The sequence below is a fragment of the Podarcis erhardii genome, assembly GCF_964252035.2.
Source record: "Podarcis erhardii genome assembly, chromosome: 4".
In the NCBI taxonomy this organism is placed as follows: domain Eukaryota; kingdom Metazoa; phylum Chordata; class Lepidosauria; order Squamata; family Lacertidae; genus Podarcis; species Podarcis erhardii.
The window spans coordinates 83829104-83901192 of record NC_138508.1 but is presented as its reverse complement, the minus strand read 5'-3'; the positions used below and the strand labels follow the sequence as shown (position 1 = coordinate 83901192).

Here is a 72089-nt window from a genome sequence, read left to right as displayed (position 1 = left end):
CTTCTTCTAGGAGATACACTTGAAAGCGGGAAAAGATTTGCTGTGAAAATAGACGTGTGTTTAATTACAATAAATAAAAGCTACCACATTGAAGGCACCCATGGAACATTGCTTCCATGGCTGAAACAGTACATGTATAGGATTTAAACATTGTAGGTATTTCATTATAATAGCCAATAAACCCATATTAGAATTAGTGGACCAAAAGATACATAAATCTTGACAGAAAACACATTATCATTTAATGCGCAAGCCATTTGACACTTGATCCTTTTTCTTAACTAAATAGTTTTAGAACTACTGAAATTCATCAATGCCACCATTCATATAAGAGCTGTGTGGAAATGGGATTTCAAAATTTCCCAGCCTATTCATGGGAGACCATTTCACCAAGGTTTTTTTTCCCCATAGGAAAGAGATACTCCCCCCATGTTCTCGGGGGTGCATGCATGAGTAGCTGCATTTTACCCTATAGATTTATTTTATTTTATTTTCACTGGTTCTGCAAGTGGCAACAACAGCAATGGTGTTGGCAGCCTGGCCACCATTTTGCATTCTCCACAATGTCCTGAAGTTAGCATCATTCTGGAATATTGTTTTTGTGCATGTCTTTCTCTGTGTGAGAGTGAGAGAGAGGAAGGGAGGGAGGGAGAAAGAGAAACAGTAACTGCCCCCCTCAAATATTGGGAAATACTTCCCAATGCATTTGCAGGCTCAGGGCCCCCAACTGAGATCAGAACTGCTATAATCCTGATTTGGATTGGAGCATATTTTTAAAAGCCATCCATACAATTGCTAATCACATGGTTGGTGTCACAACTAGTTTGGCCTTCAGACTCCGCAAACATTTCTCCTCTGCAGTGGACAGCATGGTGGGGTGGTAGGCAGAGGAAGAAGGTGGTGGTCAGTGCACCAGTGGCAACATCAGATTAGCTCTGCTGGTGTGTTTGCACCATGCCAACCTTGCCGCTGCATTACCTCTTCCCCTCTACTTCCTGGTAACCAGTAAGTGATGTGACCATTGCAGGTCAGGTAAGTGCCACTGCCCCACCGCTGTGTCTACTCTTGCTTTTGCTGCTGGTCATGACTACTGATTTGCTGTGGTTGTGTAAATCCAACCATAACCTGAAGAAGAACCTGGCTGCTGGCCAGCCCATATCCCACGCATCTCTACACACTTTAATCCCTTGCATGTTCATGCAAAAACCTGAGCAGGGATATGTTTTTGCTTTGCTTTGTTTTTTTTCAAAATTTGCTTGGAAACATGAATCTTGAAGCTAGCAAGTGAGATAGTCCACCATGTTTGCCATGGGAATAATAGTTGTGCATGTACTGCTGGTGTCTTTCTTGGATTTTGTCCATGTGACATTACTCTGGGGCAATCCATTAAACCTTCTCCTGGCTACGGCATTTTGAGAAGCGTGGCTTTTCCTGCGGCAAGAGCAGCAACATCACCTTCCCTTATGTGAGGTCAGGAACATCACTGCCGAAGCAATTGCTAACACCAGCAGTAACCATCTTGCAACAGTATTGCTATGGGGGGGATCACTGGTTCTGAAGCATCCTGAGTAGGGATGTTGTGACTTCCCATCTCACAGTGAAGCATACTGTCTGGCAACTGTTGTAAGTTTGCTTGGGCAGCTGGGGGCATTTTATGGAGAGAAAGAAGGGTGTGTGAGATGCAATTGTATTTATGTACACTCTGCAAGGAATGTTCCCTTCCATGTGGCATTTTAGATGAAACTACAGTTTGCCCTCTGTGTGCAAAAATAAAGTTAGCTTTCTATGTGCACAAAGGAACAGCTGCCTTTAAGAAGCTGGGGGGGGGGGCAGGCTCTTGTTGCTTTCCTGGTGCTTCTAGAGGTAGGAAGTACTCAGCTCTCAAATCAATTTCCTTGGGAGTTCACTGTGATAAGCATTTCTCAGAAGTACTTCAGAGAACCAAACCTCTACCATTGCTTGAACTACAAACATTTTGGAACCATCTGCACAATACATTTTCAGCACAACAACAACAACTTATTACTTATACCCCACCTATCTGGCTGGGCTTCCCCAGCCACACTGGGTGGCTCCCAACAGAATATTAAAAACACGATAAAACATCAAACATTAAAAACTTCCCTAAACAGGGCTGCCTTCAGATGTTTTCTAAAAGTCAGATGTTTATTTCTTTGACATCTGATGGGAGGGCGTTCCACAGGGTGGGCACCACTACCAAGAAGGTCCTCTGTCTGGTTCCCTGTAACCTCACTTCTCGCAGTGAGGGAACTATCACAAGGCCCTCAGAGCTGGACCACAGAGTCCGGGCTGAAGGATGGGGGTGGAGAAGCTCCTTCGGGTATACTGACCGGAGGCCATTTAGGGCTTTAAAGGTCAGCACCAAGACTTTGGATTGTTCTCAGGAGCCAATGCAGGTCTTTCAGGACTGGTGTTATATGGTCTCAGTGGCCACTCCCAGTCACCAATCTAGCTGCCACATTCTGGACAAGTTGCAGTTTCCGGGTCACGTTCAAAGGTAGCTCCACATAGAGCACATTGCAGCGGGGGATAACTAGAGCATGCACCACTCTGGTGAGACAGTCTGCAGGGAAGTAGGGTCTCAGCCTACATACTATTATACAACTAAACAGGCACGGCTACCCCCAAAGAATCATGGGAGCTTTAGTTTGTTAGGGGTGCTGAGAGATGTTAGGAGACTCCTATTTCACTCACAGGGCTACAATATACAGAGTTCCCTGGGAAGAGGGATGGATTGTGAAACTACTCTGGCAAAAGCTAGAAATAGGCACTCCACACAAGCTACCTGATCTTCCAGTGACAGAAGTGGACCTTAGAGCATCTTTAAGCAAATGGCCTACTCCTTCCAGAGGAGTGCAGCCCTGCCCATAACAGACCATTTTCCTACTTCCCAGACTCAAGAATTCAGAACACACAACACCTCTATCTTTTCAGGCTAGCTTCTATTTATTGGCCCAGCCTAATAATAAAGCAACCTGGCTAATTAACTTGGGCTGCAATCATGTACTTACTTACCTGAACTCAATGGGACTTGCATCTGAGTAGACATATAGGATTGTGCTGTTAGTCCTATGTCAAAAACAGCTACATATTTTCTGTGGAAAGGAGGTTAGAAATAAGTTTCTCAAGAGTATACTGCATTTTTATATAATATTTTCCCCCAGAAGCTAATATTGTGTGTTTTTCATCTGCTCAGTGTAGCATTAAATAACTATATCTCTGCAGGATACAGCAAAGGCAGCAGAGATCTGAAAATATATCTGAAAATAACGGTGTGCACAATTGTTATTAATATAAAGAAAACCTCTAAAGAATGTCAAAGAAGACACACACACACACACACACACACAGAGAGAGAGAGAGAGAGAGAGAGAGAGAGAGAGAGAGAGAGAACAGACATGTGGGATTCAGCATGTTCCATCTTCAGTTCATACAACTGACTAGTATGTCAAAATTCTACTCCGTCAGGCACTAAAGGCTTTGCTAAATGTGTTATAGTGCACAAGGCTCAGAAAAGCATGCAAGGACAGTGCAATCCTATACATGTCTACTCCGATGTAAGTCCCATTAAGTTCTCTGGGGGTTACTCCTCAGTAAGTTGGCATAGGATTGTGGCCTTTGAAACCGTGGCCTTTGAAATCACACTCAGAACATGCCATTCCTATTGAAGTCACTGGGCATTTCATCTATGGCTCAGTTGACGTATTCAACTTGAATTGCACGATCCTGTTCCTGCAAGTTCAAAACTGAAATGTGGCTGTGCTGCTTTGACTTCAGGCAAAATTTCTCTCATCAGTGAAATTTTTTAGCTTAACAAAAGTCTCTTATGTAAGTAGGCCTGTGAAATGTCAATCAACACTTTCCAATTATAAATGGATCAAATTTGCCTTCTCGGCCCAACTCTCAGGGCACAATGAACTCTGAAACACAACTCTATGGCTTGTGGGACAGATAGTAGAGATATATTTGTTACAGAGGAAGGAAAAGGGGTAAAGAGTTAGAGATGCATGCAAATAGGGGTTTCACTTTGTAATTGGAGCATCTGCAATAGAAGTGTTGGTACTTGAATTAGAACTTTGCGATCACAACCCACTACATTTGGTGAAACAACAGCACGGCTAGTGTCTGTATGCTTTTACAAATGTGTTTTCAAAGGATTCAAAAGGTTACCCACTCCACATTCCTCAAATTTTATTTGAATTTTGGTATAGGTATTCAACCATAACTATCTGAATTGTCCAAATCTGATCGTGGTGTCAGGTTCCAAGGCAATTTGGAAATATTTACTGAAATGCATAAATCTATAAAGCAATTAAAAAACGTTATCATTTCTCATTTTCAGTAGGATGCAAAATTCTTTATTATAGCTGTTGCTCAACATACATTCCATGCTAAATTTCTACCTTGGAAAAAAATATTCAAAATTAACGAAGTCCTTCTGTCACTGCAGTGCCCTTGAACAGAAGTCTCCAAAGCTCATGAGAAAAGGTCTTTATGGTGAGGGTTATGGATTTGGAATTAAAACATAGACGCAAGTCATCTTTTTTTTTTTTCCATTTTAAGGAGCTCTGAATTCGACCTCCTGCAGTGAATGTGCATAATGCATATTAGTGCACATGGTGAATAATGGAAGACTGCAAAGTCACTGCAAATATCTCTGAATTGCCTGAAAACATTTCCTGAGTGACAAAAATAGGGTGGGGTTCTATGATATGTTGCAACTTGAGCAGAAATCCCAAGAAACTAATCTCAGAATTAGCTCCTTCTGCTTAATCATCATTACTTACTGCTGGTCCAGTATTCGTGGATAATACTGTTGGACAATAGGAATTAGAGGACTCATTGTTTTAGCTGAGATTCCTGCATTGCAGGGAGCTGGACTAGATTTTCCTGGGGGATACCTTCCAACTGTGCAATTCTACAATTCTGTGATAATCATAATCTCAATCATATAACTCTATATCATCTACAGATAGGTAGCCGTGTTGGTCTGCCATAGTCAAAACAAAATAAAAAAATTCCTTCCAGTAGCACCTTAAAGACCAACTAAGTTAGTTCTTGGTATGAGCTTTCGTGTGCATGCACACTTCTTCAGATACACACTTCTGAAGAAGTGTGCATGCACACGAAAGCTCATACCAAGAACTAATTTAGTTGGTCTTTAAGGTGCTACTGGAAGGAATTTTTTTATTTTGTTTTGTCTATATCATCTATCCACTAAGACTTCTCATGTGAACATGCTTGTAAATCCTCAATTCTCATATCATGGATCACTGTCAGAGCACATTTATGGGTATGCTTGTGTATGCACAGACACAGACATACATTCTGTGTATGTAGTGGCGCCCGCCCTGTGGAACGCCCTCCCATCAGATGTCAAAGAAATAAACAACTGTCTGATGTTTAGAAGACATCGGAAGGCAGCCCTGTTTAGGGAAGTTTTTAATATCTGGTGTTTTGAGGTATTTTTAATCTTTTGTTGGAAGCCACCCATGGTGGCTGGGGAAACCCAGCCAGATGGGTGGGGTATAAATAATAACATTTATTATTATTATTATTATTGATAAATACTTGACTCCATATTGTCCACTCTAGTTAAGTATAAGCACATGTCTTCCACTAATCTAAGAAACAGGAAGCTGTATGAGTTTTTGTTGAGTATGTACTGGAAAATCACAATTGCCCTTTGGGTTATTCTAAAGAAGGCTGATCGCCGAAGAATAGATGCTTTTGGATTATGGTGCTGGAGGAGACTCTTGAGAGTTCCATGGACTTCAAGAAGATCAAACCTATCCATTCTTAAGGAAATCAGCCCTGAGTGCTGACTGGAAGGACAGATCCTGAAGCTGAGGCTCCAATACTTTGGCCACCTCATGAGAAAAGAAGACTCCCTGGAAAAGACCCTGATGTTGGGAAAGATGGAGGGCACAAGGAGAAGGGGACGACAGAGGAAGAGATGGTTGGACGGTGTTCTCGAAGCTACCAGCATGAGTCTGACCAAACTGCGGGAGGCAGTGGAAGACAGGAGTGCTTGGCGTGCTCTGGTCCATGGGGTCACAAAGAGTCGGACACGACTAAACGACTAAACAACAACAAAGTGGTTTTAATTCCAGCTTATTGGTCAGTAGGTGCCTTTCTGGCCATTTTTGTTGCTTAAAAGATGGATTGTTGTTGCTCTTTTTAAACCAACCAATCAATCAATTAAAAACAGACAAACAAACAGAAACACTCATTTCCTTCCTTGATTTTGAAAGAGGAAGGAACGTAGATAAGGTCGGCGAACTGAACCCAGCAATGCAGGAGGCCAAACTGAGCCAAACCCGTTTATTTTTTTCCGGTTGAAACAAAGGGCGGAGAGGAATCGGGAGCACACAGACCAGCAATGGGCTTGTTGTGGCACCATCAGAGGGATAAGCTGAAAGAAAGAAAGAAAGAAAGAAAGAAAGAAAGAAAGAAAGAAAGAAAGAAAGATGCTGGATTCAAGCCACAGAGACAGCCAGCAAACTGCAAGTCACTGCCAGAAAGTTAATCAAGCTGCCTCACTCCACAAAAAACATTTCCTGCAAAAGCAGCCCACCTGCCACTTCTCCTATTCCATGAGTCGGGACGGGAACAGCTCCCCATTCTTCTCAGGTGCAATCTTGAGAGAGCAGAAGGCAGAGCTAATTCAGAGCAGCGCTTTTCTCTTTGGAGTCTCCTCTTTGGGAACCTTCCCAAATGCTGTTTGTTTGTCTCCTACAGTATATTAGATGAATGCCTTCCCACCTCCCTTTTCTAAGTCTCTCTTCACGAGGCAAGTATCATTCTGTGCTTCCAAAAGATTTTGACACCCCACATAGCTGGCCGTGGCTGGATGTTGTTTTTGATATTTCACAGAAAAGAAAAAAAGTTCTGAGTTTCAGAGGTGCTTTAGACTCCATTGTGAGGTGGGGATGGGGAATAGAAGGGTCACCAAAAGACTTTTGGGCATCATTTTATCACAGTGGGGGAACTTAAAGCAGCAATCAGTCATTTTTCATTAAAATTCTTTTTAATGGAAAAAAATTGAGGGGCCTTTGCCCGCCCACTCAACAGCCTTTTGGTTTCATGGCGTTCCAGCAGGAAGCCTCTAGGAACAATTGTTTTTAAAGAAAACTAATTCAAAAAACCAAGAACCAAATTTTGGGTGGCACAAAAAACATTTTGGAAGGGATGAATATGAGCTTTCGCCACTCTTGTTTGAGATACACTTCCTCGATTATGTCAGGCAAGTGTACCCCAAAAATGTGTTAAGAAGGGAAATTATTATTATTATTATTATTATTATTATTATTATTATTATTAAATTTGTGTTCTGCCTTTCATCTGTAGATCTCAAGGCAGTTCACAACTTAATATTACAATATAAAAATAACAAAATACGCAATAGCAATTAGAACAACAACAAATCAAGAATCCCCCCTGTCACATCATATTTAGAAGGGCATTGGACGTCAATCAGCCAAAGGCCTGGTTGAAGAGAAACGTTTTTGCCTGGTGCCTGAAGATGTATAATGAAGGTGCCAGGCAAACCTTCCTGGGGAGAGCATTCCACAAACAGGGAGCCACTACAGAAACTGCCTGTTCTCGTGCTGTCATACTTTGGAAGAGGTAATAATAATAATAATAATAATAATAATAATAATAATAATAATAATAATAATAATAATAATTATTATTTATTTATACCCTGCCCATCTGGCTGAGTTTCCCTAGCCACTCTGGGCAGCTCCCAATCGAGTGCTAGAAACAATACAGCATTAAATATTAAAAACTTCACTAAACAGAGCTGCCTTCAGATGTCTTTTAAAGATAGGATAGCTGCTTATTTCCTTCACATCTGAAGGGAGGGCGTTCCACAGGGTGGGTGCCACTACTGAGAAGGCCCTCTGTCTGGTTCCCTGTAACCTCACTTCTTGCAATGAGTGAACCGCCAGAAGGCCCTTGGTGCTGGATCTCAGTGTCCGGGCTGAACGATGGGGGTGGAGACACTCCTTCAGGTATACAGGACCGAGGCCACTTAGGGCTTTCAAGGTCAGCACCAACACTTTGAATTGTGCTCAGAAACGTACTGGGAGCCAATGCAGATCTCTCAGGACCGGTGTTATGTGGTTCTGGCGGCCACTCCCAGTCACCAGTCTAGCTGCCGCAAATGAAGAAGGCCCGTTGGCAGCCAGTGCAGTCAGGCCAGGATTGGACCATATGCTCAGACTACCTGACATGTCTGCCCTGTCTTGGATGATGCCTGTTCTGTAAATATCTAGTTGTAGCATTCAAACAAAGCATTCAATGCACATAGATTCAGATTGCATGCCCTTTCTCATCGCTAACAGCATCGTTCGGCTAATGACAACATGCAAAATCCTCAGGAATCATTTCTTATGCCAGGATTTTCATTTATTTTAATGCTATCTTTATTTTGGCAAGCAGAAAGTAAATGGCATGACATAGCAATACTATCATATTTAAAGCAGTCTGGAAATTTGTGCCTTTCTCCCCCTTTTCTCTGAATATTTTCAGCCTTAACAAATCCCAACACTGCCGTAAAGGCACATTTGCAAGTGAAGAGACAGGAATAACCAGATTCATCTCCCCCCCCCTCCCACCCAGCTGCTGCCTTTTCACTAGTGTTGCTGTATCAGCAACATATTTAAACAATCTGGGATGACAGCAATTCCATTTCCTCCTTCTCTGCAGGTGGGAAAGACCCCTGCCCCCCTTCCCTTCCCCACGATTAAGAAAATGGCTCCTACGTCAACGCCCCTTAAATCTGGAGCACGATGCCTGGGTTCCTGTGACAGCCGTCCTAGCTAGGAGGATTGAAACAGATGCTTTCAGATGGCGCATGCCTCAGAAATGATTACCGTAATTGTTTCATAGATTTCAAATGCATAAAATAATTCTGGTTTAGCTCTGGCATTTAATCGCCCATGTAGCGAATGTGCAGCTCTCGATGCATAGCTGATGCTATTAATTACGCAGAATGGTTAGCGTATTACATTTTTATCATGCTTTTCATCTTCACGGGATCTCCCAGCAGTTTGCAGATTGTACATTAGGGTCTCGTTGAGCAATATGTCATAGTTAAGAGTTGGCGTTCTTCGTCACTTGCAATAATTTCTGTGCCTTTTTCTATGTATCTTTTCTTTTTTTCAAAGCACATGTTCCAATGGAACGGCCATCAAACACCATCATTTGAGTGTCGGTCTTGCATATATAGAGGGATCCCTCCTTTTCTCTCTCTCTCTCTCTCTCTCTCTCACACACACACACACACACACACATAATGCAAAAAGCAAATGTCTACCTTTGATCCTTTAATAATGCTGTGAAAGTGTTAACATGGAATGCATGCTGTTTATCTCCTTGGGCTACATTCTGATATGCATATGCAACCCATTGATCTGCAGCAGGAGCTGTGTGTAATATCCCCAAGGGCAAGCACAGAACTTGGGCCAAAGCGATTATTAATAACATGCAGACCGTGTTAATATTTCCCAGCCACCTGGCAAGATCAAAAGGAAGAGTATCAGCGAGAAGGTGAATGCCAAGCTGCAGTAAGCAGCTATAGGCACTGGTCGGTTTTGTTCACCGAGTGAACTCAATATCAGATTTGCCATAAAATCTCAAGAGGTGCTCTAGATTTCCAGAGTTCTCTCCCCTCCCCTCATAGACCATTCGAAAATTGCTGAGGGTCTTGGCAGAGCAAGTAAAGATTGTTCAGTCTGTTGTAGCAACTGTAATTCTATAGAATTCAACCTGTGATGCAGTAAAATGCAACATAAGAAACAAAAGAAGCAATAAAAATACAATTGAAAAATCAACAGGGATATTATTATTTATTAAATTTCTATGCCGCTCTTCGTCCGAGTCTCACAGAGCAGTGCAAAAAATACATAACATGGCATGCCCTCCAATATTTATGAGATGAAAATAGGGACATCCTATTCAATAATAATAATAATTTTATCATTTATACCCCACCGATCTGACTGGGTTGCCCCAACCACTCTGGGTGGCTTCCAACATATTGTCATAGATTTAAATGGCGGACCCCCTAAACCCTAGAAATCCTTAAATGCCAGGAGTCTTGTTAATAAGGAGAACTGCTTTAATGTTTTGTAATGTGTGAGTTTTATAAGTCTTTAAAAATAAAAAATAATAAAAATAATAAAAATACAATACAATATAACAAAGAATCATTACATTAAGTTCTTTGATATTTAATCAGTTTGCACGTTCGGTTTTATAGCCTTCTAGCTGACTGGGCTTTAAGATGGAAATCCATTCAACTTTCTTTTCTTTTATATAGGTATTTTCTGTATCTGTGTGTATGTGTGCATGTGTTTGAATGACCAAGCTCTCACTGAGCTAATTCTGACTGCCATTGATAACTGTAGACTGTATAAGAAGAAAAGAGAGAGCAGGCATGTTAAGACTGAAACACAAGTAGAGAATCAGCTGGAAATGTCAACTACCTTTTTTTATTGCAATGTAAAACACAGCAAGACATTAAAAAACAGCTTCAAATGAGCAAAGACTGCTGCACCTTCTTCCTGATCAAGCAGAATGTTTCATCTGCATTAATAAAAAATCCCAATTCATTATGCTCCTCTACTAAAGGAAACAATTCTCTTCCGGTGTTATATTTTATAAATTATTTAGGACTATAATTCCAGTAAGTGTGTACTGTCGAGATAAGGTCAGTGCATATTTTCTTGATTTTGAGAACACTTCTTTTGGCAGCTAAAAATGGATGTAAAGTACTGGCTTAGGCAGCAAATGGTTGAGGAAGTCCCATTGGATATAATAGGACTTACTTCTGATTAGACATAGTTAGAATTGCAGAGTGGTCCCATCACCTCCTGGCAAATAGAAGGGGAAGAAATGGAGGCAGTGAGAGATTTTACTTTCTTGGGCTCGATGATCACTGCAGATGGTGACAGCAGTCACAAAATTAAAAGATGCCTGCTTCTTGGGAGAAAAGCGGTGACAAACTTAGACAGCATCTTAAAAAGCAGAGACATCACCTTGCCGACAAAGGTTCGTATAGTTAAAGCTATGGTTTTCCCAGTAGTGATGAATGGAAGTGAGAGCTGGACCATAAAGAAGGCTGATCGCCAAAGAATTGATGCTTTTGAATTATGGTGCTGGAGGAGACTCTTGAGAGTCCCATGGACTGCAAGAAGATCAAACCTATCCATTCTGAAGGAAATCAGCCCTGAGTGCTGACTGGAAGGACTGATCCTGAAGCTGAGACTCCAATACTTTGGCCACCTCATGAGAAGACTCCCTGGAAAAGACCCTGATGTTGGGAAAGATGGAGGGCACAAGGAGAAGGGGATGACAGAGGATGAGAGGGTTGGATAGTGTTCTTGAAGCTACCAGCATGAGTTTGACCAAACTGCGGGAGACAGTGGAAGGCAGGGGTGCCTGGCATACTCTGGTTCATGGGGTCACGAAGAGTCGGACACGACTAAATGACTAAACAACAACAACAACAACAACCTGTATGAAAACCAGGAAGACCCTGATTCAAATCTCACTCGAGAGCTTCAGACATGGCACATAGCTACCTTTCTCGGGGCACAATTGTTCTGGAGGTGGTGCCCCAGCTTTGGAGGTCAACTCCCTTTTCTCTGAAATATGTTTGGTGCCTACTCCTCTAAGTTATCAACACCAGCTGAAGATGTGGTTGTTAGCCCAGGCTTTTATTGGAGTTTAGAACCAGGGGTAATGTTTTAGTGCTGACTGCTGTGTCTTTTAGTGACTATATTAGGTATGCTGGATATGCTATAAGTGGATCCCAGATATACCATCTTCAGAAAGTAGCTAAGGAGGAAGGAAGTTCAAGAGCACTACACCACCAGCAACATTATCATGCAGAGAGCACCAGATTCTCATCCGTGAGATAAAGGAAGAAAGGTGAAGGTGGAAGGGAAATATGTTCAGAGGGCAGAGAAGTCCACTTTCACTCTCAATATCTCCTCCTACACAGAGAAGAAGCAGAAGCATATTAGACTGGTGACTACGGAAGATTTGGGATGGAGTAAATGAGATAGAAGTTTCCAATGCTCAGACCAGGCTATTCCTCATATCAAAACACTTGCTGTCTAGTGCCACCTAGAGCACCTACATGCTGTCCAGTTTGTGCCCCCCCCCAAAAAAAAAACACAGGGAGGATTGTGAATCCCTTTTAATTGCCCAATCATTCAACTATGAATGCATCTAGCACACACACACCCCCAAAAAATTAACCTATTTGCCAATTATTTGGCAGCTTCCTTACCTAAGGGCATTTCTCTCATATCTGCTATTTTCAGATCAATTGCCTTCCAAACACATGGTGAGATTAAGTGATTCCTTCTTTTAACAACCTCCAACCTGTAGGGATTCCTCTGTGGGAAACCGATTGCAGATATCTTTGTCAGAAGCGTCCAGCGTGCTTGCAAATTTCATCCAATCCTGCCAAAAAGTAAACTATTATGCACATTATCTTTTTCTTTTATGCCAGATTTTTAAGATGTTCAGCACACAGAATCCTTAAACTATTTGCCTGTAACTGGGAAATAATGTAAGGGTGGGGTGGGGGCAGTGAAGTCTTGTCCTTCATGAAATGAACTTGGACTCTGAACCGAAATGAGCAGCTTCCAAACAATTCAAACTGAGACGGACTATTTTCAAAAGCACCAGATCAGAATCGGAACCAAATCTTGTGATCGATGCACACCCCTATGAATTATGATCAAGAATCTCATTTTTTGTAGTTTGGTTGTGAGACAGTGGCTAATGGATGGAACTAAAGATACAGTGCAAGTAGTTCTGCATGTCCAATGCAGTTCTGGACGTGCACTTCAGAAATAATAGCTTCTACTGCCATCCCACCCTGCCGTATGACAAATCTCTTTGGCAACTAAACAAAGTTTTCAGTTTGCGATACAATCTGGGCGCCTGCTATACTGATGGAGTTGAGAGTCAAAATCCTCTGAATCGGGTTGAAAAGCTCTTGGGATCCTGTCCAATATTTATAATACCTGTGGGGTAGGAGTGGGGAGAGCTTGGCGACTATTTACTATTAAAAAAAGAAAGATAAAACTATATAATGAGAAAAGAAACACCTCTTTCTACCCTTAAGGATGATCAGTTTCATATTTGGCTCTACCCCACCCTCCTTTCATAAAGTTTAGACCTTCAAGAAGATTAATGACAAATGACTGGAATCAGGTCTACTTCTGTATTCTCACAAATGCCCAGGGGCTCCATTTATTTTGTAGTGCTCTCTGCACACAGACAGTCTGTGCTAAGCACTTTATTGAGTTTGTAGTCAAGATGCCAGCCTAATAATGATCTCCTGGTTAATCTGCCTTTTGGGACAAAATTTGTTAGCCAAATCTTTTCCTGTGCCCCACCTGCCCAATCTTCCTTCCCTATTAGTAAAATCAAATATCTCTGAAAGAAAAAGGAAGCAGGAGCTAAATTATGCCTGGATTTCTGATGCCTTCCTCTAGAGCTGTTTCAGTACTCCCTTGCTCTGAATATCTTTAAAAAAGCACACAAGAAAAACACAATGAGTACTCCTGCACTGTGATATTCATATGTAGGAGAGAAATGCTAAAGAACTAGTGAAGATGATCATTATAAAAGTGAAAGCTTTGATGACAAATGACTGAGATTTCTCAAATACTAGCTAGAAATTTACTTCTGAATGTCTTACACTACAGAAGTCAAGCTTGAGTCTGTTGTGGTCACCCACAAATTTTTATCAGCAAACTCTGTTTTTATATGCATTGGAGAACCATTCATTTTCTATAGTTCTCCATTTTTCTAAAAACTGATATAGGAGGAAAATGAAATCATAGTATTCTACTATGGGGTCCCAAGTCAGGAGGAGAGATGCTGACCACAGTGGTTTCTTGGGCCTTGCAGGGCCAGATTAACTGGGTAGATTATCCACCTTAATTGGATATTCTAGAGCTGAAAAATATAGGAAAAGAAAATCAAAATGATCAAGGGGCTAAAGCAACTCCCCATGAGGAAAGTTTACAATATTTGTTGTTGTTTGCTTAATTTAGAGGGGAGAAAGGGCGGGTAAGGAGATGCATGATTAAGGTGTATAAGATTGTGTTTGGTGTGGAGAAAGTTGATACAGAAAAGCTTTTCGCTGCCTCTCCGAATAATATAACCTGGGATGATCCAATGAAGCAGAATGTTGGACAATTCAGGTCAGACAATTCTTCACCCAGCACATAAAGTTGTGGAATTTGGCGTGACCAGATGTCATGATGGCCAACAATTTGGGGGGCTTTTTCAAGAAGCTTAGAAAGGTTGACGGAGGATCAGTCTATCAATGGTTACTAGCTGCGATAGCTGTGCTCTACACCCCCGGTCAGATGCAGTATACTTCTGCATACCAGAAGCAATTGCACTCAGACCCTAGAGGCACATGGTTGACTACTGCAAGATGTTCTAGCAGGGCTCTCCCTGTGTTCTTATGATTTGCAGTGAGGGAGAGGAAGGAAGCAAGCTTATGAACAAGTGAGAGATTACTAACTGCCTTCCCTTTAGTATTTGAGCACTCTCAGAGCGCCCCAACCCTCTATCAATCACTGAAGGGTTCTGATGAGTCCTTTACTTCTCCCCTCCATAAGCCTGGAGTCTTCTCATCGTAGCACACCCACTCATCAAATTGTTAGAATTCCTGCTCCGTGATTGCAGTCATGGGATTGTTGTCTATCACATGACAGTGTAAGTTTTGACTCCACAGAGTGGGTAGTGACGGAGACAGGATGTTTGTGTTACTGTGTTCCATGAAGTGGGACTATTGTCCTTTGTTCTTTTTCTCTTTTGCTGTCTGATGCTAGAGAGAGAGGGAGCCATGTTGCAGTGCTCCGTGTGTTTTTATAAGTAAATAAAGTAGATTAGCCAAAATGCTGAGTTGCTGAGATCTGTCACACAAGTTGCGCAAACTCTGCGGATCCCTAAATGTGCCGGTGTCAGTTGGCATCGGTCGCTGTGATGTTTGGGCTGAAGAAAGCTTATGAAGCTCCCGAATGATTGACCAGGAGGGAGGGAACATGCCATGTTTCTCTGCCAGGGTCCTACTTGAGTGTAGGCTGAACTCCTGACACAAATATTATATCTGATGGCTGCTTTCTGGCTGCAGAGCTCACAGTCCTGTCCTCTATTTGCATACCCTCCAACATTCCTCAAATGAAAATAGGGACATTTCTCACGCCCCTCACAACTTACCCTCCTTGACTCTCCCATTTTTCATCCTTTCCTGCAGAGCATTTCCTATCAAAAGAAGGGTTGAATACCAATGTGACACAGTATACATGCTCTCCACCGTCCTGAGTAAAGCCTTTAATCCCAATCTCTGGTAGATTTACCAAAAGAAACACACACACCAATAAATACATTTTGGAAAGTGACAAGATCAGACATGGATGCACAAATTTTAATTTTAAAAAATTAAACCAAGACTCCTTGTGCTCCTCTCTTTTCATCTCCCCTTTTCTTCCTAGCCAGGGTGGCCCTGCCCTCTGCCTGCCCCTCAGAACCGGCACAACATGTGGGGCTGGGTCTCAGCAGCAGCAGACTCTCCTCCTCACCTAATCTCTAGCAGCTGCTCCAAACTGCCCAAAGGAGGAAGCCAGCATGGAGAAGCCATGGAGAGGGGATGCTCCTTCACTGCCCCTTCTCAGGACAAGCACCAACTCATGTTCCTCCCTGAGACATTCCCGGATCAAATCAGAAGTCGGGATGGCTTTTGTAATTCCAGGACTGTCTCTGGAAAATCGGGACACTTGGGCTTGTTTGGAGGTTCTAGCAGGGGAGCGCAGCTATCGTATACCCTTGACCGAAGAACGGTACACTCCTTCTATCTGGGATGGTCGTCCTCTTCCACCGAGCATGCAGCTTTGGGAGGGACGCACATGGAGCGGTGAGGGAGGAAGGGAACACCCGCCTAGCCAGCCAGATCAGCCGAATCAACCCTGGCGATCAATGGGGTGACAGATGTCGCAGCCAGATCGCCCTCACATCCAAGGTATGTATTTATGGAGATGGCGTCATACCTGTCCCACTCCCTTATCATCATTTTCCTCTTCAAGGTTAGTTCACGGGTCCGATATTCTGCAACATCCTCCGGCTTTTGCATTGGGAGTCAGTTGCTCTCAGCCATGCATTGAGCCTCCTTCTCCCTCCCTCAACTGCACATTCCTCTTACAACCTGCCAGGGGAAGACAATATGTGTATGCCTCAGATGGCATCTCCTCACAAGTTTTCAAGGTTGGGACTCCGAGTCACTCGTGATCCAGTTGCCAAATGGCAATTATGTGTCATATAGTTCATTACAGACGGAGGTCATAGCTGCTCCTGAAAAATAATCGTATGAAGCTGCGGCAGTGGGAGACTGCCCTGTTAATGATATCATCTTTTTAAGTCAACTCAAGTCACCTTCCAAAATTAAGGGTGGAATCCTTAATCCATAATCTTTCTCTACCAAATTACATATAGGCCTAAATATTACACTGGGGACGCATTTTCCTTTTTTTCTTTGAAGTTTTGCCCATGTTTTGGCAGATAAAAGACATTCCATCTTACTAACCTCATAATTACACTGGACAATTATTGCACTTGTACTCTCCCAGCTCTTTGGATGTGCTGGCCCAGAAAAATCAGTTTTACTTGTTTAAGGACTTGGGGAAACCTCTTGTGCAGCAGTATATAGCTGGATACATACTGGATATAATCATTCCATGGAGTGGGGAAGTAATCAAAGTCAACAGCCCTGATCCCTGACATCTAAACACGTAGCATCTCTCTGTGCAGAAGCACCCTGCGGTTTTTTTCAGGGTGCAGATCACACTTCCAGAGACACAGAGGTTGTGTGTACTAGGTAGCAACAACATTCAGAGCCTGGGTAGGGCATATCATCACCCTCCTGAGTCCACCCTCCGGTACTATGATTGTATCTAGCTTTCAGAAATCTGAGTTCTGAGTCAAGTGACCTAATTGACTTAACATAAAAGACACTTTGTTTACTAAGGATCTGATCCTGCACAGAATTTGGAGGCCAGATTGATCACCGGGGCAAGATGGTCTGAGCACATTACACCGATCCTGGTCCAACTTCATTGGCTGCCAATTAGTTTCTAGGTCCAATTCAAAGTGCTGGTTTTGACCTATAAAGCTTTAAACAGCTCAGGACCACCACACCTCCAGGACTGCCAGACCCGGCGATCATCATCTGAGGCCCTTCTTCATGTGCCTCCTCCACAAGAGGCCCGGAGGGTGGCAACACAAGAAGGGGCTTGTTCTGCAGCAGTTCCCTGTTTGTGGAATGCTCTCCCCAGGGAAGTTCGCCTGGCGCCAGGCAAAAATGTTCCTCTTAAACCAGGCCTTTGGCTGATTAACAATCTATGATTAAAATGTTTTGGGGTGGGTGGGTCATGGTTTTTTGGGAACAGGGTGTTCTATATTAGTTTTCTATTTCACATTTTTATGCTATGAACCTTCATAAGATCTTAGGATGAAGGGTGGTATACAAATTTAATATACATACATACATACATACGCGGCTTCCTTTCATACAAGGGAAACAAGCCACTCACAAAAGAACAGTGACCAGTACTGCACAGGATCAGATCCTGTGTAGAGTTGCTTCACAAGCAGCATTCATACAGGATGATACCTCTGCTTAACAGCTGTTGAGCAGAGGCATTGATCCTGTGGGTGGGGCTTCAGGCAGGAAGGAGAGCCACAATGTTGAGCCTACCTTCTCTCAGGACAATATAGCTATTGGTGATATAGGTCTCTGCCTTTTTGCAGTTTCCCCACCCTGCAAGCCTTTCCTTCCTGCCTGATGGGCTGTTCCCTGACAGCCATGGATCACTCTGCTCCGATCCAAACCGCCTCACAGCGATCTGTGGCTGTATGCACCTGATTTGTCCAAGGCCATCTAAATATGTCCAATTCATCTTAGACTTCGAGTTGTAGACAAATTCATACGAACCCATCCATTGCTGAACTGGTAATGCTTGATAAGTCAGAAGGTGGCCTAATATTGTGTTGAAACAACCCCATTATCAACAGAATTTATTTCTATCTCAGCAAATATGTTTAGGATTGCAATCTCAGAAACAGGGGTTGTTGTTGTTTTAAGCAGGAACTCGGGGGAACTGCGTTCCCTTGCCTTTTTAAAATTAAAGATTTCTTTTTTGTCGGGGTTTTGTGTGTCCTGGAATGGATATACACCCAACACCTGAGCCCACAATCCACCTATATTTGTAATCAATAAAGTTGTGGCTATTTCTAATCCAGATCATCATCTGCTTGAGTTTATTAATAACATCTTACATTTAGCCACTGCCTGGGTCGGGGTGTGGCAATGCGACTGGGCCCACAACAAAGAAATTTCATGGTGAGTCCTCAACCCCAGAAAAAGCACTGCTCAGAAGAATATGGCCAACAAAATATTTGTCCACATTCATCTCAAGCTGGAAATGCTTACTATTGAGTTGTCTCCTGCAGATTTATGTAATTCAGTCAGTGTTACTCTAGAGATGTTTTTTTTTTTTCTGTTCTGCTCCACAGAGACCCATTCACTCCCCCCCCCCCTTTTCATGTGTAATGGCTGAACGAGAAAACCACATGTAAGGATCAAGCTGGTAATGATGATTCCTTTTGTCTTTGCCAAAGACAGGAAACAATTTTGCACTGAGCTTTAGGATGAAGCCAATTGCACCTTGATTGAATGGTAATAGCTTGAAAATCCCTAATAAAAACCTACCGTATTCTGTTAAGTTAGAACAGTCGCTTCTATCCCAACGGCCTGATTGTCCAGCGTTGTAGGGGCAACTTGCTGCCCTGATCCCGGGCACAGTCAGGTGGGTTTGAATGTAGGGGCAGTTTTGCTTGAATAGCCTATGACAATGACCCAGGTGCAAGCAATATCATGACTGATGCCTACCTGAGCCCACAAGGAATCTCATTGATTTAGTGCGCCTGATTATATCCAGAAGAGTTTGCAGGCCTCGCCCAACTGAAGCGCAGGAATCAAAGTAATAGTTTTGAAATTACAGGCTTATGGGTCAAATCAGGCGGTAGTTAAGTAACAAGAATCTCTTTGATGTCACCGGCTGCCTGGTCAGACTAAAGGCCACACGGTGAGGCCAAATAGAGCCAGAATGAGCTCGAAAACTTCTCCTCTTTAACAGCTCATCATACTACAACGTATGCGGATTTGTCACTAGTAGAAAGGATTTACAGTTGAATTTCAGAAAATTGAGCTACTACTAAGGTTGAAGGGTCCTTTTTAGAATAAATTATTGAATAATGATAGCCTCCTTTTTCCCTTCCTGGTGTGCATTTAGTGGCTTTCCTCCAGATTCCTGTCAGACTTAAGTAATTGTCAGCGAGGGCTTACCATTCCGAGGGGAAGATCAAAGTGAGCCTGCATAATACATAAAGCAGGGCCATGTTTATAAGAGATCACAAACAATCCAAATGGTTGTGACTACAACACATTTTGCTCTAAGCCACAGACATGTAGTAGCTCCTAAATTAAATTGCTGGAGTGATTTGGAACAGACGGCCATAGGTATGGGCAAGAAGAAAATGCTTGTTCAGCTTAACTGGATCACTTCGTCGGAGAGAGAGATGACCAGCTTCTAGATCAGGGTTTCCCAACCTTGGGTCTCCAGCTGTTTTTGGACTACAACTCCCATCATCCCTAGCTAGCAGGACCAGGGATGATGGGAGATGTGGTCCAAAAAACCAAGGTTGGGAAACCCTGTGATTTTCAAGGCCCACTCTAATTCAGACAATGGTTTTAGAACAGAAACAAAGAAAATCATAAGACATGCCTGGGGTTCCAGAGTTGCCTAGGTTCTGCAGCATGGTTAGCATCCCAGACAGGGTCAAAGGTGCGGTTTCAGTGGTTTGAGTCTGGGACAATAAACAGAGATCCTGCATTAGAAACAGAAGGGCAAAGTTGTCCCAGCATTGGTCTGGAACCAGTGCCAGAGCTTTATAATCTGTTCTAGTGAATCAAGACTAAACCTCACTGCATTCATAAAGTTCAAAGTCTAGTGCCTTTTAATGCTGCCATTGGCAGGCAGTGGAATGGTGTTTATCGAGACCTTCTTGCTTCTCATAGAAGACTGGGATCCATCTATCAGAGCCCAGTGGAAGAGGTACCTCCTCAACATTCAGGGTATAGGATGTGGAATTTGGTTCTTATAGATCTATGCAGGAAGGACTGAATCCCAAGAATGCTCAGAAGCTATTGCTCCAGGACTCTGCATCTGGGAACCCCAGATCCATGATAGCAGGCACACCAACTCTAAGGGGTCGAGGGCACCTTGGCCCCCTGAATATTTATTTTAAGAGGGTTGGGGCCCCTCAATCTTGAGGTGGCCCTGTGTGCATTGTGCATGTATGACAACATGCCTGTGTTGCATGCATCACAGGTGCAGTGGCCGGTTCCTCCAGAGTGCTCTGCCTCCTCTGTCACACGCACATTGTCACATGCATGCTATGTGCATTGCGTCCCACATGTGGAATGCACACCGGGAACCCCCAATCTTGGGTGCAACCTTGTGCCTCCACTCAGTAGTAAATTGGGCATTGTAAGTAAGTAAGTAAGTAAGTAAGTAAGTAAGTAAGGGAGCACATTCACTCAAGAACTGCAGATCATAAACACACATATTACATCCCAAAGTGAGAATTTCCATCAGGGGCCAGATCAAATGACTGTGGGTGATGCATCTGGCCTGTACACCTTCCCTAATCCAGAAAACAGTCCTTAAGGCTAATGTGTATTTGCTGCTCTGCTTGACCACTCAGGGCTAGTCAGGCACTGTAATAGTTGGGGAGACTATGGCTCCATGTGGAGCACATGATTTGCATGTTGATGGTCTCAGCTTCAGGCTCCAAAAAAGGATCCAGTAGCTTCCTGCCTGGGATCACAGAGAGCATGTTGCTAGCCAGATTAGAAAACTCCAAGCTACCACTACTGACTACCAGTTGTAGCGCTATAATACATACACAACTTTAAGAGACGTAATGTTAAAATATGCTGTTTCTCTGGTTCTCCCATTTTTCTTCTTTCTTATGAGTGGAACCAAGCTAAATTCTCCATCAACATTTGGCAGAACTTGATAATATTTCTTTTGGGGACAGCATCTGTCCCCAGTCTTCCCGCTAGCCATCCCTGAATTGAGATATAGTAATGTTACTTTTTATATACAGTAATTTTGACCTATTGGGAGACCTTACTGAATAAATAAAAATGGAAAGGATGGAGGGCTTCTCAATCAATTGCCAGCGGCTTCACAGTAATTTTCAATTCTTATGCATGGGTCTTGGGACGCAGCATAAATATATTTATTGCAAAATAATGTAATATGTATTTATTGCTAGCCAAACATGTGATTTAATGCTTTAAGTCATGATGAAAGTGCAGAAAGCCGACTGCTCAGCAAATCCTCGTGATTGTTTTTATTCCCAACTTTGTGTGTCGGGCCGAAAGGAAAGAGAGCAGCATTTCTTATGAATTACAAATGAAGGTGTAATCCTGACAGCAGGTTTTATTTGTTCACAACAAATCCCTTCCCTGGCCCCTCAAAAAGCCAATTATCAGCAAAGATTCCCTCCAGTGACAGTCATTAGGAGATAGACACCAGCAACAGTCTAACTTGGTTTTTCAGCTCAGCTCATGGGCTGCAGCTGCCTACCAGGCAATCTGAGTCGCTCTCGAACACTCAGTCGCAGATTGACCTTGTGGTAATTGAGGTTATGAAAAGGCTCTTGTTCTCTAAAATCTTGAATGAACACCTCTCCCTGCGGGAGAGAGGAGGACTGGAGCAGCTATTGCAAGTAAGAACTGTGCTGAAGTCGCTCTAGGAAGAGAGGAGGAGGTATAGGCACTGGTGGGGTGGCGGGAGGGGGGGGGAGAGATAAGAAGGGCTATAATAGAGTAGCTTGGTAAGACCTGCTTACGGCTCTAGATAATTTCCCTTTCCCTGTACGGCTGTTTATAAGTCGGTTCATAGAGTTTCAGGGAGTCTGCTGGTTTAACATGCTCCTCTTGGGTAGACCTGTTCACACTTCACCTCCCATCTCACAGGGCCTTTTCTTACTCACCCTGTATTTAGGGCATGGGAACTACATGATCACCTTTCCTTCCATGCTGAGGAATGTGGGTGGCGCTGTGGGTTAAACCACAGACTTGCCGATCAGAAGGTCGGCAGTTCGAATCCCTGCGACGGGGTGAGCTCCCGTTGCTCGGTCTCAGCTCCTGCCAACCTAGCAGTTCGAAAGCATGTCAAAGTGCAAGTAGATAAATAGGTACCACTACAGCGGGAAGGTAAACGGTGTTTGCTCTGGTTCACCAGAGGCAGCTTAGTCCTGCTGGCCACATGACCCAGAAGCTGTACGCCGGCTCCCTCAGTCAATAAAGCGAGATGAGTGCCGCAACCCCAGAGTCGGCCACAATTGGACTTAATGGTCAGGGGTCCCTCTACCTTCCATGCTGCTATCACAAAAAACCCACCTCTAAACCACATGGCAGGAGACTCTGATTCCTAGGAAGCTGCTTTCGACTGGGTTAGAATCATAGAATCATAGAATCATAGAGTTGGAAGAGACCAGAAGGGCCATCGAGTCCAACCCCCTGCCAAGCAGGAAACACCATCAGAGCACTCCTGACATATGGTTGTCAAGCCTCTGCTTAAAGACCTCCAAACAAGGAGACTCCACCACACTCCTTGGCAGCAAATTCCACTGTCGAACAGCTCTTACTGTCAGGAAGTTCTTCCTAATGTTTAGGTGGAATCTTTTTTCTTGTAGTTTGGAACCATTGCTCCGTGTCCGCTTCTCTGGAGCAGCAGAAAACAACCTTTCTCCCTCCTCTATGTGACATCCTTTTATATATTTGAGCATGGCTATCATATCACCCCTTAACCTCCTCTTCTCCAGGCTAAACATGCCCAGCTCCCTTAACCGTTCTTCATAAGGCATCGTTTCCAGGCCTTTGACCATTTTGGTTGCCCTCCTCTGGACACGTTCCAGTTTGTCAGTGTCCTTCTTGAACTGTGGTGCCCAGGTTAGAGGTGCTGGTTTTTTTCCTGGGAGTAAAACTCACCACAAAGTTTGTTTATTTGTTTGTTCATTTATTGTGGGCCCTTTTGCAGTGCCACACACTGCCCCCCATCCCAAGCAGTGGCTAAATGCGGTTAATAAACCCAAGATGCGGTTAATAAACCCAAGCAGACAATGATCTGGAATAGAAATAGTAACTTTATTAATTAGAGATATGGGTGGATTTTCAGCTCGGGAATTGGATGTATATCCTTTCCAACCCCTACCCCGGACAAAAACATATGTAAATACTTAATTTCTAACAAGGTAAGGGGACTCAGTTCCCCTGAGTCCTGCTCAAAAACACCACTGCCATGATTTCCTGATTCCCAACGAAAAATAAATAAATGATGGATGGATTATCTCTGATTATGTTCAATGTTTTTCTGTTTCTCAAATTGCACCTCTTTCCCACACCCCACCAGGCTAAGTTCTTCTGAATGGACTTCCAGAAGGTTACAAACTCAAAGTTGGCTTGAAATAACTCAAGTATTACCACCAGCTCTTTCTGTACCATGTTTGGAAGCATGCTGTGGACGTTTGTGGATGAAAAGATAAGAAGAACTGCTCTCCATTGCATGCCACCAGCACCATCTGCAATGGTTGTACAAAGTATACCTGCTCTCACTTTGCAGTCACGCTTTCTTGAGTCACATAATTTCACCTAATTAAAAGAAGCAATATGGCACCCGTCCTTTCTTTTCTGTTTGAAGCTGGCTAAATGCCAGGAATAGCGCTCAGAGAATCCTAAATGGACATCCTATTAAACATTCATTCCAAAGCTCTTTCCTGCTCTCATGTGCGGTAATGTTCCCCTTTGGCCCTTTTAGCATGTGGTGGCTAGTTTCATATGGTGGAGGTCATTTTTGTGTCCCATTGTGGCGATCACGCAGGGTCCCTGGACGTTTGATGGTCTATTGATCCCTGTGCCACTACTATGATCATTTCCTCGCTGCCACCAACCCATTTCTCTCAGGTACACACTGAGTCCGGACAGTTGTTAATATTAAAACAAACAATCAAGTTTATTTTATAAGCATTAACAAGGTTATGGTTTCAGATAATTTTTCTTGTCAGTTTCTTAATCTTAGTTTCTTTACTGACCTATACCTTCTTAATAACTCCTAACTGTCTATCTGACTCCTCCTCACAGTTTCTCTCATTCTCTCACATCAAAACTAGACCAACCCACAGACTTATCCTCCCTCTTCCTTCTCCAACTCTCAACTGACTTCCCAACAACTCCAACACTAACTCTAACTCCTCCCTTTGGGTTCCCGCTGGCCAATCACATCACACTCATTTAACCCTTTCCTTATGACCCACCTAGGAGGGCAAACGCCACACCCATGCATTTTAGAAACAGGCATTCAGACGGTGTTGACCCATGGGCAATCTTCTTTATTATTCCATTTTTAAAGCCAAGGTACGCTTCCTTACCCCTTGCCCTCTGCCAAAACAAACAGTACCACCAATATGGCTTGAATGTGTGGTGCTAACAACCAGAAGCTACATATAGCCAAACAGGGCTGGCCCAATACATTTTGGCATCTGAGGCAAACCACGAAATTGAAGGCATCTGCCAGGGAGGAAGTGGGAGTGAAGATTTACATTTTGAACAAGGCAGGAGTGAAGATGTACATCAGGAACCAAGTGGGGGAAATCAAATCAACCTGGCCCAATAGCTGAACTGGGAACCAAAGGCCATCATTGGGGTGGAAGGGCCCCACTCTAATTCATGCCAGGCAGGTGTAGACTCCAGGAGACCCCAGAGGGCAATTTGCCATTTCCTCCTGGGGGGGTGGGAAAGACCAGTGGCAGCTCCTGTTAACATGACAGGTGATATGGAGGGCTGCCATCGGGGCAGCAGATCCATCCTCCAAGGATCGTGCTGCTGCCATTGTTGCCACTGTGGCAGTGGCAGCTGCAGTGGGCAAGGCAATCCTTGGAGACTGGATGTGCTTGCCCTGTGGATCCTGCTGCCTGAGGCATTTTGCCTCACCTTACCTCATGAGGGTCTGCAGCCAAATATTTCCTAAATTAACATGTTTAACCAGGTTAGTGCAACATGAAATGAGTATATGTGAATGCTATACACCATTGACTTAAAGGTTTGAGAATTTCACGTGTTTAACTAACTTCAGTGGGTCTACACGGAGTAGGACTACAACTCCAAATTCACTCAACTGTAAGACCAATTGAATTCAAGACGGCTTAGTCCTAGGTAAATGGGGTTAGGGTTGCAGCCTAACACAGTAAATAATGGCACAATTCCCCCACTAAGTTCGTCACCCATATTGTTTTATCTTGCGTTCAGTTAAACTCTCCCCTACAGACTGACAACATGTCCTTTATTAGAAAGGGTTAAATGTGTGCCTTAAGTTTGTTTCATGTAAAAGAAAAGTATAAAACTCAACAAATCATTGACTCCTTTTCTTTCTTTCTTTCTTTCTTTCTTTCTTTCTTTCTTTCTTTCTTTCTTTCTTTCTTTCTAAAAGAAGGGTACAGCATTTTTCACTTCATTACTTTGGCATAAATCATGGGCGAAGACATGTATATGAGATAGGATGTGATTTGAGTAAAATAAAAACATGCCGGAGAAATGTTAAGTAAGTGCTGAGTTAATGAAGGTGAGGACTCTGTAATGTACTATGCATTCTTTCTGCCATGATTTAAGATTCTGACCATATTGCTACCTGCTTTGTTTTCTGCACAAACCCAGCCGAGCGAGGAGGATAGTGCTGCCAGTTAACACTTTATCGGAGAGTGCCAGGAGCCATCTTTGGGGAGGAAAGATGGCAATAAACATACCAAGTAGCATTTTGTTGAAGCTGCAAGTTTTCTCTGTCCCCTGAGTGTTAGCGATTGTTATAGATTGAAAAGGATATTATATACCAGATTGCCACCTTTTTAAAATTCCATTTGTTCAGTTCCATTAGCAGCTTTTTACCCTGCAACCGAATTTCATTTTCAAAATGGGTTAAAAATCACGCTGAATTCCATTTACATAGAAAGGTGAGCTTCTTTCATCGCTGCCTGCTGATGCAAATGCGACTGAGTCGGAAGTATGCTAAACTGAACTTCTCTGGGCTCAGATAGTGCTCCGGTTTTACAGACTCAGAGAACTGGTAGGCACTTTCATCTTGTTGCCATAGTCGTCGTGTTCTCTGCAAAGCACAACAGAACGAAAGACTGAATAACTCTTTGGTTGCTGACGTCCTTGATAAAACATGGATGCTCTTAATAACAACTGTAACATCAATGGCCTTTCTTCAGACATTGGACTGGGTTCTTAGTCATGAGGATACCCCATTAAAGGGATTGAAATATACTCGGAGTCGAGAGTGGATTTCATGCTCTTTATTCAGCTCTTAGTGGTGAGGAGGAATGGAAGTTCCCCCAGAATGTCTGCTTAAATACATTATTTTCACAATGGGCCCCATGTGATTGGCTAATTCTGGGATTCACGTCCACCTGGAGCTGGATTGGGTGGCTCCTGTGGACCAATCAGACTGCTGCATTCTGAATCCTATTGTTCTAGGACCAATCAGACTGCTGCCTTTTGGATCCTATTCAACTCAGTACATAACAGGGGTCCAGGAGGGGCAACACTTTCCTGGAGTCCTCATGGGGACTGATGGGCGAAAACACCTCTCCCAGTGGCACCCAATCCATGTCAAGGGTGATTTCCCAGCACAGGGTCGACATACTCAATGCCAAACCCACTCTTACCTGCAATCAATAAACATTGTGGCCTACTTCAACCCAATACCACTCTCCTATGTTAATTCTCTCGGTCCTCTCCTCACCAGCCACAGAAATCATGCACCTGTGGCAGCAATATGCTGTTTTGCTGCACCCCCCAACATGCCACCCAGGGCACAAGTCCCCACTTACCCACCACCATGGACTGATCTAGGCTGGTGTTTCAGTGCCAAGTGAAGCCTTGCTCATACCTGTATGCCTCTGGCTGATGTCTACGGTTTTAATTTTAGTTTTGTTTTAAGTAGTTGGGTTCTTTTTTCCTGCTGCTGTTTTACATATTATTATTATTACAGTTTGAATGAGTGCCATTTTTTTTCTGTTGTGCATCTGATTTTAATCTGATTGCTTGTCAGCTGTCTTGGACCTTGAGAATCCAGTAGGATAGCTGGATGCCTTAACCTCTTGAAATGTCTGTCTGTCTGTCTGTCTGTCTACCTACCTACCTAATCTATCTATCATCTATCAACAAAGGTGATTCTGACACCCCCTACACTAACACCAAGCAATAGCATGAAGAAACAGCACTCTGTCCCTCTCTCCTCTTCCTCTACATTGTACTTTTCTCAACTTATTTGTCTGTTTTGTAACACAAGAAAATCTTTAATAAAAAATAAATTTTAAAAATAAAATAAAATAAAATACTATAATGAAATAATCAGTACATGTGTTGGTGTTGCAGCAAACCCTTAGTGGTGACTAAAGGCAATAAGGCAATAAACAACTATTTTACTTTTAAAAGACAACTGAAAACGGCCCTGTTAAGGGAAGCTTTTAATGTCTGATGCTGTATTGTTTTTAATATTCGGTTGGAAGCCGTCCAGAGTGGCTGGGGAAACCCAGCCAGATGGGTGGGGTATAAATAATAAATTCTTATTCTTATTCTTATTCTTATTCTTATTCTTATTCTTATTCTTATTCTTATTCTTATTCTAAAGGCCTTGAGCATTTTCACAGTGGCAAAAGCTTTGCTGAGGGGTTTTTGCTTCTCGTGCAGCTGTTTAAAGGTGCAAGAAACAAATCCAACAACCCAAATTGCCTTATTTATTTTTTATTTACGCACTACTTAAGCAACAAGAAAACCCTCTAAGCAATTTACAGAAAACGATATAAAATAGTCATAAGAAAAGACTGATAGAATCAAACTTTAAAAAACAAGCAGACAGGAAATCAATCAGAATATAGATAAAAACCAGCAGTTTTAAAACAAATGTAAGCAATAAAATTACATGTCTGGATAGGCTTGCCCTAAATGAGAAGATTTTGTACCTGCACAGTTGCTATTTGTCTTGGCACCCAGCCTCTCACCCTGGATCACCCTCTGGGATTACTGCAATTGCTTTGTTGGCTGAGTGGGAGTTTCCTCCATCTTCAAGCCAAACTGACTATGAGATGAGGGGCTCTTTGTCTGCTCCACACTAGGGCTGGGCGATAGCTGGTTTTCAACCCCGTGATATATCACCAGCTAATATGATATCGCATATTATACCAACATCACAATATACCGTCATGTCACAAGGTCTGAAATAAGGATGGAGCTATGTAAAGGAAGTGGCTGACTTCACTGTTTTTCCTGCATTGTGATTTTTGCATAAGCACCCACACCCACACATCATGGCGAGGTAAAAAATTCTGAAACCTATGGACTTCAAACTAGTTTTGGATGATAAATGGAACACCCCTAATGTGATTCATAGTGTGCTGTCAGGTCAAAACTTATGAAACCAATATCACAATATGGACTTCAAATTTATTTTGGATGATAAACAGTCATACCTCGGGTTACAGACACTTCAGGTTGTGTTTTTTTTGGGGGGGTTACGGACCCGCCGAAACCCGGAAGTACCGGAATGGGTTACTTCTGGGTTTCAGGGGTTGCACATGCGCAGAAGCACTGGATCGCAATGGATCACGTTCACAACCTGAGCATCCACTGTATTGATCTATCACCCATCCATCCCTACTCCGTCCTGGTCATGGTGAGAAGGTAGTTAGCAATAGATGGCAGACAGATTAAGCCTATCTCCTCACAACAGTCAGGAAAGTATGTCTGAAGTCCAGAGGGAAAGAACTGTCATTGATGAGCACCTACAGAAGAGGAGCGAGGCAGAGAAGCAGGTTTCCTGAATTTTTCTAGAGGTGCCCAGCAGTTAGCCTGAACCTATGAATGATGTATCTATAGAGAGATACACCTGCATGTTTCTCTATGTGCTCGTTCCCAGACCTTCTCCATGACAAGCAGGCAAATTATTCAGGTTTCCTCGCCCCTTTTCATTTGCTTGAACATGAATAGAATCCTCTTTATCAGGGACCCTGATAAAGTAGGTCCTCTGATTGTGTGCAGAAGAGGACAACCAAGATGATCAAGGGTCTGGAAACTAAGCCTTATGAGGCGCGCTTGAAGGTGCTGGGTATGTTTAGCCTGGAAAAAAGGAGACTGAGAGAAGAGAAGATAGGCATCTTCAAATATCTTAAGGGCTGTCACATGGAAGAGGGAGCATGCTTGTTTTCTCCTGCTCTGGAAGGTAGGACTCAAACCAATGGCTTCGACTTGCAAGAAAGGAGATTCCAACTAAACATTTGGAAAACTTTCTAACAGTAAGAGCTGTTCAGCAGCAGAACAGACTCCCAAAAATGTGGTGGACCCTCTTTCCTTTGGAGTTTTAAAACAAAGGTTTGGTGGCTATCTGTCATGGATGCTTTAGTTGAGATTCCTGCATTCCAGATGACCATTGGGTCCCTTCAAACTCCATGATCACCTGTGGCATTGTATTCATGTTCAAGTGAATGTGAGTAGAAGCCCCTTGTAGATATTTCCCAAATGTAATTCAATTTCCTTTAAAAAACAACAACAACCACAACAATCTTGTGATCCTGCTGAGTCATTTCCATCTGGAATCTTTCAATTCTTTCTCAAATATTTTTTTTCTTTCCCAGTGATAGCTGATTTAGCAATTGCTCTTCAGCAGCTTCCCTCAAAGCTGACTCTAAAGGGTTTAACCTTTGGTTGAAGGGTGGCATTGTTGTAATGTAATAATCATGATTAATAGTTCTACACTGCTCTGCAGAGTAGTCTTCTAATTACATTTTTTTTTTTAAAGAAACTCCTTTCCCTTCATTTGTTAGTCCCGGTATTATTATTTTTATCCCACTTTATTTCATTTAACTTCACACAGTTTTCTGTCTCTTGTGTTAAAGAGGGTAATTTCATAATGAAAAGCTCAGCTCCAAAATAATGTTACATGTTTGGTAATATGTGGTTCGTTATGCAAGTAAAAATAGACTTAAAGGTACATGATTGCTTAAAATGTTCAGGAAGGAAATTCTCACTTGAATGCTTGGTTAAGTGATCTGATTTTTAAAACCCTTTTGCTAATACAGGATTAGGTGCATTTTCTGTGTTGTTAAATCATTGCTAGAGGAAATGATAAAAAATTTCCTCCCCAAAGACATGATAACATCTCCAATTTGGTGTCAGTGTAACAAAATTAAAATCTGGGAATAAAGTTTATCTGATAAAAGGAAGTTAGTAATACCAAGGAACATGCAAGAAAGACATATAAATGTGTACATTTCCAAGGCTGCTTTACAGAAGACCATCCTTAGGATATATTTCATGGCACTTTCAGATGCCTCATTGTTTGGGTGATTCGTACCCAGGTGAGTTTGCCAATCTTGTTTTCTCATTAGTATTTACCAAAGCAAATAGGACAATGTCTAAGTCTGGCTCTTTGTTTCTGGGCTCTGCTTTTTGCCTGGACACTCAGGTGGCTGCTCTCACCAACAGGGCACATGTCCATTCTTGACAAGGTCAGACCTGGCCATGGTGACACAGGCTTTAGTTACACCAATACTGAATTACTGCAATGTGTTTTAGGTGTGTCTACCAAGGGATGCGGGTGCCGCTGTGGGTTAAACCACAGAGCCTAGGACTTGCCGATCAGAAGGTCAGTGGTTCAAATCCCCACAACGGGGTGAGCTCCCGTTGCTCAGTCCCTGCTCCTGCCAACCTAGCAGTTCGAAAGCACGTCAAAGTGCGAGTAGATAAATAGGTACCGCTCCGGTGGGAAGGTAAACAGTGTTTCCGTGTGCTGCTCTGGTTTGCCAGAAGTGGCTTAGTCATGCTGGCCACATGACCTGGAAGCTGTTCGCTGGCTCCCTCGGTCAATAAAGCGAGATGAATGCCGCAACCCCAGAGTCGGTCACGACTGGACCTACCTAATGGTCATGGGTCCCTTTACCTTTGAAGCAGAAGTGGATTTAGGAGAGTGCAACCAGTTTGGTTGCATTGGTTGTGGAGCCTTAGGGAAGCCACAACTATTATATAGAATGGCGCGTGAGAGGTGGGGGGCGACAAATTTTGGCGTTGCACAGGGCGCCACTGAAATTTGAGAACCGGTGGTCTGTGACTGTTTGAAGACCATTTGGGAAATGCAGTTGGTCCAGAAGGCAGCCTCAAGGTTGTTGGGTGGATGTTCACTTATGGGATTATTGTACTCCAGCCAGTTTGCTTCCACACACAATGCAAGTGTTTGTGATGGTCTTAGGTCTGAGATACTTTATGGACCACATTCTTCCATACCAGCTTGCTCACATCTCAGGGAGAGGCCCTTTCTCTATCTCTTGACTATGGTGGAAGCTCAGCTGGTTGAGTCAAAAGAAAGGGCAAAACCCTTTTCATTTTAGCAAGATTTCCAGATGGAGCTTTTCTTATCCAGTGTCTTTGTTTCATTTCCTGTATCTGTCCGTTTTTACCATATTGTTATATTTCTGGAATAGTAGTGTGCAAGCACTAGAAAGGTGGAATATAAATCCTTAAATAAGTAAGCAAGCAAGCAGGTATGTATGCATGATGGCAACAAACACATTTTTTTCATGCAGAACAGAAACAGGGGGAAATCTTTGTACCAATATTCCAGTTATTCTTATGAGAGCTATCTATATTTAGGCTTCATGTGTTGGAACGAAGGAGGTCCGCTTGCCCTTTCTTGGGCAGGTGGCTTTGTGGACAGGCCCTGGGCCACCATTGCATCAACAGGCGGAGTCCTCCAAACCCTGAGTGGCCCCCGTGTGGAATAATGACTCAAGACAACGTGCTATGGGATTAAAATTGGCCACAACTTTATTATGTTTCAGATGTGGGTAGACCTTGGCTCAGGCATTGGGCGTTTATCCTTCCCAGTCCTCCGCCGGGGATCTGGGAAACATCAGGGTTATCCAGAGTGTGTGTGGGGGATGGGCTGGCTCTGGAGAACATATGTTCAAGCAGAGAGAGCCCGCCCCAGTTATGCCGCCGTCGCAGGGGAGAGCAATGACAACCTCTAGGCATACTGCCAAAGGGAACCCTGGTATCACCGGGTGTGGGGGGCGTGGGTCACCGCTACACGCCCACCCCCATTTAGGGAAGATAGACTAAAGGATTCCGCCCAAGGCCTGATACCGCCAAAGTTGTGACGTTTTGCTACGGGAAAGGCAAACCTGCCAATGCAGGAGAATTCCTTTCTGGCCCTTCAACAGTAACCTTGATGTAGCAGCACCCACGTACCTGTGGAGAAAAGGTTAACCTGCAAAAGAAGTCCTAACTGAAGGTGGGTAGGGTGCAAGAAGCTCTGGAGCCAACTGATGATTCCCAGGTACGATCCTCCCCCTATTGTGTGGGCAGAGTGGTCCCTCCCCCTACCTGGCCTGATCACCTTGGCAACACCTCCCCAGGTGGAATTGGGAAACTGGCTGAAGTAGGCGGAGACCTCCAGGTATCCCACCTGGGGAAGGTGAAGCCAAGCCTGTGCTAATGGTGCCACATAGGGTCCTGGGGGCTGCGCGTGACCACGCAAAGTATGCCCCCCCCATTTAATGTAGGGAGCGGTCATTGTAAGCTTGAACATCCTCCTGTTGCCAATTTTGCTAATCACAGCAGGGAATTCCCCTGGGAACAGGACCAACCGCTCAATAGCGTTGCTTAGCCCCGCGCCCAGGGCCAGGATAAATTGCCGGCCTGCCAAGCCTTTTGGCCTATCCTTCGCCATGCTGGTTGGAATGAAGAAGTCAGCTTTAGAACTGAAAGGTGATTTTGACCTATCCACCAATTTTGCTGACAGCATTAAGTCAAAGAGCATAAGCTCTTAATGCTAGTTAACAAATTTTGTTCACTGACTTTCAAATGACACTGAATTTGAGAGGCTGTATGATCAAATGGATATCTCTCACTTCTGTAACATTTTGTTGTTGAGAGCATCTTGGGTATCACCTAAAATTGCCAAATTATGTTCATTATTACTGGAATTGTAGTTTGAGGTTTAAGTGGGCACTTGAGCCATCTTCCTCCTAATGCCTCTGAGAAAACTGGCGTCAGTTTTATGAATGGAGATAATTAAGGTGATCTATTTTACTGGATTTTCATATGGAAATGTTATCTTTTGAATTTTTAAGTTCTTAATGACCCTCCTCTTGGAACACAATCTCCATTGTGCTGTTGCACAATTCCCATTTTTTTGTGATGGGGCATGTACAGAAAATGTTTTTGATGTACAGTATTGTGTCCTCCATTTTTTGTCCAGTAAGGCCAGTATGCCAATGGAAACTTTTCACTCCCTGATCCAGTGAAGTCGAGTGAAAATGGAATTGACCTGGTATGGCGATTAGGTGTAGCAGAATGGTTACAAGAGTTGGCTGTGATCTAGGAAGTGCCAGCATTTCCTTTGGCTTTCCCTTTTTTATTTTATTATCTTGGGTATAGTGTCATGAGGGAGAATTGTAAGTGGAACCACCAATTGCTGCCAATTGTTTCGGACACCCCCTTGTAGCTTGTCCGTTTGCAAACACTTGTGGGCCAGAAGTAGGATACTGAGGGAACAGCAGATCTAGGGAGATGCTCTAACATGCACCAGGCTACATAAGAGGCAGCTGTCATGAGCAGCAGAGCGGTGGTGGCCTGACCCATTTCACCACCTGAGCTGAAATAGAATTGTGCCCCTACACCATGCTCTCCTCACCTCCAGAACATCCTCTCTCACCGAGGGTGAGTGTGCAATTCTTGCCAGGGTCAGGGAAGATGAGCAGCAACACTGTGCACCAGAATACCTCATTCAAAGTGTTGGTGTTGACCTTTAAAGCCCTAAACGGCCTTGGCCCAGTATACCTGAAGGTGTGTCTCTAGCCACATCGTTCTGCCCGGACACTGAGGTCCAGTTCCAAGGGCCTTCTGGTAGTTCCCTCACTGCAGGAAGCAAAGCTACAAGGAACCAGGCAGAGGGCCATTGGTAGTGGCGCCCGCCCTGTGGAACACCCTCCCACCAAATGTCAAAGAGATAAACAACTACCTGACATTTAGAAGACATCTGAAGGAAGTTTTTAATGTGTGACATTTTAATGTATTTTTAATCTTTGTTGGAAGCCGCCCAGAGTGACTGGGGAAACGCAAGGTACAAATAATAACTTCTTCTTCTTATTATTATTATTCTCACCAAACTCGGTAAGAGGAAAGGAGCTCCAGTAGAAGCAGCAGCAGCAGCAGCTGGGTGGCACCTCTTGTTCTTTCACTGCCTGAGGCACATGCTTCACCCTGCCTCATGGGTGGGCCGGCTCTGAAACAGAGACAATAGTTGGCTTGGAATGCTACACTACTGAAGACCTAAGGATGGAAATATAAGGAAAGGAGGGGAGGGGGTATTGCTCAGAGATGGTAACAGATTAGCAAGAAAGCAGGAGGAAGTAGAATTGCGCATAGGAGAGGAGAGATGGACAAGAAACTCTGCATCTAGATGAGTATTGAGGGGAATGATTTCGGGAAGAGGGGGAATCTGTGATGAGAACAGCCCCTCTCTTCCTAGGAAGTTAGGGACCTGCCAGATAGACCCTGAAGTAAGGATATGCTTTGGGACTCTGAGACCTCTCATAAGAAAAGCCATCCTTGTCCCGGTGTGCCACTTTTAGTCCCAAAGCTGCTTGTACAGGGTGTTGGCGGCTGCTGCAGTGACTTTGCAGTTGGAATTCATTCCCAACACTAAAGCACAAGAAGAGTCCTGCTGGATCCCATCAAAAGTATATATTGGTCCACCATTTTGTTTCTAAAGAACAGCAAGACAGGTGCTTCTGGAAAACAGTTCATGAAAGCCACTAGCAACTTGTTGCTTGTCCTCAGTGGCAGCATCTGATGTTGATGGTTCCATTTAGCTGCCATCTCTAAATAGCCAGTGGTAGACCTATCTTCTGAATTTGTCCAGTTCTTTCTTCAGGCCACTGAACTCAGAGTTGGATGCTTTCCCCCCCTGTAGTGCTAGCGCAGTAGGTCGTGGGAGCAGCCTGTAAGTCATGCTTCAGAATGCTTTGGAAACTTGAATTATTGCATTCTGAAAAAAGTTGACTTCTATACGACTTTGCCTTGAATTTGCATTGCAGATGTTAGCCAGCTGACTTTTCAAACTTGGGAATGAATGCACTTAACTGTAAAGATTTGTATTTCAGACATGAATTTTAGTTTTCAAACCGATATGCGATATTCTAAAAAGTGGGAAAGAGATACCAAATGGTTTACTCTGATAAGTGCTTATAATAATCACAAAAAATACTTTTTTAAAAAAAGTCTAAAAGACAAGTTGTGTTTTTCATGCACCAAATAACTTTATCTACCATCTTCAGAATCCATCTGCTGAAACCCAGAAAATTGAGGAAATGGTTGTTTATCTTAGTAACACAGATTCCCAAGAAACAAGACAGGGTAGGTCAATGCTAATAAACTGGTATCTCCTTGTGATTCTTTCTCTTGCTATTGGGATTGGATTGGGCAGAAAATATCAGTGGAGGCATGGAAGTCATTATTATTATTATTATTGCTTGCATTCAAGGAGAAGTCTACATGGGCTTCATGTTATGTTAGGGATACCTGAGGTATCTGCATGGCCCAACATTCTTTTCAAGCTAGATCAGACAAATTCAACACAAGACTCTTCTGATCGTTCCATCACTGCATGTATTTCTGCTTGCCAGTTGGAATGACCTCCTCCCACCACCATCTCCTCCCCTGTGTTGTTCTCCCAGAAAAGATTTGGAAGAAGAGAGCAAGGGAAGTCCCATTGTACTGGGGGAAGCCCTAGTACTGACTTCTGCTAGTGTGCTGGGTTATTTGAATCTGGCCTAAGGAATCCAAACAATGTAGCAGAAATTGGTTGGGGAATTATTCTCAGTGCCAGGGCCACAGTTCCTCATGGGCGACCTTGCAGGGGCTGCCTGCTAGGGATGAGCAGTGCCAAAGGCAAAAGCACCGGGAGCAAGAGGTGCAACTGCATACCAGTTGTGCAAGAGGTTTCTACAAACACACCTGTCTCCGTCCTCCATGTAAAACGAAGAACTATTATATGTGACTTAGTGAGGTTTAATAACAATCCACATTATAGAATTTAAAGCAGAATTTAATTTGGAATCTGTGAAATTGTGAAACACAGAGCGGAGAAGCAGAGATGTGTCCATTCCAATACTACTACCACTACTACTACTACTACTACTACTACTAATAATAATAATTTATTACTTATACCCCGCCCATCTGGCTGGGCTTCCCCAGCCACTCTGGGCGGCTTCCTCAAAAATATTAAAATACATCAAACATTAAAAGCTTCCCTAAACAGGGCTGCCTTCAGATGTCTTCTGACCTAGCCACTGTGATCCACGCGATGGTCACCTCCAGACTGGATTATTGTAACCCGCTCTACGTGGGGCTGCCCTTGAGACTGACCCAGAAACTCCAGCGGGTGCAGAATGCTGTGGCGAGACTCCTTATGGGGTCTTCACTGCGAGATCACACTCATCCGGTACTATACCAGCTGCACTGGCTCCCGGTGGAGTACAGGATCAGGTATAAGGTGCTGGTTTTAACCTTTAAAGCCCTATACGGCCTAGGACCCTCGTACCTACGGGACCGCCTCTCCTGGTATGTCCCACAGAGGAACTTACGGTCGGCGCCTCTCCTGGTATGTCCCACAGAGGAACTCGGCGGCCACTCCCAGTCACCAGTCTAGCTGCCGCATTCTGGATTAGTTGTAGTTTCTGGGTCACCTTCAAAGGTAGCCCCACGTAGAGCGCATTACAGTAGTCCATGTTGCATCTGCCATGTACAGTATGGCAGTAAGATTCCTCTTCCCTGACTGACATATATACAAACACACTGACTCCCTACACTAGCATCTCATTGTGAGTTCCTCTGTTACAGCCAGTGGTCTCCATATTTACATGGAGTTAGTACACGTGATAACCAGGGGATGAGAACCCCCTGGTCTTGGCAGCAAATGTAATGTGCAGTATGAGGCAAAGTGAAAGCAGTTTTAATATGACTGCTGAATGCATGAGTTACAGTTCTCAGCAATGCTTGCCTCTGGACTGTGACCAGAAGCGTCCCTGTCTCAGGGAGAGGAATAGAAGAGAAAAGCTAGGCCAGGCAAAATGCAATCCACCTTGGTGCTTTTGGGTGGCATGCATATTTGTGGTACGACAAGGTAAAAGCTAATAGAGCATTCAAAAACCATATTGTCAGGAAAGCTGTGTTTAATTTCTGGATAAGATATAAAGACTTATTGGAAAACAAGACCCCCAAGGTGGCTATCACCTATGGAGGCTAAGGCTTTGAAAAAACTCAATATGGAGGCCAAGTGGCCGAAATATTGGGAGACACTAGAACAAGATCGAGACACATTGAGATTGCAGAGTTTTGAGAAACTAAAAGATAAAGTGCGAGATTGGTTACATTATCATCAAATTAGAGAGGCCTTTAACTTGGATAAAAAAATAGGCTTCCTGGTGGAAAAATCAAAATTAGAAACAGAATTGTTAGAACCTAAAACTAAGATACTTTCGAGAATGTACAACTTGCTGCTAAAATGGAATACTCAGGATGAAACAGTTAAATCAGCTATGATTAAATGGGCACAGGACATTGGTCATAACATTATGTTTGCTGAGTGGGAAAAGTTGTGGACCACTGATATGAAGTTTACGGCATGTAATGCCTTAAGAGAAAATACTATGAAAATGATCTATAGATGGTACATGACCCCAGTCAAGCTTGCAAAAATTTATCACCTGCCTGATAACAAATGCTGGAAATGTAAAGAAACTGAGGGAACATTCTTTCACCTTTGGTGGACATGCCCAAGGGTTAAGGCCTTCTGGGAAATGATCTATAATGAACTAAAAAAGGTATTTAAGTTTACCTTTCCTAAGAAACCAGAGGCCTTCCTTTTGGGCATTGTCGGCCAATTGGTGCCAAAGAAAGACAGAACATTCTTTATGTATGCAACAACTGCAGCAAGAATACTCATCACAAAGTATTGGAAGACACAAGATTTGCCCACCCTGGAAGAATGGCAGATGCAAGTGATCGACTATATGGAACTGGCAGAAATGACTGGCAGAATCCGAGACCTGGGAGAAGAGTCGGTGGAAGAGGACTGGAAGAAGTTCAAAGAATATCTCCAAAAACACTGTAAAATGTTTGAATGTTAAAATGATGTTGGATATAAAGAGAATAGGGCATCAGTGACATGGTAAAAAGAAATATGTAAAAATGTTTTGAAGAAAAAAGGGGTAAGACCAGAGTATTATTATGTCGAGATTAAACAAATGTTATAAAGGATTAAGTTAAAAAGAACATGTGATAAATGGTTTTGAAAGGAAAGGAAACCAAAGGCATAATAGGTTGAAATGTATAATATTGAATAAGACTGGAAAGAGGGTAGGGAATTGCTGAATCTGATTGTGTAAAGGGGAACACAGAAAAGGGAGATGTGAGGAAGTCAGGAAAGAGGGTTATAAAGATAGTAAGCAAGAAATATTTTTTTCTGTTTTTTGTTTTTTTCTGATTATTTCTCCTTTTTCATTTTTGAATTGTGCTGTTTTTGATTGTCTTTCCTTTTTGTTTTTTTATTGTGATATTTGTTTTATTATGCAAAACCTTAATAAATATTATTTTTAAAAAAATAGAAAAAAAATGCAATCCACCTTGGAACAGGGGTGTGAGGTCTGCGATGGAGACACTCAGAGCTGGAGTTCAACATTTATTTTGAGTAAACTGAAACCACAGATAGCACTGGGCTTGTTCTGACTGTTCTGAGAAACCTGGGCCAGAAGATCTGCTTCTGAACCTGCTGGATCCATACAGTTTGGACGATAAATGCAGAAGCATCATCAATGACTTCTACATTCTGAATTCCCTTATTATGTGGGCTGCTCCCTAGGTGCTCACCTGCCAGCTTCCATAGTTTAACCACATGATCAAATCAGCGGTTGTTTCTTAACCACATAACCGTATGATTTCTGGAATCCAGGATGGTTAATATAGACCAGGCACAGTTACACTGAAGTTCTTTCAGCATTTGCCTCCAATCCTGGTTATGCCTATTTCTACATATAGTTTAATTATGGATACTAGTACAGCAATGAAACATATTTCAAGCTGATTGTAATTATCGGGGGGGGGGGGAAGGCTCTTACAAATAAATATACAAAAATGCATTGTAAATGGAATCTTGCTTGCTCAGGCTATATTGGCAGAAGTCAGCCAACAGTTCCAGACCTGCAAAAAGCCATGACACTCATGCTCTGTCAATACTCGTAGAATATTAACTATCTATTGTTGAAACATTGTGGCTTGTGTTGCAATAGGTTAATTTTCACATAAATACATTCCAGATACCTCATCACATACCGCCCACTCCCAAATTGCTACCCTTCACTCTTTCAACCTGCTAAGGGGTTCACAGAATTGGGAAGCTGCAGCCTAAAAAGCACTTTGTATTTCTGACATGTGGCAAAGTGCCACCTGTATGTTCCCCTAGATATCCAGAGTGATATTTCAGTCCACAATAAGGCGCACAAAGTGAGGGGAAATCTATTTCATTACACACTAAAAATCAATTTGCTCACATGACAGAGCAGGTAGATGATCAGTTTGCCATGATACCCAGCTGCAATATGTACCAAACATACCTTACAGACAGGCTCAGTTGTGCAACAGCCATTAGCTGAGATTGTTCCATGAGCTAATGTTTTTGTTTGATGCTATTCTTGCATATGGACATGGGTGGCACTGTGGGTTAAACCACAGAGCCTAGGACTTGCTGATCAGAAGGTCGGTGGTTCGAATTCCCGCGATGGGGAGGAAGGTAAACGGCATTTCCGTGCGCTGCTCTGGTTCGCCAGAAGTGGCTTAGTCATGCTGGCCACATGACCCGGAAGCTGTACGCTGGCTCCGTCGGCCAGTAAAGCAAGATGAGCGCCACAACCCCAGAGTCGGACACGACTGGACCTAATGGTCAGGGTTCCCTTTACCTTTTTATTCTTGCATATGCATTTGGACACGTCCTTTGAGGGTGCTGGACTGCATCAGAAAAAGAAGCCCGATAACCTAGGTATTAGATATGTGGCATGAAACATGCTCTAATATCACTTGGGAGATAAGAACTGTGATTCATAATTTAACCACTGCAGTGATGTGTGCTCCTTTCAGTCTAGCAGCTGAGCCCCAGCAAACGGAAGTGCAATGGCAAATGGTGCAGGACAATGGATTCCAGGAACATTTGGAGGGCCACATATTCCCTATTCTTGCAATAGACCCTGCTTTTCCTTCCTTCTCTTGATTGTTCCCATTCCCATTCTTCGCCCTATAAGCATCACCTGGTCTCACTGGTTTTGCTGCCTGTTTCTCTTCATATCCATTCCTATCTCACCTAACTGCCCCCACTCAGTTTTGCTTTTTTACTTCAGCTTATCTCATTTTACCTCTTGAGCCATGTTTCTCAGTTCACATTCTATTTCTTGAAGGGGATTCCTAGCATGCAGCCCTTTCTCTGATCTTGGAAGAAATATGTTGCTCCAACTCTTCTCAGGTGACAATTCTATCTCTTTTTCTTAGGCGTAAGCCCAATTAAGAGGAATGAGATTTGGATCCAAGTATACACAAACAGGATTGAGCTATGGCATACATCTCATTTTTGCTCTGTATAGGATTCCTAATGTTATTCAGCCCTAAAACAACCTACAAATTCTTCACGCAACCATGCCTTACTCACTTGTTGCAACAGTTTCAGCAAGTCCAAATAATTCCAAGAGGTAAGCATGAAAAGGCTGAGAGGGAAAACTCAGAGTTCAAACAGTCTGCATCTCGTTATTAATTCCATAGGTGGAATGGTCTCCAACATGCTTAAATAGTTCTCTTTGAAGTAAAAACTAAAAACTAAAAAACTCAATTGGCACTAGGAAAAAACACTAATAAAAAGTTAAACAGAAGGAGCTAACAGAGGAAAAAAGAGCAACATCACAAATAAAACATCTATCAGATTAATGCAAAGTATTGACTTGGTAGACAAGGCATGAAACAATCTGGTGCAGATATCTTCATCTGCAGGGAAAGTCACACACAAAACCTCTAATGCTGTGATTTTGAGCAGCTACTTAAACTTCATCACTACATCCACAGGAGGGAGCAAACTCGCCCCAGAATGGCATCAAATTACAGAGTTCCACAGCTGCTTCTGTTGATTGTCAATTAAAAATTGCCCTCTGGCTATATTTCCATTAATGTCCCATATTGTTGTTTCGGAGGAATTTCCCACTTGTTTTAATGGGATGGCTAGAGAGATTAGCTCTTGCCATTTGAGAACTTGATATAGCACAGCTATAGCCAAAAGTCTCATGCAGACTCCAACATGTGTTCCCAGCATTATCCCACATTACAGGGATAATTACTTTCTTGTTAACAGTAACCAAGGAAACTGGCTATTTATTTATTTATTCATTGTCTATAACTTTTGCAGACTTGGATGGGGTTAGGAAAGGGAGTGCGGCATTTAGCGGCCATCAAGAGAAAACCCTCAAAAAGGGTTTTACAGCCATTTCCTCCCACTTCTCCCTTGCTATGAAACTCCCGGAGTTTCGTAGCGAGAAGACATATGCTGCTTTCTGGGGAATCTGTTTACAGAACAAAGAATGAGTGTTCAAGCCACTCAGAATGTCTGCCTGATTCTGCCTATAGAGGATAAATCATGGGAGGTTGAGATCTAGACGAGATCTGAGCAACCTTCACATGTTTCTCCTGGGGTGGAGGCTTCCTGTGAAGTCTGGAGAGCAGGACCACACTGCTGACCCACCCCCAGCATCAAGTAGGCCAGTGGTGGCCAAACTTGGCCCTCCAGCTGTTTTTGGACTACAACTCCCATCATCCCTAGCTAAGAGGACCAGTGGTCAGGGATTATGGGAATTGTAGTCCCCAAACAGCTGGAGGGCCACGTTTGGCCATCACTGAAGTAGCCTAATGGTTTCACCCCCTGGGCATCCACATTTGGGCCTAGATATTGGTAGCAAGGAAGCTTTTTGCATGTAGGCTTCTACTTCATCAGGACCACTGCTCTAAGTGCCCATCAAATGGAAGCTTACAGCTGCTCACAGAGTCAGAAACAGCTCACCAGGTGGGGTGGTTTTTATCAGAAGGGGAGTGAGAGAGGCAGGAAGGAGGTTGGCATGGTGCAAACAGACCAGCAGGAATACCAGGTTGGGTGGTTACTGAGTGCCTGAGAATGGTGTGGTCACTGAATTTGATTTAAAGGGAAGTCCTGCATTTACCTTTTAAAATTAAAAGATAAATAAATCCTGCACTGATTTGTTTAATTTTTTTGCTTAAAAGCAATAATGAACAGCTTTCAGGTGCCCAACCTCTCCACCTTCCTGTGTTTAGAGGATAGGCATTGTTTGATAGGAAAGTAACAAGACCCATTTCCCAGGATGACACTTAGACATCATTATAGACTTGGTACATTGCATTGAGAAATATCAAATAATTGCAGTTGTCAGATTACGGAAGCTTGGGATCTCCGATTCTGTGGGGAACAGGTTATCAGGAAATGCAACGACTTCTGAGCATTTTGGGTACGATGCATACAAGGGAACATAAATGTCAGAGGAGTTTGCAGTGAAGAAAACTTGTCTAACGGACTACTTGGTGAATGCATTCACATTTATGTAATATTTTATATCATATTGTGCAAACTAAGGCCCCCTTTCATGTTTTATGCATTCCAGTGGATAGCCCAGCTGTTTCATATCATGTAAAGCATTCATTACTTTAAGTTGCAATAAAATGTGAGCAAACTATTGGTTCGTTTTGGCTCGTGTTCCTATTCACTAAATCCAGAGGCAGCAATTATAACCGATAAAGTGACAGCCTCTCCTCTCACTGCAGCCTCCTAAAATGAGCACATGGAATACGGAAATGAGTTAAATGTGTTTAAGAATTAGGACCACACGAAGGACTCTCACAGTTCCCATTGATAGCAGCACATCGGATGCGGCTGTACAGATTGCCAAATATAAATGCTAATTTTTGGCCGCACGATCTTGTTTATGAGTGTCCATGGCATCATTACATTCAATTTAGCCTTGTGACATCATGAAAAAAAACCATATGGGTGACAAAAAGTCAATATGATCAAAAGGCATTGTAGGCAAATGATACTGAGTATCACTGCCAAAATATGTTTGTGGATGTTTTAATTGTTGTAAATATTTTTTTTTAAAAAAAATCCAAAACAAAAACAAAAACTCAGGAACAAATAAATAAAAACAACTCAGGAAGCAGACATTTGCATGCAAAACTAGAGAAGTAATTTAGTATCAGTTCTGTACTGTAGCAGAAACAATTTTTCTTAAGCTGTGGGCTGTTCACAATGTGTATAATGTCAGGGATATGTCAAACCCATATATTTTCATGAACTTCATAAATTAATGCAGGGGTGGGCAAATGCACACACTCTTTGGCTTAATTCCTTGTCCTTGGTGGGAGCCTACCTACCTAAATTACCCAATTTGTCCATTTCAAAGCAATGCACAAACCAAAACACCATTATCTTTCAAAATTTGCACTTCTTTGAATTTTGCAATGCTATTCTTCAGGCAAACAATATACACAAAATTGCATATATTACGGGAAGTTGGAATAAAATGCATGCATTTGTGAAAATTAAATTAAATAAGGGAAAATATATTGTGAAATGCATACAAAAATGTGTATATTAAGAGAGCTTTTTGCTAAAATGCTGATGAATTTTCATGGGATTTAAATAAAATGTGAATTGCTGCAGAAAGGTAGGAAACTGAATTTAGGATTGGGAGAGTGAGAGTGAGAAACTGAAATTGACAGATATATCCATCCCTAGGCCAATGCAGCTATCATGAAGGATCCCTTCAGAAGAGCCCCTTAATTTGAATCACAATCTTTGCTCTGTCCAGAAGTGGGCTGTGGCAAGAATGTCACTTCTTTTCTCACTCTTTAAGCACTGTGATTTTAAATATGACAGATTAGATAAAGATAACAATTTGTTTGTTGGTGACATTGAATATGCACTCTTAGCTTCTTTTCCATGTCTCTCCCCCAAAAAGTGTTTGCTTGCTATATACATACCAAATGGAAATAATGCTAATAGACAACTGTCAACATTTTACCAACTTTTAAATATATTTCATTATTTAAAAAAATAGTTTCTTGACTTACCATTAAAAAATACATCTGGAAGATCCACAGAGAGCCTAGTGATGAACAATGGCTTTTAGCAAATACATTTGACTTATTTATTAATGCAGTTTGACTGACTGGCATAGTATAATTTGATCACTTTTCAGTCACTGGTAAAACATTGTACCTCTAATACAAATATATTATTACATGGGAATTCTAAGCAAAAGATATTGTAGTTTTTCAATGGCTAGTTTAATTCGTGATTTTGAGGGCTGTACCCACACACACACACACACACACACACACGGCTGAGTGCACCCAATGACATTGAAATGAAACCTTGTTTGTAACCATCATGACAAATTGAGTGAGGTTACATCAAAGCCACATTTCATTCCACCATCTTGACTCAAAATGGTGTCTGGTGTCCCAACACAGATGAAGACCACACTAGGTACAATATCTCAAGGGGCATCAATAGAAAACAGACAGAAAGATGGACAAAGAGACAAAACATTTTCTAAAATACATGGTAGATTATTTTTATAATAATGATGATTAAGAAGGGCCTCAGATGAGGAACACAGGGTGTGGGCTGGTTCATTGGGGGAGAGGAGTCATTGAAGTATTGGGATCCTGAGGCACATAAGGTCAAAACCAGCACTTTGAATCAGGTCCAGAAACTAATTGGTAACAGGTGCATTCAGGCCAAGATTGTTGTGGTCTAAACCAGTGTTTCCCAACCTTGTGCCTCCAGCTGTTTTTGAACTACAACTCCCATCATCCCTGACTAGCAAGACCAGTGGCGAGGGATGATGGGAATTGTAGTCCAAAAACAGCTGGAGGCACAAGGTTGGGAAACACTGGTCTAAACCACTGAGCCTCTTGGGCTTGCTGATCAGAAGGTTGGCAGTTCAAATCCCTGTGATGGAGTGAGTTCCTGTTGCTCCGTCCCAGCTCCTGCCAACCTAGCAGTTCGAAAGCACACCAGTGCAAGTAGATAAATAGGTACCACTGCAGCTCAGTGGGAAGGTAAACGGCATTTTCGGGTGCTCTGGTTTCCATCACAGTGTCCCGTTGCACCAGAAGCGGTTTAGTCATGCTGACCACATGACCTGGAAAAACTGTCTGTGGAACAAACGCCAGCTCCCTTGGCCTGAAAGAAAGATGACCACCACAACCCTATAGTCGCCTTTGACTGGACTTAACCGTCCAGGGGTCCTTTACCTCTCTGTGTGTGTGTGTCCTGGTGAGCAACCTGGCTGCTGAAGTCTGCACCAGCCGCAGCTCCCAAAACATCTTCAAAGGCAGCCACAGTAGCTAGGCTCTCCCTGTTCAGACAAGGGCATAGCTGGACTACCAACAGAAGTTGATGGGAGCTGCTTGAGCCTCAAGTGACAGATACCCCCAAACTATGCACCTGCTCCTACAGAGTGCATGGCACCCCATACAGAACAGGTCATGCACAGATCAGAAAGCTTTCCAACATGACAGTTTTAGCCACTGGGTCAGAGCAGCTAACAAAAGTGCTCCTGTGACTGAAGACTGTAAGGCGAAAAGCAGCCTTCTCAGAATTTTTTTGTTTTGTTTTCTTTTAGCATCGCATTCTCAGAATTGTGTTGATAGGAGAATCGTTTGTTTAATGTGAATCTGCTGTATGCACTGCGCTGCCAGAATAATTCCTGGGTCTGGTGCAGAGCCCAGCACTAGCCAAACAATGGGATTTCTCCCTTCTCGGCAGCTGATTCTTACCCCCTCGGCAGAGCTTTGTCTCCTTTGTTCACACAGAAATGCTTGCGTGGTTTGGCACCTCTTGAGCATCCGAGGGATGAAATTGTAAATGAAAACGTTTCTCCTGATTCCCCTCCCCCCCTTCTTTTTCACATTAAGACACAAATGGGGCTCTGCTCGCCAAACTCAGAATGCTGTTTCAGCTGCCAGGCTACAAACCATCGTTTGCATCACAGCACTTCCCGTTCCTCTAATCAATGAACCCTAAAAGTCTCGTGAAACCATCAGTTTGCAGTTTGGGTGTCTTGGTCTATTATCCAAAATTTCCAACCGGCTTTAAATTCCAGTACGAATGCATTCACCTGTGCATACTTTTATTCTGCTAATCATTTTTCTCTTTTTCTGTTTAGAATGGCAAGAATTGTGAAGACGCAAGTCCTGGGAAGAGGTAACAGCTGAATCCTTCTGGGATATTAGTAACATTTGTGCAGACTTCACTGAATATAAGATGAGCTCAAGCTGTCACGCTTCGCAGCTACTTTAGCACCCATAAGACTCATGCGTTGTTTGATTTTATTGCCTTAATGATGAGCAGAGTTGGTCTTAGCATTGCTGTCAGGCTTTTTCCTCAATATGTTCTCCCTTTTCCTTTTGTGCAAAATAATGCCACAGCAAAGTGGGGAAGAACTACCAGAAAGAAAACTCACAGAAAAGGACTCACATTGCAATGGAGTTTGTCAAGTTCACTGTCTTCCCTTATAATGAACAATATCTTTGCCGGGGGGCAAAAATGAACACAATCAGGAAGTGCTAAAAGAGATAGAAAAGAAATGTTAAAGTGTATAAATCCAGCTTTGTGGAGTTGCCATGTATTTGCTTAGACAAGGCTGAAGCACATAAAGCCCTAAATGTATCATTGGCGATATTTAATAAAGTTGTTATCTGATTCACTGAATTTTCCTCTCCTGCAAAATGGGCTTCCATTTTCCTACTTCTTTCTCAGGTAATTTTAGAATTTCTTAATCAAGGGATGTGTGATTTAGCTTGCCTAAGTTGCACTTGTGTGCGTTTGCCAATTAAACATTTCTCTAGCAATCTGAAGCCTCCCTCGCTCCTTGGGAATTCATCATAACTTTTTGTCTTAAAACAAAAAACAGTGTATTGTCCGATAATAATGGAGAAGTAAATAAGGAATGCATTCTATGCATAGCGCATTACGTAGTAACTCATCCCACAACACAGGGCACTAAAACTGATGAAGTAAAACAAGGTTGGGCAACTTTTTTTTGGCTCCATAGACCTGATCCTCGTGGGCCAAATCACATGATGCAAAACTGCCTTTCTCTCTCCCCCCACCCCCTACTGTCACCTGCCTGCTTAAAGAAAAAGCACAGAGCTGCTTCAAAAAGTCCTTTTGCGAAGGGTCTTAACCCCCATACATTGATGAGTGGAAATTCAAACCTCTTGTCTTGGCTGCATGATCCTGATCCCTGTTGGAAACAGGATACATAGCTAAAGCAGGAAGAAAACATGTCCTCTCACCCAACAGTTGACATCACCAAAATGGCCTTATGGAGTCCATGGTGGGCTAGAATCTCCTCAGCCATGAAGTAAGAGCTTACAGCAGTTGCTTTGAAATTCTCTAGGGAATCCAAACAAACTGATAGAATCATGAAATTGTGGAGTGGAAGGGACTGTGAGGGTCATCTAGTCCAACCCCCTGCAATGCAGGAATCTTTCGCCTGATACGGACCTCGAAGCCACAACCCTGAGGTTAAGAGTCACATGCTCTACCAGAGCAAGCTATTTAATGTGCAATTTCACCACCCTCTCCCTAAAATCCACACAACATACAAAATAGTGATTAAGAAGGTACTCACAGTAGGAGGTTGTTTGAGGGCTGACCTTAACTCCTCCACAACTTCTCCCCAGCTGGCCGTCCTGTTGCATGCACTGCAAATGGGAGAGTCATAATATGATCAAGTGCCATCTCTCCTGTGGTAATTGTATGAAAAAGAACTTGGCTGTTGCCATTTATTCAGGGAGGCAGCGTCAACCCATGAGCACCTTGTAGTATTTGTTGTGGGGTTAGGATTCCAATCTGCACATCAGTCTTGGAAGCTCAGATCAGTTGAGTCTAATTCGGAATTTGGACCCATCAAATTCTCTCAACACCCCTCCATTCAGGGAGACTTTTCTGCCATTATTGATCTTCTTCGGAATCTCCTGATAAACTTCTGAGGAACCTGGGGAACATGGTCTGAAAAGCCAGTGAGTTACAAGAGCTGTAATGCAGGCAGAAATCCAATGCTCCGTCTTCCTTTGTTCACAACCTAATATAAAACTCACTGTAATAAAACTCACCGTAATATCTTGTGTGAATTTTATCCAGTCCAGATAACAGATGATAAAATGTTTAAATCAAATGAGAGGTGAAGCTCCTCTCAGTGGTAAGCCATGGAACATATCTTTGTAGCTGATCAGTTGTCACTCGTTATTAACTATTGTTTATGCTCACTCAGCCAGTTTTATGCCATATAATAGTGTTCATATCCAGATCAATTTGATTTTACAGAATTAGTCTGAAAGGCACCGTACCTAATGCCTTACTAAAATGTGGATGTATCTGTTGCAGTACATTTGGTTCAACCACTTATTTTGCCAGCATACTTGAGAAAACAATCTTTCCCCCCTCTTCCTATGAAAAATCAATCTTTTCAATAAACTCATACTGTTTTGTTGTTCCTGATTCCATTATCCTGACTTAAACAGAGGTAGTATCAGGCCCACGCTGAGCAAAACACTATGTCATTTTGTTTACTCCTAAACAGATGATTTATTTCAAAAAAGTAGTCACAAATTGCATCTGAAATAGAGCTGGGTTAAAACTACTCACAACTGAACATAATTGGCAGTGGTGGAAACACCAGTCCCCTAAGATTTGGGGACACTTCTTGTAGAAATATCCGTCAGTTCATTTGCAATGCTCATCATTGTCTTCTTAATTGCCTTCTGTGGCATTACCACATAAACAAGTCTATGTAAGATTATGCTGCACATTCACTGTATGATCCCTGATTGGGAGGAACCATTCATGTGAGTGATTTAAGATGGTGGAAGCAGCAGATCCGGGGTGGGGGGGGGGAGGAAATGGGGCTAAAACAAGAGCAAACAAGTGAAAGAGTAGCACTGAACAGAATAAATAAAGGTGACTATACGCACAACCTAAGTATTATTTTTTTAGAGAAAAGTCTGAAATTGCTGGCATTTTCTTGCTGAAAAAACTCATTAGAAATCATTAGACACGTCTCAGAAATTGCTGGGTGAGCTTTTACTTGCTTGTAAAATGAAGATCTTAAATCAAATTCTTCTCTTATTTAAGGCAGCAAATAACACTGAGCTGTTTCCTTTGCAAGGCACTGAAACTAGTCCCAACAAAGGATTTCCCCAAAGCAAATATCAAGTCCAAAGGACTACATTAGGGAGACTAGGCCATTGGGGCAAATGAGACATTGTCCCAGCAACCCCAGTCTGTCCTCAGGCAGCCCCTACCTGCCTGTCTTATTTCTTACAAACAGCTTAGAACCTTCAGCTTTCTTGTTTCCTTGAGGATTGCTGGTTACTGGTCTGTTTCTGGGCACAATTCAAAGTGCCGGTTATGATCTACAAAGCCCTTACATGGCTTAAAAGGTAAAGGTAAAGGGACCCCTGACCATTGGGTCCAGTCACGGATGACTCTGGGGTTGCGGTGCTCATCTCGCTTTATTGGCCGAGGGAGCCGGTGTATAGCTTCCGGGTCATGTGGCCAGCATGACTAAGCCGCTTCTGGAGCACCAGAGCAGCGCACGGAAACACCATTTACCTTCCCGCCGAAGCAGTACCTATTTATCTACTTGTACTTTGACGTGCTTTCATACTGCTAGGTTGGCAGGAGCAGGGACCGAGCAACGGGAGCTCACCCCATCATGGGGATTCAAACAGCCGACCTTCTGATTGGCAAGTCCTAGGCTCAGTGGTTTAACCCACAGCGCCATCGGCGTCCCTTACATGGCTTAGGTCCAAGTTATCTGAAAAACTGGATTCCCTCATATGAACCTGCCCAGGTTCTGAGATATTTGGGGGAAGCCCTTCTCTCAGACTCACAACCCTCACTGGAACACTTGTTGGGGCATTTTCAGTGACTGCTCCCAGACTTTGGTGCTCCCTTCCTATGGAACTAGACTGACACCCTCTTTCTTGTTCTTCCTCTGGCAGCTGAAGAGTTTCTTGTTACAAGAGGTTTTGGGAAACTGACCTTTACTGAGTAGTGTTGTGCTGTGCTGTTTTGTGATTGTATATTTTTAATATTAAATATATTTAAATGATATATATAACTATTAATTTAATTGTTTTTTTTATTAGCTCAGGAACCAAGAAGCCAAAATCTTCAATAAAGATAAAGATAAAAATTATAAATTTATAATTTATTTAGGAGACCGCTGTAAGCAGATGAAAGCATTAGCAGGATTTTAATAACACTTGTAATGTAGCAAATGTCATGGACAATATGGAGAAATAGAAAACATGGATTATGAAATAATATGCAGCTGAAAAGGTTGTCGAAAGGACCCATAGAGGGAAGGGTGGGAAGTCTGGAGATTCAGAGAAATATCTAAATATGGATATGTATTTTGTATTCTATTTTGTATTGTTATAATTCTACACTTGTAAAATCAAATAAAAATAATTTCATAATAATAATATTTTTATTAAAATAATGTTTATTATTATTATTATTATTGTTGTTGTTGTTGTTGTTGTTGTTGTTGTTTTGCTTCCCCCCTATGTTTTTAGCTGTTCTTATTTTAGCTGTAAGCCACTGTGAATCCCTGTCAGAGAAAAAGGTGGGGTATAAATAAATATGTAATATTAATAATAATAATAATAATAATAATAATAATAATAATAATCACTTTCTTGAGATACACATAAGTTCCTATTGAGAGAACATAATTGGGAACAGGAAGTATAAGACACAAGTGCTTCCTGTCCCGCCTGCTTCCTTCCACCTACATGTCATTCAAAGCAGCTCTGCATTTGGACTGGTTTATCCACTTCAATTCTTCAGTAGGAGACTAATGATGGGGTTTGGGTTTAGAGGCATTTAATAAGCCTTATCTTTCCTGTGCCACTACAAAAGCTAAGGATTTTCTATATATAAAAAAAATCACCATGTCTTATCTGCAGTCCTAAAAGTGTCCCATTTTCCAGACAAAAGAACAGGGCAGAATGGAAAGATAAATGTCACTCACTTTCCAAACTTGAACACCGATGCCGATACCATTTAATTTTGTGATGCTCAAAATACATGCACCAGAGATAAGCACGGTAAGCTGGGGTAGAAAAATCTCAAAGCTTACTCACCAATGTTTCACCCATGGCAACAAGGAACACATTTGCTACACTGCTACACATCCCTGAATTCATTTACTCTGCCATAGTCTATCCAGCACAGATTTAAAACCAAATGACATTTGTTATATTTTTAGCTAAATGACAGAATCACCCTTAATTGTTTTCTAATTTGTTATTAGTTGCTCAAAATGAAGCTTCCCATCTGCAGGGCCTGAAAATAGCAGGCTGTGCATTTCATGGTGCGTTATTGTCCATGCATGTTTATTTACAGTACTTCAGGCTTCCTCAACTTCGGTTTTTGGCCTATAACTCCCATAATCCTTAGCTAGCAGGACCAGTGGTCAGTGATGATGGGAATTGTAGTCTCAAAACATCTAGAGGGCTGAGGTAGCCTGATTTACTTCATGCACATTGGAGGCAAGAACTTCCATTCGCAGTTTTAAGATTTCAATTCTAAGGGCCCTGGGGAGAGTGCTCAAACTTGAATACTGGCTGCTATTGAACCTCACACCAATATATATTTTTAATGCATCTGCACAGTCTTCTTCAAAGTCATAACAAAAATGACACAGGAGTTCTCTTTGGGTAGTTCTTGCGAAAAAGGGACATGGGTGGTGCTGTGGTCTAAACCACTGTGTCTCTTGGGCTTGCTGATCGAAAAGTCGGCGGTTCGAATCCCCACGGTGGAGTGAGCTTCCATTGTCTGTCCCAGCTCCTGCCAAGCTAGCAGTTCGAAAACACGCCAGTGCAAGTAGATAAATAGGTACAGGTGCAGCAGGAAGGTAAATGGCATTTCCATGTGCTCGGGTTTCCGTCACGGTCCTCCATGCACCAGTAGCAGTTTAGTCATGCTGGCCACATGACCCGTAAAGCTGTCTGTGGACAAATGCCAGCTCCCTTGGCCTGAAAGTGAGATGAGCACCGCAACCCCATAGTCACCTTTGACTGGACTTAACCAGCCAGGGGTCCTTTACCTTTGTTTAACCTTTAGTCCTTGCAAGTGTTGACAATAGGTTGACAGTTGAGGCTTGCAAACCACCCCACACAAAGCTGTGAAAACCCTGGTGATCAGATGATTGTTGGAGTTCTGTGCAGAAAATCATTGGTACCTATCACTGGCAAAATGAGTCACTTGACTTCATTGTGGCGTCATATGATTGACAGGTGAGAAGTCTCACCCACTTGTTAAACCTGGTCCATGGCAGATATGGAAAGAGAAGGATCCAGTTCTCCACTACTAAATGTATTTCACGGTTGTGTGTTGATAGATTTTCTTCTCCGCTCACCCTGGCCCCTATCGTTGTCCAAACAAATGTATAAGCTGCTTCTACTGAGAAGCTCAGGAAATGTGAGAATTTCATCCTTTCCCCTCAAATTTTCTTTAGGCTTCATTTGTTTGTGACTGGAAGTCTGGGGCAGGGCACTGGCCTGCATCCACTGAGAATCCCGGCGAAATGATTAAATCTAAGTTCACTTGCAATTGCAGAATAATGACATGTCTACTCAGAAGTCAGTCCCACTGATTTCAGTGAAACTTGCTCCCAGGTAAGTAAGTAAAGGATTACTGATTAGCTATACCTGTAGATTTTATGGTTCACAAAAAAGTTAGAAAGGCAGCCAGTGAAATTCAAAAGTTTGCATTGTTATTCTTTGACAACAACAACAACAAATGATAATAATAATGATAATGATAATGATAATATTTATACCTCACCCATCTGGCTGGGTTTCCCAAGCGACTCTGGGCAGCTCCCAACAGAATATTAAACAGAATAAAACAACAAACATTAAAGGGTTGCCTTCAGATGTCTTCTAAAAGTCAGATAGTTGTTTATTTCCTTGACATCTGATGGGAGGGCATTCCACAGGGTGGGTGCCACCACTGAGAAGGCCCTCTGCCTGGTTTCCTGTAACTTCACTTCTTGCAGTGAGGGAGCTGCCAGAAGGCCCTCGGAGCTGGACCTCAGTGTCAGGCCAGAATGATGGGGGTGGAGACGCTCCTTCAGGTATACTGGGCTGCAGCTGTTTCTATCTTGGTCAAGATTTGGTTGACTTTAAAAGGGCTGGGGCCAAGAGGAAGGAGGAGGAAGAGGAAGGAGGCATCTCATCATGCCTCCCCCTGGCCTCCCCCCTCAAAGTGTGGGCACCTGGGAAGGCTGCAGAGTAGAGACTGATGTGGAGATGGTTTGCAGAATGAATGCAAGGGTACTCATAGACACCCCTTGGCAACCCCAAAATAAAATAAACACATCAAAAATAAACCACCCCTTCTGCAATAATTTCAGTGACATTTTCTCGCCTCATTGATAACTTTTAAATGCAGCTTCTTTTTTTCATTAATTGATGGGAAATGACTCAGTGTGGGATGGCATTTTGGCACAGCACTGGGGAAAACCCCCCAGAATTTCTTCATAACAAAATGCAAAAAAGGTAATACAATATTACCTTCAGGTACAAGCAATGCATCTTTTTGATATTTCTGACAACTAATTTAGATTCATATTAAAACTCTAAATATTATGGGAAGCCAGTGACCAAAACAAGTGTTGAGGATTTGTTTCATTCTGACAGGCTGATGTCTTATAAATAGGAGGCCTGCAATTAGCATATGGCTCCCGTAGAAGATAAAATGTTTTGAGGATGCATCCAGAAATTGATGTCTGAGTTAATTCATGTGATCATTGGACAGAGCTTTGTAGAACACACTCTTTACTAACTGAGAATCTGCTATTGTGTGTGTGTGTGTGTGTGTGCGCGCGTGTTTTTTTTTTAAAAAATCTCACTTCACTCCCTTCTGGAATTTTCCATTAAGTATAATTTGAAGTGAATCTCCTTTGCCTCCTTCAGGCACATTTCTATTCTTGAAGCAAACCTTTTTGCTGTCCATACTTCTCAATCCTTTTCACTGAGAAATGAAGCTCATTTGCATCAAGTTATTCTAGCATAAAATTATTCTATTTGTGGGAGAGTAGCAGCACATCCTAAAATAAATCAGCGTGGATCGTTTTGGATAGTTATTAGTTCCACACAGACACACCCTGCCTGTGATGCGGAATACCTGTGCCAGGGAATTGGTATTGGGAGTGGAAATCCTCCAGCAACAGCCACTGCTCTCTTTGAAATTGGAAGCTTGGCATAACAATGACATCCACAGGGACTGCACATGGCATGTGTAGAAGGTACAGTCTACAGGTCTTGTGACTTCTCTCTCTCTGGCTCCACCTTTGAAATTGTCAAGGGAGATCTGCCTGAGTCCCTTTCTTGCCTTCCAAGTCCCACAACTCTATAATGAGCCAGATTTGCCCCAAAGAGGCTCCTTTCCCCACCCCACAACTCTGACAAATGGTTCTGTCGTGCCATATCCTGAAGGCAGGTCAGGAGCTACAGGACCACAGACAGCTCCAAGTCTAAACTTGCACCAGCAAAGGCCGAGAACCAAGATTTTTATAACCTTCTGTCACCAGGCTCCACCCTTCAGAAATTTAAATGCCCAACCCTCTGATGTGAGATCAAGCACTCCTCTGATCCAAAGCCTTCTTCCTGGTGTGGTTGATGCATTGCTGGACTGGTGAGGTGGACTGTGGGAGGTCCTGAGTTGCTCAGGGGAAGGTCCTAGCTCTGGACCTACAGACCCTTGCTGTATGGGAGGTTCTTCTGGGGCCTCTATCTGTCAGGCCTAGGCTAAGGGCCAAACTCCAGAAGCACTCTCAGAGCTCCCAACCTGGTCTTACTCCATAGCTGGAGACTCTGCAGTTTCTGATTTTGAGCCTCGGTTCCTGCAGATGTTTAGGGTCATGGCCAGTCTAGGTCAGGGGTGGAGAAACTTTTTTTGGGCGAAGAACCAAGTGCTTTCCTGAGCAACAGGGGTCACAGGGTGGGACCAAATGTAAAACTGGCAGGGAAATGAATATGAATTTCACCTCAATGGGCTAATTTCTACATGCTCACATCCCTCTCTACCCTCCATCCATGAAAGTAACAAGCATTCTCAGAGTTCAAGGCCACATTCCATCCAAATAAAGGAGGGTGCAATACAAGGTTGGCGAGAGGTATGACTCAGGAGGGTGTATTGCCTGGGGAGAGTCTCGAGAGCCAGACGGAGAGGCCTTTGGCCCCAGGCCTAGTCCATAGTTGTCAACTTACAGATTTGAAAATAAGGGACCAGCAGCCTCGAAAATAAGGGATTAGCAGCAAAAATAAGGGATTTTGCTATTGTAAAGAGTTACATACATTGGTAAGATTGACAGATGCTGTCAATCTGGCATGAGGTGGTTGTGCGCCGCCCTTCTGTGTCCCTCCTCATCGCCTTCTCTTCCTTCTCCCTAAGGCCGCCTCCTCAGCTGCCACCACCGCTGCTGCCTCCGGGCTCATGGGCGGCGTGGGCAGGAGTCTCTCTCCCCTCCCTCTCGGGTGGGGAAGGGCCGATGGAACTCCTTGCACCACGACGACAGCGCCAGCGCTCTCTCTTGCGCGCGGCGGAGGACCCCGAGCCGCTGCTTCCCTCCCGAGTCGGGCGATCATGAAACCCGGGAAATTTAAGGGACATCATCAATAAGCGACAGCAGCGGGACACGGCACTGGGATAAGGGAGTTTTCCACTAAATAAGGGACGGTTGACAGCTATGGCCTAGTCTATGGAATCCTCCTTCCCATAACATCGCCTCCATGATAACATTGCCACCTGATAGAATTGTAGAGTTGGATAGGGCCCTGAGGATCATCTAACCCAACCCCCTGCAATGCAGGAATATGCAGTTGTCCCATACAGGGATTGAAACTGCAACCATGGCATTATCACCACCACGCTCTAACCAACACTGCTATCCAGGTTAGGCATGATACTGTCTCAGTCATTTATGCTACTGTAGTTCTGACAGCTGAAGAATCAACTGGTTTTTAAAAACTCAAAAGCAGCTAGCCTCCTCAGCCCTGGGAGGTGCTGTGGCAGAAATGTCACAAGAAAGCTATACCTGTGTGCAGATGTCATCTTCGGATTGTATCCTCAACGTCATAGGTAGGCAATGTCCACCAACTTGATTTGATTGACTCCACTACCACCGCTGGACCATAAAGAAGGCTGATTGCTGAAGAATTGATGGTTTTGAATTATGGTGCTGGAGGAGACTCTTGAGAGTCTGGTGGACTGCAAGAAGAGCAAACCTATCCATTCTTAAGGAAATCAGCCCTGAGTGCTCACTGGAAGGACAGATCCTGAAGCTGAGACTCCAGTACTTTGGCCACCTCATGAGAAGAGAAGACTCCCAGGAAAAGACACTGATGTTGGGAAAGATTGAGAGATGGAGGGCACAAGGAGAAGGGGATGACAGAAGACAAGATAGTTGGACAGTGTTCTTGAAGCGACCAACATGAGTTTGACCAAACTGCGGGAGGCAGTGGAAGACAGGAGTGCCTGGCCTGCTCTGGTCCATGGGGTCACGAAGAGTCAGACACGACTAAACGACAAACCACCGCTACTCTGTCTGCCAGTTCACAATGTGGAGTAGGCATAAACATCAACAACCACTCTGCTCCCCTGGCCAAGCTGGGGGGTGGGAATCCTACTCAGCCCAAAGTTGTCGAATTCCATATGAGTCCACTAGTGCCTACATTGTAACTTTTGAGGAACAGAGAGACAGTGAACTACAGAATAAAACAAAGACAAGGAGTTGCTGAAACTGCTTGTTCTGCTCTGCTCTACCTTACATTGGCTGCTTGTGTGCACCTGAATACTAAGTTGTCCTGCCCACATTCAAGGTAAGACACAATGTTTTCCCAGTCCAAACTCAGCCAGGTCAAGAGATGTCTTCTGTAAAGGGACATAAACACCGATGGCACTGTATAAATCATTGCCCCCATCTTAGGTTGCAATCCTATGTGTACTTACTTGGGAGGAATCAACTGTGGATGCAGGAGAATATTTCTTAGTATGCATGCAAAGGGTGGAGCTTTACCAAGCTGTACTGGGCTGCCCCCCCCCCCCGCAATGTTGCATACAAAGGCTCACTTTCTTTAAATTCTGATACAAATGCAATGACAAAGAACTTGGGATATTACAATGCTGTAGATGATGTTGATAATATAACCCAAGCACGGAATGAATGAAAGGGCAATTGGAAGCTAAAGAAATTCCAATCTTGCGGCGTCGCTTTTATAAAATCCAAATCTTATCTGCGAGCGCAATGGCAAAAGTGGTGTCGAACAATGCCAGAATATATAAGCTAAAATTAAGGCCTCAGAAATTCCTTATTGATTTTAACATCACAGTGTAACAAAACTAATTTACAGCTTATTCTTACAACATTCAAGAGGTGGTTCCAACAAACAGAAGCACTAACTCCTGGCATTAATTTAAAACTCCCTTATGGATTTAGAGTTAGCCGCTGATCTGTGTAGCTGACTCAAGGCACCCGGCTTCCCAGAGATGGCAACATTTCTAATCCACAAACATTAGCTATCGAAGTGAAGATCCATTTCCTACAAAGAGGCACTTAGCGACAATAGCATGCCAACGTTCTTTTCAACATAGTCTGAACATTATGTTTTAAAAGGTACAGTTCCTAATTTCATCACTAGGCATGTTGTGTCCTTGGCGTGGCTGCAACTGATTTGTACCTAATGCAAATTACCGTATTTTTTGCTCTATAAGACTCGCTTTTTCCCTCCTAAAAAGTAAGGGGAAATGTGTGTGCGTCTTATGGAGTGAATCCAGGCTGCGCAGCTATCCCAAAAGCCAGAACAGCAAGAGGGATTGCTGCTTTCACTGTGCAGCGATCCCTCTTGCTGTTCTGGCTTCTGAGATTCAGAATTTATTTTTTTTCTTGTTTTCCTCCTCCAAAAACTAGGTGCGTCTCATGGTCTGGTGCGTCTTATAGAGCGAAAAATATGGTAGGTTCTCTCTCCTCCATTAGACCACACAGCACTTAACTGCGGAAATCTGAATGTGGCAATATTAGGGGGATGGGATAATGTTTGGTTGCCAGATAAGCCCAGGAAGCACAGAAACTGTACCAGAAACTCCAAGGTCTGTTCTCCAGGCCAAGTTGGTTGCTGGAAGCTGCAGCCCCAAATACATCAGGCCATTCAATTACTGGTAGCTCCTTCTGGACAAGCATGGGGAACCGGTGGCTTTCTCAGTGTTGCTGACTTGCAACTGCCATTGGTCCCCATCAGCAAGGCGGACAGGGATGGTGTTAGCTGTAGTCCAACAACATATGGAAAGCCACAGTATGTCTGAATTGTAGAGTCCCACCCCAGGAAACTTTTTGCCCAATGTGGGGCTTGGACTCATGAACCTGAGATTAAGAGTCTCATGCTCTACTGACTGAGGGGTCATAGCTCTAAAAATATCTTTTTGCACCTGTACCAGGTCTCTGGAAATCTAGGAGATCCATGCAAGTGAGCACTGCATCTATGCATTTTATTATAGGGATCACTGTTTCATCACAGTCAGACTCCTATATCTATAGGACCTCCTTAGGATTCTTTTCAGAATATATCCCAGTAAGTTGGCTGCCCAGTGTTTGTGGGATGGGTTTACTCATTAATTAATGGGAAAAGGTAGAGGAGAATTTTTGACACAGTACTCGACCTCAATTCAAGGAGTATTCATGGCGCAGCGGGTGGAGGACTAAGTGCTGTGAGTTTCAAATGCACTCACAAAGCCACACAACCTTATTTTTAGCAAAGATTTCTCACTTGAAGTGAAAGGCCTAATGCAAAAATCACAGCTATCAAATACATAGGCAAGTGACAAGTCTGAAAGGGCACAGTCTCTGTTTGGACTTCAAAATAAGAACTTTGATTATGAATAATGGTCTAATCACAGAGTCCTATGAAGCAGTGCGCTTTAGGCCTAATTGTAATCATTATTTTTAAGCAGTTAAAATTACTTGGCCTTCACCTTTGTGTCCTACAGAACTAGCAAAGCCCGCTGTCAAATGCCAGCAAAACCAAATATCTGCCATGTTGATTAAGAAGAATGAATGTGTAGATTCTAGCACAATGTGTATGTTAGCCTGAAACTTTCATTTCCAAATATGTGTTCCCTTTTTCCTAACCACTCTTCTTCTTCTTCTTCTTCTTCTTCTTCTTCTTCTTCTTCTTCTTCTTCTTCTTCTTCTTCTTCTTTAAAATGGGAAGAATGCACAGTAGCCCAGTCTGTTTTGTTTTGTTTTCCTTTGCTTTGCAATGGACTAGCCTGTCTTGTCCCATGAACATGTTCATATGACAGATGACTTAGCAGAAGCCTTGGAGCATTTTCATGACTTGATGACTGCAGCATCCAGAGATTATTTATGTGCATGGACCTCAATGCATAGACCTCTTGTGCTGCCTCACATGACTGTAAGCACAATATGGGTGTTTGCTAAGGAGATTGTTCCTTATGGATTCATCATTCCAATGGAATGACCTATCCTCTCCCCCTGCTTGCTGTTTGGGGGGGGGTGTTCTTCTGACCCCCCCCCCCAAGCAGATCAAGGGGAGAAACAGGGGCATGCATTGTCCCAGCTGGAGTCATGATGCTGGATTCACAAGCAGAACTGGGTAGCTGAATCCAGTAGAGCCAGAAAATGCACTTAAGCTGCAAACCTAGCCCCTCTTTCTAGGATGTAAGCCCCACTAAATTCAATGGGATTTACTTCTGAGTAGACATGGTTGTGACTAGCAGCTGACTATCAATCCTAAAGTGTATTGCAACTGAATATAGAGGGATTAAGTGTTATGTGTTCGTGTATGAACCAAATCTTGGCATCTGCCATCTGTGGGCAAAATGTGGCAGAGTTGGTTGTTTTAGGAACATAGGAAACCACCTTAAACTGAATCCGACTATTTGATCATATTTCCCACGATTTGTTATGAACCCCGGGGGTAGCCAATGGGGGTAGCTATCAGATGTTGTTGGTTTTCCAATTCCACACTGCACCGGCTTGCATGGCCAATGGTCTGGGATGGTGGAATTTGTAGTCCAATGACATATAGAGAACATCACATAGTCCCGATCTAATCTAAATAGTATCAGATCTCCACATCACATGTCCCTTTTACCTGGGAAGTTTTGCATGCAAAGCCTGAACTTTGATGGGATCCTCATAACAGAGGGTCCTGGTTGTGCGCGGGACCCAATAGGTCACCTGATAGGGTTAAAATGGGGGGAGGAGCAAGAAGTCCTGGCCATTCCCCTGGGATCACACCAGGCGATTTTAGCCAATAGCCAGTGGGTGGCATGATCCCAGGGGCTTTAAAAATGGCAGCGTGATGCAAGGAGGGGCACTTGCTTCGCACTGTTGAACACCCGCCCACCCTCCCTAGTTTAGGTAGAGTCGCCTGGCCTTGCTTTGGCTTGGGTCGCCTGTTTTGGAACAGGGGCTGGGTAGGAATTTTTCCATTTGGCAGATTGGCTTTAGCCATTTGGTTTTCTCCTACCCCTTAGCAAATCGTCACAACTTGTAAGGTGGCAGTTAGGCATTGGCTCAGTTGGATTGTGGGGAGGGGAGGTGCGGCCATCACCTGCCCCTCCAGGAACTGGGTATTCCGTTAAAGGAATCTGGGGGTCCTGGATCTCGTCTGAAGTCCGCTTGAGGGGCTAGGGCCATGCCAGGATCACAGGAACCCCGAGGTGAGCTTAGGTTGGTCCTCATTGACCTAGCTCCCTCATTTGGTTTACTCCATTTGACAATCACCCTGAGAGGTGGAGCCAGTTATAGCGGGGAATCAATGCCTAAGCCAACACCGCTCACATGATTGTATTTCAATAAAGTTGTGGCCAAAAATTTTGCCCAAAAACTTAAATATAAGTGTCTGTGTGTATTTATTTTGGGGGTGGGTCTTGGGGCCTCGAGACGCAACCACTGATTTGCAGCCATTCCCCTGGTGGCCATCTTAAAATGAAAACATATAGCAGCACAAATGGCTTGGGTGCATATGCAGCAATGCCTATTTCAAGCTTTATGGTTCATGTGGAAGAAAAGGGTCAAGATGGAAACCAAGCATTAAAAGACCTTCAACCAACTGATGTGTCTTCTTGTGTCTCAAAAGTGCAATCTTGTGCCTGGCCAGCTCTCTGACACAGTGTTTTAAAATGACAAAGAGAAGCACAGCTGCATGATTCTTTAGGAAGTGATACCCCCTTGGACCTTGTTGCTACAACACTATACTGGAGTGTTGTACAAAGGTGTTAAATGGTGATGAGGCTAGGACCCACGTTTATTTCACAGCAGGTTAAATATATAGACTTTATTGAACTGAGATGTGAAGATTGGTTTGTGATGGGCAAGGAGGGAACGCTTGGCTACCGAATGTGTCAATGTGTCAAACCTTCCTTTAATAATTCAGCTACAAAGAGAAAAAATCTCTCCATTCTGTGTTCCTGTCAACTTAGAATTTAGCTCCAGTTCCTCTCAATGCTACAGACATTCTGTCATACGCTTTTATGGTACAATCCTATGCGTACCGTTACTGAAGCCCCACTGAGCATATAGAGACTTGCTCCCAGGGAAGTGTGCATGCAGCTGTATGGCACAATCCTCTATATGTCTACTTAGAAGTAAGTCCTATTGAGTTTGATGGGACTTATACCCAGGTAAGATGGGATAGGACTGCAGCTTCAAACATGTAAGAAGCAGTCACTCCGATCAGCTTTGATTTTTGTTTATGTGATGGTGATAGTTGTAGAAATTGAAATTACTTATTTAGAAAAGGGAATTCTATACTGCCTTTCACATGGTGGATCAAAGCAGTGTGTAACAAGCTTATAACAATATTACATTAAAAACAAATGTGTAACAAGTACATGAACGCACCTACAGTGTGGTGGTGCAGGCAGAGAAGATGGTTCAGGCTGCCACCTCTGCATCTTCAAGTAGCTGTCTAGTTTTTGAAGGTTGTCCAGGGTGTTTTGACATCTATCTCAGTCAAGTGAATCACTTGATCCTTCAGTTGCCCATTGTGAGCTACTCCAAAGGCATTTTGGACACAAAATTGCTCAACTTCGCAACAGTCCTGGCACTGTTATTATAGCGATTCCAGATGAGGTGTCTAATATTACATCCAACCAAGTTTTATGAGACTAGTTTTAGTTGATGTGGCCCACGGATGTGGACAAGTATTCATCCATCCATCCATCCATCCAGGCTTTTGACCATTGTCCATCTTGGCTGATTGAAGCTAGGGTTGACTGTGTGGATCCAGACAATAGTGAATGTGTCATTATGAGAAGGAATAATGCATGGAAGCTATTCTATGACCTCTCCTGAAGGAGACAACTTTAGATCAAACTATTATTGGTGGCAGGACTATTATTAACTAGAAGCTAATAGTCTTTTTGGTGGCACTGACGGTTAGTACATTATCAGGTTAAGTTCAAGGGATGAAGTCTTAAATGGCCTAGGACATGGTTAGCTGAAGGACCACCTTGTTCCTTACACACCAGCCATCGAGAGAAGCCCTTCAGACAGTCTCACTTTTATATCATCTTCATTTCATTTCTACACAGCTACACAACTTTGTGGTATATGAAATTTACACGTCTGTGTGCGCGTGCCTTTTTGCTTTTCTTGTTTCTGAACTGCTGTTTGTTGGCAAAGACTGACTATGTGCACTAAGATGAATCTTAACCATGTTTACTCAGAAGTAATTCCAATTGAATTTAATGAGGCTTACTTTCAGGGTTAGGATTTCAGTTTTAATCTGGCTCCTAATATGGATTTTAAAAATCAATTTAATCAATCAATTATTGGTGTTCTTTTCACACACAAAGAAATGATCTGTTATGTAGGTTTAAACTGTAGCCTCTTTGTCAAAGTTGTGAGAACCAGCTGGATTTGACTGCTCATTGTTGATTACCCTTAATCTCATATTAAATGTAAATTTTAATTTTAAATCCCCTTCCTTCTTTCCCTTAAAGTTTTATTGACTTATAGCAAAACAGCCTCTCTCTGAGGGAAAGGAGATAGGACGACAAGTTTATACTGAACTTTATAATCAAGGTAATGAGATTGACCGCAATCCTATGGGACTTACTTCTGAGTAGGCATGATTAGGTTTGCAGCTATAGATGGCTTAGCAATTGGTCCTTGGTCATTTTATTAGCTATGCCTTTAAGGCTTCTTTTGCTGCAAAACAGGACCACCACTTTGTAAAATTCAGTATCTTTGAAAGGGAACATGAAGGGAAGGTGATTAATTTGCAAATATTTGCCTATAGCTGAGATACACTTTAACATATTTATGTAGCACATGCATATTTCCACATCAACAGATGATCAAACGGAACACAGACTTGTCCAAAAGAAACCAACTGGAATGGAAAATACCAGATATAAGGGTGAATGAATATTGGAGTAGACTGAGGCATGTTCATACATCCCTACATCCACCACCTCCAAGCACAGAAAGCTAAAATCTTGTAGCTATCTCAGCTCTCTATTTTTATGAAGTGGCCAGAAGCAGTTTTACTCAGAAACCACTCCAGTGGCTGCTACTGCTGAAAATTAGGGGCATAATCCTATTCACATTCACTTGTCAGTAAACCTCATTGAGGACATTGGGAGCTACATCTAAATAATCATTCTTGGGATTCAGCTGTTAAATGAAAATTGATTTATGTGTAGGAATTGGACGTGATTCACGGCGATTACTGGAATACGTTATGCTACGATTTGTTAACAATTCTGTGGTGTTCCAACAAAACAGCCTAAGAGTGGTTACTAACATTACTAACATCTGTTACAGCTGACAGGAAGGGTTGTGTGTGTTGAACATTAGAAGATTCAGGCCAACAGGTAACCTATGTGTGACCTGTTTAGTAGGAAAGGGATATGTTTAGAATTTTTTCCCCTTATTAAAAAATGTAAGTGCTTCATTCTTGGAGAAAGGAGAAAGGTTAAGGTAAAACTGAACTTGCACTTATTAAAACAGTCCATCATAAAAGGACAGATATAATAGAGTTTGACATTAGTTTCTCATCTCAGCCAGACTGATTTTATCTTTCTCCCATGGTCTCCCTTTGGTTTCAACAAAATGATTTCTTTGCAAGTCTTTCCCCCTCCCACCTCAAATGACCAATGAACATTTATTTCATTACTGGGAGGAATCTACCCCCCTTCCATCCCAAAGCTCAGAGAGTTGTTGACGGTAAAGCAAAAGCATGGCCAGTTATTCTCAAACTGGCAGAGATCTTCACTTCTTTTCCAGATATCTCTCCCAGTTTTTCCCAGGTTGTGAAAAGAAAAATGAAAAGTGTCCTTCAGATATCTTATCTACAGCTACCTTAGGGCACAGCAGCCCTGGTGCATATCAAAATGGTCTATTGACTGAAGAAGAAACCTGCTGCCTTTTATAAACAACTGCTTGTTTATTCCAAAGACAAGACAAGGCCGAGAATGGAACAGCCGACAATGCATTTGAAATAGTTTTTGCCATATATTTAGATCTCTGTGTTATATTGATTGGAGGACGAGCATATTGTAGGCCATTCGTTGGGCTAATTTGGCACACACAGAGAGAGATTCTCCTGTTACTTATGGAAGCAAGTCTCTCCCAACTTTCTTGAAAGCCTTAGGAAGATCTTGGTTCCATGGGTTCACAGAGAGTAAAGGTTAAGGTAAGGGGACCCCTGACTGTTAGGTCCAGTCGCGGATGACTCTGGGGTTGCGGCGCTCATCTTGCTTTACTGGCTGAGGGAGCCGGCGTACAGCTTCCGGGTCATGTGGGCAGCATGACTAAGCTGCTTCTGGCAAACCAGAGCAGCGCACGGAAACGCCGTTTACCTTCCTACCAGAGTGGTACCTATTTGCACTTTGACGTACTTTCGAACTGCTAGGTGGGCAGGAGCTGGGACTGAGCAACGGGAGCTCACCCCATCGTGGGGATTCGAACCGCCGACCTTCTGATTGGCAAGCCCTAGGCTCTGTGGTTTAACCCACAGTGCCACCCGCTGGGTTCACAGAGAGTAGAGCGAGCCAATAAATAGAGGGAACTCCAGATAGAGGGAACTATGACCCCCACCAGCCCTGTCTGTGGCAATGCTAGGTGGGGCTCATGGGAGTTGTAGTCTACAACTTCTGAAGAGCCCCATATTGGCTGATGTTGAGTATGAAATGAAGTTGGATATCACTAAAGCAGCGATGTTGTGACACCCCCTCAAAACTCTATGGATGTTGGACTCATGGAGTAATTAGGAAAAATAGGGCAGTTGCTCTAAAGCACTTCACACCAAAGTGCTCAAAAAGAAAGGGATAGTACTTGAATTCTTAGCCTTGGTTCATATCTTACTTGGGGATGGGTCTGTCCTTGTGTGACTCAAGAATAAGCTTGCCTCCTCCTCTATGAAGATACCATTTCAGGCAAGCCAATGATACTTGATCATGCAGATGCACAGTTTGAGAGATTATTTCCCTGAAGAGAGAGAACCACGTCAGAAAGGGGAGGTCAAGGAGAAGGTAAATAGCAACTGGGGGATTTCAGCGGAGAAATTAATGCAGGAGAACGGGTTCAAACTACCTCGCCCAGCCTCGTGATCCCAGTTGAAATTAATTGCCTCCTTCCACAATCACTGTTCTACAAAACCACAACTGAAATGTGCAGTGAAACTCATTGGTATTACCTATTCAGGCTTCTGGTAGGGAACTTTTCAGAATAAGTTATAGGGAAATGAATGCTAATGTTCCAGGCTGCTTAGATATAGATAGATGCCCTGGTGACAGACACTTAGAAAATGGCACAAGCGAATTTACATGGCAACTTCTTTCTTCCTTTTTGCCACATCAATTGTTATGAAAGAAAAAGCCCGGTTTTTATCTGCCTGTGAATAAATCTAGCTAATCTTTAAGGACAGAAGGAAGCAACCCTGTTTTATAAATGCCTCTCGGTGTGATCTAAACAATACTTTCCATCTCATATTCTTAATGGCACTCATTTTACAGCAGGATGTAGCTGTGATTGAAAATAGGATTCCAATATCCCAATGAGTTGTAATTAGTGTAATTCATTTATCTGGAGATTTTTATCTGGTGGAAAGCTGAGGTGAAGAAATGTGCTAGAGGACTGTCCAAGACAGTCTAAAAATCTGCTTTTTGAAAAATCGGAAACAAAAAACCCAGGGCTCTCTGCTGTATTAGCTGTGGCTTTGTAGATAGACACCTAGTGGCTGGATGTCAAGAGGAGAATGTCAGGAAACGAGCAATATGCATTTTTTAAAGGTTTCCATTTCAACTGTAATTTTGCCACCAGTATTTAATTAGCATATTCATGAACATACGTGAGAGTTAGGGCTATTTTTGTTATTGAAAGCACTGCTCCTTTGAGGTGGTATGGGCAGAAAGTAAATATCATTGTCCAACGAGAGATTGTGTCCTTCCTCAAAGAGGGCACGTGGTGAGACCTGGAGACTGACCCCCTGTGTTGTGGGTGGGTTTGATTGGTTAGCCACAACACCCGATTGGTAGGTCCTTCAATGCTGGGTTCAATCAGACCAATGGGATGCAGTCTAAACAGTTCGAAGGACCTATTTATGTGGATGCACGTAACCCAGAGCTTCCTCTTTTGGTGTATGCATTCAGAACACCTGCCCACCTCTCCCTAAGTTTAGGGTTTTGCGCTTGACCTTGCTATGCCGTCGTGTGTCGTCTGTCATTGGGACAGGGGCACTGCAGGAATTTCCCCATTTGGCTGATTGGCTGTTGCCATTTGGGTTTCGCCTGCCGCGTAGCAAATCGTCACATCTTGTAAGGTTGCAGATAGGCACTGGTTCAGGGGATAGGGATGGGGGAGGAGTCTCGCTATCCCTATGTGAAGGGTATTCCATTAAAGGAATCCAGGGACTCAACTGGTTTGGTCAACCCCTGAGAGGGGGTTGTGCCCGTACCTGAGTCCAGGGGGGGGATCTGGTTGGTGAACAGAGTCTGTACCTGGCTTTTCACCTTCCCAGGTGTTCACCCTTGGCTGACTATGCTGGTGCCCTGGGTCAGTGCTGCCTGCAAGAGTGAAGGGTGCTAGTCGAACCAGAGCCTATGCAACCAGTCACCTTCTGTAATCAATAAAGTTGTGGCCTAAATTTTGCCAAAAACCAAAACTAAAATTTGAGTCATGTGTGAATTTATTTAGGGGGGAGGTCTCTGGGTCTGAACACGCAACAACAATCTCAGGTCTCAAGGATTTTGGTTCAAGACGTGTTCAAGACCGGCAATGACAATCTGAAGGTGGGCAAAATGTTGGATGTGAGTCCAGAGCTAGGGTCATCATCCTTGGGCTTTTGCCTACATCCTAGTGTTCTGCCAAAAGCCCCCTCTCCTTTTTTGTTACTGATGAGTGCTGCAGGGTGAAATGTCAGGTACAAGTGTAAGATATAGAAACAGCAGCCATGTTCCCAGGTCTGCTTTCTCCTGCTAAGAACCCAACATGCAACATTGCTCTGGAGCATTGTGTGAAATTATAGTGACAACTCCAAAGCATTGTACAGTGGTACCTCGGGTTAAGTACTTAATTCGTTCCGGAGGTCCGTTCTTAACCTGAAACTGTTCTTAACCTGAAGCACTACTTTAGCTAATGGGGCCTCCTGCTGCTGCCGCACCGCCGGAGCACAATTTCTGTTCTCATCCTGAAGCAAAGTTATTAACCTGAGGTACTAGTTCTGGGTTAGCGGAGTCTGTAACCTGAAGTGTATGTAACCTGAGGTACCACTGTACAGGACTGCTGATGCTGTCTCACCAGGTAAGCCTGCCAAAGGCTCTAACATAGGAGGTTCCCACTAGAAGACACTATGCAAACAGCCCCCGCCAACCTGGATCCAGCCCTTCTGTCAGGTAATAAGAAGCATAGCTTGCATTTGGTTTACCGAAACATCAACCTGCCTTCCTCCCTCAAAAATTTTTGCATTGCATCTGCAGACACTGATATGCCACTCCAAAGAAGGGAGGAATTCCAATTGACAGCGCCTAATAGGTATCTTCACCAAAACCCTTGTTCTCCATATTTAGCAATTTTGTGTGTGTGTCAAATGCACCACATCAGAAAGAAAACAAATTTGTCAAAAGCTGAATTTTAAAACGATACTTGAAGGAAGTTAAACTAATCCAGAAGATTTTGTTCTAACCCTGCGCTGAGTGTTTAATTTTCCCTTAGAGGCTGGTTCAAAGGGCGAAATGTCATGTAAGAGCTATAAAAGCAGATATGCTCCAGGGACTGGCATTCTCCTGACTGGAAGTATCTGAGCACTGAAAGAGTATACTGAAGCTGCAGAAGCAGACTGGAAGTCTTGTAACTTTTGCAACGCCACCTGCCACGCAATTTATGCAGCAGATTTCACAGCAGTTAAATTAAGAAACCATTTGTCTATCCTCAAGGCTGGAGACAAGGCATCCTATCACATGTGCTGTAAACTGGATACATGAAGAAACATTCATATCTTATTGCACTGAGACGTTGTCTTGGAGATCCAGACAACAACTTGGGAACGAAGTTGCGAACAGGACCCACACAAAGGAACAGATTATTGCTGGCTAGGCCTGGAGAGCCATAGCACCCAACATTTCATAGCTGAAAACAGAGACAGTACCAGATACCTACCTATTGCCTTGATGGGAACTTAAAAATTAAATCGATCATCATCAAGAGTGCATGGGGAATGCACTGGAGAAACTCAGCTTCCAGCCCACTGCTAATGGTCAGTAAAATGAACATATGGGCATAAGAAGAGTCCTGTAGGATCAGAACAAGGGCAATAAGCAGGAAATGAGCCTAATGGCACTCCACTTATGAGCACCATCATCTGGTATTAGTGCGGGACTACTAAATAGGCAAGGGATGTGGGTGGCGCTGTAGGTTAAACCACAGAGCCTAGGTCTTGCCGATCAGAAGGTTGGCGGTTCGAATCCCTGTGACGGGGTGAGCTCCCATTGCTCGGTCGCTGCTCCTGCCATGTCAAAGTGCAAGTAGATAAATAGGTACCACTCTGGCGGGAAGGTAAACAGGGTTTCTGTGCGCTGCTCTGGTTCGCCAGAAGTGGCTTAGTCCTGCTGGCCACATGACCCGGAAGCTGTACACCGGCTCCCTCGGCCAATAAAGCAAGATGAGCGCCGCAACCCCAGAGCCGGCCACGACTGGACCTAATGGTCAGGGGTCCCTTTACCTTTACCTTACTTACCTACTTGTGAGGTGCCAGGACTGAGTTCTGGTAAGTTCTTGCTGGGGAAAAAAAAGCCCCAACTAGCTGCAATTGATAACCTTATCCACCAACGTCTAGATTTGCCTGTGATGGGTGGATTAACAAAAACAATTCAAAAGAAGAGAAAGCAGACAACGAGCAAGCAATGTAGCAAATCAGTGGATAAACTTCTATCGGAATGCACACTGTATGGACCTGTAAGGCTTGACAGAAGTCTTTCTGTAGGTTTTGTTGCTAAATCTACTATGTTTTCCCTTGAAAATATATTTGTAAAGTCTTCATTTCATCAAAAGTTCTCCCCCCCTCTAAGCCCGCTGTGTACTTGAAACAGCCCTATGCTCACACCAGGAATTACGGCCTGGATGAATTGAACCTCACCAACTTTGATGCTTCTCCTTTAACCCTGACAGATGAAACTAAAAACATTGCTGGATACTTAAAGCAGTCCTGCTCTCATGCTAGATATTGCTGCCTAAACAGCCTCCTCTCCCAATTGTCCACTTTGCAGGATACCTACCATAGAGTGTATTTCCTTAATTTTGAATCTAACCTGTCCTGCGCAGTATTCAGAAGTAGGTGTGGTAAGAAAACGGCGCACAACAGTTTCCTTTTAAAAACAAACAAATCCCAAGCTACAAACCCACACACTTAACAGTGTTTAATGGAATATTCTCATTGTGGCTGCATTCTTCTCAAAGAACACCTGCAACTTGAAAATGTTCTGCAACACCTACTGTTCAGATAGACAGTCCTGTGTATGGCTCTATAAATTAAAGTTAGCTGCACATGCTCAGTGAAGTATTCTCAGTCTGCCAGCCTCCTCTTTCACTTGGTGCTCTTGCTGTGGCAGTCTGAGTCACCTCAGAAAAATTTGCTAAAAATTAAATTTCAAACCCTGAGCAGCTTAGGAAGATATGTATTTAGAGTTTGAAAATGACCCAAAAATGTCAATAATATTTGTCTGTGGCTGACTTGTAAAGGGTAAAAAACAACAACACATTTTTCTCTATGCTTTTTGTAAAGGGTAAAAAAAATATATATATTTTTCGCTAGGCCTTTTGTGGTTACATCTTTAATGCAGAAGAACATCTGGACAAGGATTTGAGGAATAATGATGTTAACAATAACAACAACATCAAAAACATGTTATAATTAAAAATGCTTATTTATTTGGTTTGATTGCCTCTTGATCAGTTTCTATGTCAGTCCTTATAATTTAAATTCCAGTTTAAAATCAACAAGTTTTATCGCCCCAAACCTTCCAGGAACAGGTACCAGAAAATCACAGGGCAGTTTACAATATAAAAACACAAAAATATGTAACATAACAATAACAATAGCTCCCTCCCTTAGTTTAAAAGGCAGTAGATCGTTTAATTAGGCCTGGGAGAAGAGGAATGTTTTTGCATGGCGCCTAAAGATACGTAACAAAGGTGCCAGGTGAGCCTCCCTGGGGATGGCATTCCACAAGCAGGGAGCCACCACAGAAAAGGCCCTTTCTTGTGTTGCTGCCCCCCCTGACCTCTTGTGGAGGGGGCACATGAAGAAGGGCCTCAGATTATGATTGCAGCAGTGCTTTTTTTCTTTAAAAATGTTACGGGGTACTCTCATTTTGACTCAAGAAAATCAGCATTTTGTAGTTCAAATCGGGGAAAATAAATACAGTAAATGGACAAAAGTACAAAGATTCACAAAATGTTTAGGGGTATCCGTACCCCTGCATCCCCCCAGAAAAAAGCACTGGGTTGCAGGGTCCAGGTCAGCTCATATAGGAAGAGGCTGTCCTTGAGGCATCACACTCCTGAGTCATTTAATGCTTTCTAGGTCAAAACCAGGACTTTGAATTGGGCCCAGAAACTAACTGGCAGCCAGGGCCAGGACTAGTTCAAGCCATTTTGCCTGGGTGAGCAACCTGGCCGCGGAATTCTGCACCAGCTGAAGTTTCCGAAGCATCTTCAGAGGCAGCCCCGCATATAATGTGTTGCAGTAATCTAACCTAGATTTTTATTACTATGGTATCTTGACACTCAGGGTTGCATCTCACTTATAATTCAAGACTGATCTTCAAACACAAACATTTCTGAAAGAAACTTAAATCCGGCTTAAATAATTCATCCAAATATTGATTGGCTGTTCTTAGACTTGGCTCTTCTTCCTGCCAGAATCCAGAATAACTGACAACAATCTTAAAATACAATCCATATATCATAAAATAATAATTAGAATGGCACCAATTTAAAACCCAGAGGAGGGACAATAGACTCTCCCTATTAGAAAGCCATACTGAATGGCTTTAAAAGAGGTTTAGACAAATTCATGGAGGTAAAAAAAAGGTAAAGGACCCCTGGACAGTTAAGTCCAGTCA

At 43.1% G+C, this 72089-nt stretch overlaps 1 long non-coding RNA gene across 1 annotated transcript; it reads left to right on the top strand.

Annotated features, from left to right (window-relative positions):
• The first annotated feature begins 35581 nt into the window (after positions 1-35581).
• On the top strand, positions 35582-42906 carry LOC309339671. The gene is made up of 3 exons (XR_014155521.1): positions 35582-35662; positions 40847-41043; positions 42781-42906. It is a non-coding gene; the product is annotated as an uncharacterized lncRNA (long non-coding RNA).
• The last annotated feature ends 29183 nt before the right edge of the window (positions 42907-72089 follow it).